Source organism: Chenopodium album, chromosome 14, assembly GCF_948465745.1.
Source record: "Chenopodium album chromosome 14, dcCheAlbu1.1, whole genome shotgun sequence".
Lineage (NCBI taxonomy): Eukaryota > Viridiplantae > Streptophyta > Magnoliopsida > Caryophyllales > Amaranthaceae > Chenopodium > Chenopodium album.
This window is the reverse complement of record NC_137847.1, coordinates 18,381,658-18,453,746: the sequence shown is the minus strand read 5'-3', so window position 1 is coordinate 18,453,746 and position 72,089 is coordinate 18,381,658. Positions and strand designations below refer to the sequence as shown.

The window sequence follows — 72,089 nt, the reverse complement described above, 5'->3', positions numbered from 1 at the left end:
GTCACTTTCCGGTGGAATTAGAGTACAAAGCATATTGGGCTATTAAAGAGCTCAATTTGGATTCTAAGCTAGTGGGAGAAAGAGGCTACTACAACTTAACCAATTAGATGAGTTTAGGTTGATGGCCTATGATAGTGCACGCGTCTACAAGGAGAAGACCAAGAAATGGCATGACAAGATGATCCTTACAAGAGAACTCAAAGAGGGTGATAAGGTTTTGTCATTCAACTCTAGACTTAAACTTTTCCCAGAAAAGTTGAAGTCAAGGTGGTCGGGTCCTTTTACTGTTAAGAGGGCTAACAAATTCGGTTATATGGAGTTAATTGATGAACATGGTGGTGAGTTTAAGGTCAATGGCCAACGACTTAAGTTATACCACGAAGGGGCTACGATTGGTGCAGTTGAATTACTTCACCTAATCAATTCTTTTCCATCTTGATCAACATATGGTAAGAAGGTCATGCGGGAACTAAATAAACCAGCACTTTGCGGGAGGCAACACGTATTTTCTTGCTTTTTAGAATAATTTTCTTTCTTTCTTTTTCTAATTTGAGAGGAGAGAGGAGGAAATTTAATGTGTTTTAAAGAATTTTTGCACAAGTTGGAGAAAAAGAATTAGCCAAATTTGGAGTAAAGAGTAAAAATCGGACTCCTTAGTGCTGTAGCGCGCCTAACCGGGTGAAGTGCGCCCGGCCGGGTGCGAGAGGAGAGTTCAAAAGAAGCAAATTCGCCCGACCGAGAGCGAGAAGAGGAGTAGAAACTCAAGTAAATTCGCCTGACCGGGTAAAGGCGCGCCAGACCGGGCGCGAGAGTTGATGAGTCAGAGTGCAATTTTCACCCGACCGGGCGCGAGCCCAAGCTAAAATTGACAATTCAGATTGCCTGATTGGGCAACGGGCGCCCGACCGGGCGCGAGAGCAACTAATTTCAAAGTGGAGATTGCGCCTGACCGGGCACAACATACCCCAATTCGGATCCCATCTCTTTTCTTCTCCTTTCTTCTTCCTTCCTCCTTCTTTTTCCCATTGTTTTCTCCATTCTCCATTGTTTCTCTCTCTAAAAAACTTAAATTTCTCTACCTTCCGATATGTCTATTTTATATAGTATTTTACCCCCGTCCCTTGGTCTTAATTAGTAGTGTTTTTGGCTCTTTAGAGCCACTTTTATTACTAATATGTGTTTTCTAGTGTTTTCGTAATTTCGGTTGAGTTTTATAGGGAATTGCACTCTTGGAGCATTTTTCCGGGATTTCATGAAGCGACTACGAGCATTGGAGGAGCACGACCATCTTTCGTAGCCCAAGATCGGTTAGAGTCATCAAACCGGTGATTAAGAGCTCGACTTTTGAGAAGATGAGGCATTGGACCGAATGATTAAAGCCCCAAGGAGGATATTTGGTTTGGGCTGAGTTATAAGCCTAAACAAGGGTCTCCACCCGAAGGCGTGCCCGATCAGGCGGTGCCGCGCCCGATCAGGCGGTGCCGCGCCCGATCGGGCGCGAGAAAAGAAGCTCACGAAGAAAAAAAGGGCGGGCCCGATCGAGCGGTCCTCGCCCGATCAGGCGCGTGTTTCTAAGGAGAAGTTTAAGCGTCGTTTAAGTTGTTTTAACTTATGATTTCCGAGCTTAGTTTATATACGCTTTTGTTAAGCGTGTTGAGGATTCTTTTCTCCCTTTTCCTTACTCTCTCTCTCTTTCTCTCTCTAACTTTTCTCTCTCTCTCTCTTCTTAAACTCTAGTATTATTTTCTCTCTCTACAACTCTTTGTTTAGTTCCATCTCTTGTTTCCTTCAACTTTGGTAACGATTTCTTCTCCTTTAATCTCAGTTATTTATTCTCTCTCTTTCATCATGACCTGTTTAATTGCTTTGTTTAGTTTATATTTAATTATGTGTGAGTAGTTTTCTTTCTAGGGTTATGGGGATCCATAAATAATATGAAGGGATAATTATTATTGTTAATTGTCAATGCTTGATTAGTTTCCTATTGATTGATTTAATTCTATGCGGTTAGATTTGGCCAGATTTAATTCGTATGAGTTTAGCAATATTGATTCAAGATTCGAGAGATGAGAATTGATGTTTAGGCTTAGTTTCAATAGGCAGACTAATTTATAAATGGTTAGGTCGAGATTCGAGAGATGAGATTTAATATTGGTAAATTAACTCTGTGATTGTAATACGTAGCGAAAGCCTTTTATGATCTGATTAATTGATGCATTTATGATTGATTGTTATGTTTTACCCTATCATATTATTTATTGGTGAACCTATGCCCTAGGTCTTTTATCATTTGATTTCTCCCTACTCATATTCTTCGTAGTATAGTTCCTTTAAATAATAACTTTTGGTTACTTAATAATTTAGATTATAATAATTAATTAGGAATAGAAAGACTCGTTTCCCTGTGGATTCGACCCGACTTCCCTATCTATTATTACTTTTGATTAGGTGATACGACTTTAGCTTGTCAAAAATTTGGCGTCGTTGCCGGGGAAACGGTTTTATTTTTATTTCTGATTGTTTTTATAGTCTAGATTATTTTCTTTCGTCCCAGAGAACGTAAGTTCTTTGGGACAGTTCTCATATTTGTCGTCTAGTTCTTTGTTTATGCCCAGGTGTTCCAGATAAGGTTACATTCCTTTTGATCCTGAGATCGAGCGCTCTTTTCATAGACAAAAGAATTTGTACAGGCAGATACTGGCAAGTTCTGGTGGTAATATTCCTAGCGGCCCTCCATCTGATTTAATTGATTCAGAAGTACCTTCAGATTCAGAATCAGAGATTACGGCACCTAAGAAGCTCAGTGATTATTCGCAGCCGACGCTTACAGATTTTCCACATCTTACTCCTACTCCGGCTCTTGATGGGGTACAATTCGAGATTAAACCGTAATTTATCACTATGATAGAAAGGAAGCAATTCAGTGGAGCTAAGGGTGAAGACCCAAATCTTCATATTGCAGACTACTGTCAATATTGTAATACCATCCGGCAAGCTGGGGTCACACAGGACCAAATCAGGGAGATTCTCTTTCCTTTTTCTTTATGTGGAAAAGCCAAATTATGGTATAATGGATTAAATAGAACTACACTTGGTATAACTAACTGGGAGAATCTTGTTTTAAATTTCTATAATAAATATTACCCTGCAGAGACGATAGCTTTGCTAAGAAGCACAATTTAAAACTTTGCCCAAGAGCCAGATGAAATTTTGTATGAGGCTTGGGAAAGATTTAAAGATCTGTAGAGGGAGTGTCCCCACCATAATTTGGCACAGTGGCAGCTAATCCAAGCCTTTTATAATGGGATTGGAAATTTATCTAGAACAATATTGGATTCTGCAGCTAGTGGGAGGTTTATGAACCTTAATGTTGATGATGCAGGTCAAGTTATCAAAGATATGGCAATCCACAATTCCCAATATGGGGATCCTAGAGGCTTTTCTAACAAAGGGAAACATATTGCTAACTCTGTATCCTTTTTACAAGCTCAATTAACCTCTATTTGTCAAAAATTAGATAATCTTAGTACTGCAAATATAGCTAATGTTTCTGCAATTAATAATAATGCTAATGAGGCTTTCTGTGAAAATTGTGGAATTGTAGGTCATTGGGAACAAGATTGCAGGAGTTCCGTGGAGCAAGTCAATGCCTTTCAAGCTTATAGACGGAATGACCCATACTCCAACACCTACAATCCTTGGTTCCGGAATCATCCATATCTTTCTTACCGGAGCACCAATGTTCAAAATCCGCCACCTCCACAACAATCACAGGCGCCACAACAACCACAGCAGAAATATTACCACCCCAATGCTGGCCAAAAGAACCAACCACAACAACCCTCCTCATCTTCCGACCCTGCTTTGGCAGAAATTAGAGCGATGCTGGCTAGTATTAAAAAGCACATGGAGAGTAGAGATGCTCAAATTGATTCGATCATAGCACATAATAAAATAGTAGATAATCAAATTGCGCAGATTTCTTCTACTCTACAAGCCCGTCAACAGGGAGCCCTGCCAGCACAGCCAACCAGGCCTACGGATCAAGCTTTCGCAATTACTCTAAGGAGTGGTTCACACTATGAAGGGCCCCCTATGCCCTGAGATGATGAACCTGTTTTAATGAATAATGCTAATCTTGATTCCATTAAACCTAACAATGTTGCTAATATCCTTGCAGGGCTAAAAGGTTGTACAAATATTTCTGATGTTACATTGTAGGGTAAATCTCTAAGGAAGGTTGCAATTCAAGATAAGAGTAATGATGTTCAAAAGCCAACTATCAAACTACCATTCCCCAATCTACATTTGAAAACTAAAGTGGATAAGCAGTTTGGTAAGTTCCTGGAGATGGTGAAAGATTTGCAGGTAACAGTTCCTTTCACAGAATTAATTACACAAATTCCTGCATATCCAAAATTCATGAAGGAAATATTGACTAGGAAAAGGTCTATTAGTGAGGTAGAGACTGTCGCATTTACTGCCGAATGTAGTGTCGTACTACAAAATAAATCTCCACCCAAACTAAAAGACCCCGATAGTTTTTCTATTCCTTGTCATATTGGCAATCTGAAGATTGATAATATATTATGTGATCTGGGTGCTAGTGTTAGTGTCATGCCATTGTCTGTGTGCTCAAAGCTAAATATGAGTAAATTAAAATCTACTAATATTACTCTACAAATGGCCGACCGTTCTTTTAAATACCCCTAGGTATTTTAGAGGATGTTCCCGTTAGAGTAGGTAAATTTTTTATACCTGTTGACTTTGTTGTTCTTGATATGGCTGAGGATTTGCAAAATCCAATCATTTTGGGTAGACCATTCCTTAATACTGCAGGAGCAATTATAGATGTACAAGGTGGAAAATTAACACTATCAGTAGGGGATGACAATATTGTTTTTAATTTAAATAATACCCCTAAAAGCCCCATGATTGAGGAGAAGTGTTTAAGCATTGATGTGGTTGAAAATAATTGTTCTAATGAGCCCCAAGCTCTTGTTAAAGATCCCTTGGTGGCGGTATCTTGTGTTGCATCTTCTACAGGTAAAACTAAGACATGGAAGGAAGAAGTGGATGCAATAGAACGAGCTCTATATTGTGAAGGGCTTGGTTTTGATGATGAGCACGAGGAGCAAGGTGAACAGGTTGCGATAATTGAGCCCTTAATAAGAGTCCCACCTGATCAAATAGTAGTGGCTCCGAGTGGGGAACCAAGGAAATTTGAGCCTAAGGAGGTGCCCCTTGCAATCGATGATAAAGAACCCCCGGTACAAGCTACGGAAGATCCGCCCGATCGGGCGCGAGAAGAAGAAAGATTGTGGCCTTAATTTCCCTCGATCGGACGGGAGAAGAGGTCCGTATACGACAAATTTCGCCCGACCGGGCGCATGAAAGAACTTTTTCGAGGACACAAAATCGCCCGACCGGGCGAAGAGCCGCCCGATCGGGCGCGAGGTTAACGAGTTTATGTCCTTATTTTCGCCCGACCGGGCGAATGGCCGCTCGACCGGGCGCACCATACCCCCCCTTTCCCGCTTTATTTCTCTTTTTCTTTTTTCATTCCTTTTTTCTTTTTATCTTTTCCCTCTTTGCCTTGTCTCTTTCTTAAAACCAGATGACGTTTAGCCATGCTAGACTAATTCCTGAGCCAATGAGGACATTGTCTGATTCTAGATTGGGGGAGTTTTCGTATTGAGGTATGGTTTCATTCTTTTATTGCTTTCTAGTATAGTTTTATTGCTTTCCTATATGAAAAATACAAAAAAAAAATTAAAAAAATCAAAAATCCAAAAATACGTTTCTATGAATTGTGAATCATGCTTCCTTGTGCCCCATACTTGAAAAAAAATTTGTTTTGATTCTTGGTATATGATGATGAGCATTGTGGATTTGTTGATCATGATTTAAAGTTTGATTGCTTGGATGCCTTAACATGCGTCAATTTTGTCCAACTGCTTGTGAATATAGAGCTTGACTAGTTGATTTGGTTAGGAATGTGTGTCACTTCCTAGTATGTCAATAAATTTGAGTATTGGTTTGCAACTATGAGTAATGTTTTTATGGCTCACCATTATGCACAATGTGGAAGACGAAGGTGTTCACTCTTTTAGGTAACCTTCAGACGATATTAGATACATTTGTTCCCTTCTTGCTACCCTTGTTGTCACTTGTGCCCTTTTGTTGTTTATTAGCCACATTACAAGCCTACTTTTCCCTATTGGTTACTAGTCCCAAGCTTGGCTTGGGGGAGCTATTAGTGAGTGAGGTGAGGGAGTTTGTAGTGTGCTTATTATTTGCACAACTTGGGTGGATTTTGAGAAGTTGTTTTGTTCTTGATCGTAGTTTATTTTTGATGAATTTTAAAGTTTAATGTTCTTGAGAAAAAAAATAAAGTACGATGTTATGAAAGAAAGAGAAGTTCAAGAAAAGAAAAGAAAAAGTGAAAAATATAAGTGAACTTCAATAAAAAAATTAAAAAAAAAAAAAGAGTAAAAGAGAAAAATTGTTTAATGTTCAAATGTTCTAGTTGGAGGTTGATCAAAAGAAAAACAAAGAAAAAAATTGAGTTTCAATGAAAATCAAATTTGAAGATTAAAGTTTATTTATTCACTCAAGTTTTACATTATTATACTTTTGTGAGTGATATTGTAAGTGTTGGGATTGTTTGTTATGTTTGGAGTTATATGGTGAATTTTTGGTGGAGTTGAGTACGTTGGAGATGATTGGTCATTATTTATTTTTGACCTTGGTTTTATTAGGATTTTCTCCCTTAAGAATGGCTTTTCTCTCACACTTTCCCAAATATTTCCTACCCTTTACCCTAGCCTTACATTACAAGATTTAAAGACCTTCCGATCTTGTGCATAGAGTCGTGCGAATGTGAAAGTGTTGCCTATCAATGAAAGGAATGATTTGACATATTCCGAGTCGACTATTAGGTTGAGTGCTTGTCTTTTTAAACACACGAGTGTTGTGAGTTTGGGAGGGAATTGTTCACATAAAGGGGTTGGGATGGAGAGCGATCGAGTACATCTTTTACTCGTCACATAAATGAGAGTTGAGTGTGTGAGCACTAGTCTTGAATTCTATATGCTCTTGTGGTTTGCTCGATTATACAATTGTTAGGGAGGACAAGTGATTGGATGGATGAGATTGGTTGATGTTGAAGCATGTTTATTAGATTTGCCTTGAATTGTTTGTGCTTGATTTTGATTATTTGGGGTGAGGCATGTTTTATTTATTTATTGATGAGCTCTTTGCTTAGGGACAAACAAAGGTTTGGCTTGGGGGAGTTTGATATGTCTATTTTATATAGTATTTTACCCCTGTCCCTTGGTCTTAATTAGTAGTGTTTTTGGCTCTTTAGAGCCACTTTTATTACTAATATGTGTTTTCTAGTATTTTCGTAGTTTTGGTTGATTTTTATAGGGAATTGCACTCTTGGAGCATTTTCCCGGGATTTTATGAAGCGACTACGAGCATTGGAGGAGCACGACCATCTTTCGTAGCCCAAGATCGGTTAGAGTCATCAAACCGGTGATTAAGGGCTCGACTTATGAGAAGATGAGGCATTGGACCGAATGATTAAAGCCCCAAGGAGGATATTTGGTTTGCGCCGAGTTACAAGCCTAAACAAGGGTCTCCGCCCGAAGGCGCGCCCGATCGAGCGGTGCTGCGTCCGATCGGGCGCGAGAAGAGAAGCTCACGAAGAAAAAAAGGGCGGCGCCCAATCGGGCGTGTGTTTCTGAGGAGAAGTTTAAGCGTTGTTTAAGTTGTTTTAACTTAGGATTTTCGAGCTTAGTTTATATACGCTTTTGTTAAGCGTGTTGAGGATTCTTTTCTCCCTTTTCCTTACTCTCTCTCTCTTTATCTCTCTAACTTTTCTCTCTCTCTCTCTCCTCTTAAACTCTAGTATTATTTTCTCTCTCTACAACTCTTTGTTTAGTTCCATCTATTGTTTCCTTCAACTTTGGTAACGATTTCTTCTCCTTTAATCTTAGTTATTTATTCTCTCTCTTTCATCATGACTTGTTTAACTGCTTTGTTTAGTTTATATTTAATTATGTGTGAGTATTTTTCTTTCTAGGGTTATGGGGATCCATAAATAATATGAAGGGGTAATTTATTATTGTTAACTGTCAATGCTTGATTAATTTCCTATTAATTGATTTAATGCTATGCGGTTAGATTTTGCCAGATTTAATTCATATGAGTTTAGCAATATTGATTCGAGATTCGAGAGATGAGAATTGATGTTTAGGCTTAGTTTCAATAGGCAGACTAATTAATAAATGGTTAGGTCGAGATTCGAGAGATGAGATTTAATACCAGTAAATTAACTTTGTGATTGTAATACGTAGCGAAAGCCTTTTATGATCTGATTAATTGATGCATTGATGATTGGTTGTTATGTTTTACCCTGTAATATTATTTATTGGTGAACCTATGCCCTAGGTCTTTTATCATTTGATTTCTCCCTACTCATATTCTTCGTAGTATAGTTCCTTTAAATAATAACTTTTGGTTACTTAATAATTTAGATTATAATAATTAATTAGGAATAGAAAGACTCATTTCCCTGTGGATTCGACCCTTCTTCCCTATCTATTATTAGTTAGTGGTTTTAGGAATTACTTTTGATTAGGTGATACGACTTTAGCCTGTCACCTTCTCTCTAAATTCTTCACTCCATCTCCCACCCAAATCCAAAAAATTTTACATATTCTTTCTCCTCTCTTAATCCTCTACAATCCTTTACCAATTTTGTTCACTTTTTGTAACACCCTAGAAATTCCTTTCTTTAAAATACCTGTTTTGCCCTGTTTAAAACTTTAAATAGGAATACATAAGACATTACCGCCACCGTGAAAACGGCTAAGGCAACTATCAAAGATCCACAGCGGAAGACTAATTTCAAAACCATTCAAAACAAGTCAACTTGAAAAGTCAATCAACGAAAGTAAAGTCAAACAAAGTAAAATAAAATCGACGTACAACTTGGAACCATCATAGGCCCTTATTAAAACCAAACCAACTTTAAAACTTTTGCGTTAGTCATGCATCATTATAATATCATAAATAATTAAAGCAATAAACACATCATATACTTATAGAAACTAGCATGATTCGCTCTTCACTCATGCCCATTCATGAATATTCTTCATCACCTGAAAAAAATTCTCTCTACTTGTTTTCACTACTCTCCATTAAAAATGGGTCATCATAGGGCCAAGATAAAGACAAGGCCAACAAACACACAAAACACACAATCAGCAAAGTTGAGTACATAAGCGTAATTAACACACTAATATGCAATTACCTATCAACACACAACTTACCTTGTTGCACCTGTTTTTCAAGCATACATCATTTAACAAAACTTCTCATTAGACAACTACATAATTTATTTAGTGTTGATTACGCATTGAACGGGTTTTCCACTAACCTCCCCCAAATAAATTGAGGTTACTGACACGGGAGCTAACCGTGCCAGCATCAATAACCACTCGTAAGTGGCAGAATTCCTGCACATAATAATAATAAAAGGAATGTACAACGTCCTGTACTCTAGTAGAAGTTATGATCAAATATAAAGTCACATAACTCCCCCCATATGTTCATAATCAAGGTATATACGTTCCAAGAGTTTTGGTGCGTAATCTCTTTCACTTTATGTTATTTACATATTATTAAACTTGGTGATGACTCTCAAACCATAATCATTCAATCAACAATAATTATTCAAACAATCAAACATACCAATTTAATTCTTGAATAATTAGTGACCACATAATATTTAATGTTGAACCCCTTTTAATTCTACCTCGGTGCCAATGACACCTTAAACGCATAAAGCGCCACAAATCCTATCCCTCGGTGTTAAAAACACCTTAAGTGCACTAAGTCACCAACATATAATTTATTCCTCGTGTACGAAGACACTTACATAGCTCCTTTCTCATGCTTAAAGCATCAATAAAAATTATATGAACCATAATAAAATTCTCTTTTAATATTCCAAACCAAATTAAACATTTAGTTTAATTAAACATGCTCTCTATCATGCCATAAATAAATATGTGGTTCATAAACAATATTCCAAACTATAATTTTCCATCCATTAATCCATCACAAATAAATCATGCTTCATAATTCAATCACCAATAACATCCAAATCATAATTTCCATTCCCAAATCTAGCATGATACTACTTGTAATCAATTAATCACATTTAGCATTCTACTACATCAATATAATTATGTTAAGTACGCGAACGTACCTTGAATACGATCTTAATATCGCCACAATTAATAGAAATCACTCACTTTGAAATCTCCTACAATTTAAAATCATAGAAGAGTATTAAAATCCTCTCTACACAAATTTCCAGCAATATATACTATTATAAAACCCCTCATAATTTAATTAAAATAAGCTGAAATTATATTTAAAACATCATACTTTAATCCCAATTAATGGGTAATTGAAATTCGTTAAAGAAACTTGATTTTCAATGCACTACCTAAAATTCCAGCATATTTTAATGAAAACTTGCTGTAATTTAGCCTTAAAACACTTTAATCAAAGGTTTAAACCATTATATATCATAATCCTTTAACAATTAATAATTCAAGAACCTAGAGTTTCAAAAATTAGGGCTTTTCAATTAAAATAAAATCTGAAAATTAATTTACATGATACTCCTAATCAAACATCATAATCAAATCACAAAACTCATAATTAATAATTATATTTAGGATTAAACTAGTTTTAAAACAAAAGGATTTTTTTTTGTTCGAAAAGGGGGGTGGGTGGCAGCGGCAGCCACCACGCCTGCTGCCAGCACCGACAGCTGATGCTGCTGGCGGCCGGCGGCCACCTACTGCTGGTGGTCGGCGGTGAGGGAGGGTGGTGCCGAGAAGGGAGAAGGGGAAAAAGAGAAGCAAAAAGAAAAAGAAAAATAAAGAGAAAAGGGAGAGAAGTTTACCTTGGGTTTTCTCCACTCTGGGCAAAGTTTGATTTGCCTCAAGTGTTGAATATTTGTACCCCTTCTCTAGAAACCCTTCTCCCTAAACTTTTCTTCTTTTTTAATCTTTCCTAATCCCTTCCCTAATAAAACTTTACTTAATATAAAACTTTCCTAAATTAAACCCCAACTTAAATAAAATAATTAATTGAATAAACTTTCCTTTTATAAAATATTTTCAAACTTATTAAAATAAATAATAAACATTTCAATTTATTTAAATACTTCTCAAAATACTTATTTTAAATAAAATACGTATAAAAATATGAGGTATTACACTTTTGAACAAATTTTTTCCAAACCCATATTTTAAAATGGCTTCAAAGAGGGCAAGGACTCAAGGAGGACGGGGTTCGGGTTCAAGCCAAGTTTATGATCCGAATTTGCAGCTCGAGCAATGGCCGACCATTCGGATTACCACATTGACTCAACGAGACCGGCTCATCAAGCTCTATGAGCGTGAGGTAATTTCTTCTCTATGGCTACACTGACCCACACTTGACTCTCTTGGGTTGTATGATCATGTTAGGAGATTTATGAACGATATTGGCATGAGAAAATTTATGGATATGCATTACCCGACATACCGTGAATTAACTTGTGAATTTTTATCATCCTTGCATGTTGAACAATCTAGAAATAGCCCTATTTTGCATTTTAGGTTAAACAATAGAAATATTAGTTTAACTTATGTAGAATTTTGCAAGCTATTTGATCTTGATTCCTAACCCCCTGCCGCTTGGCATGAGAACTATAAAATGGAAGATATCTACACTATTTTAACGAGTTTACCGACCCCAAATGCCCAACATGCTAGTGCCTGACCAATTCACCATCCCGTCCCTAAAATCTTCCAAAGATTTTCGGGGACTTGTTTTCTAGCTAGACATGAACCACATAACGCACAAACGAACGAGCTAGGTATTATCGGCCACTATGTATTTGGGTATGGAAATTGAACATAGGTAGATACATAATTCATCACTTAGTTAGACATGCCACCGCTAGTGGTGGTGCCACCAAGACCCCTATCCGATTAGGAGGTCTAATTACTAGGATAACAGTTAAGAAGGCCGGGTTTAATGAGGCTAGGAGTGAGGGTTTGACCAATAACTATGGGGTGGACACTCTCATGAACTTAAGATACTTTCAATGGTTAGACTGGGTTACAGTAGAACCGACTCCCCAATGGTGTGTTAGGATCAACTCAAATCCCTTGGCTATTTTCTCCTTCTTAACCCCGATCTTACTGCTTTCCCCCCTAGGCAAGAGTCTTACACCTATGACCTACTAGTTGCCCATGTCCAGGGGCAAGGACCACAACCACCACCTCATGTACCACAGCCTGAGCCCATGGTACCACCATCACCGCCTCATGTCCCACCACCACCCCCTAGACATGACCCCGAGACCATCTGGGACTTGCAGAGTATAGGATAGGCCATAGGTCGTATTGAGCAGTCCCACGGAGACCTTAGGAGGATGGTTGGATCCTTAGACTAACGATTAGGGTATGTTGAGATGAATTAGGGAAGAGCCCTTTTTCCTATGTATGATGACTATGCACGTCGGGTGCTATTCCCGATGATGCTATTTACCCCGATTGGTATCAACCTCCACCTCAGGGATATGTAGATCCCACTGCCCATGGCCTTTACACTGATTATTCCTTTTTTTTCCGGCTATGGCCAAGACTTTCCTTTTATGGGGCCGGGGGGCATGTTTAACCTAACTATTTTGGTGGTAGCTCTTCTGGCGGTGCAGGTGGTAGTGGCAGAGGTTTTGGAGCGATAGATGATGAGGATGAGGATTAGTCATGCTGGGCTAATTCCCGAGTCAATGAGGACATTGTCTGATTTTGACTTGGGGGAGATTTTTGGATTTAGGTATCTTTTTCTTCTTTTTCTTCTATTTTTGAAGTGTTTAGAATAGATTTATTACTTTCTAGTATAGATTTTATTGCTTTGAGAAAAATTGTAAAATACAAAAAAATTAGAAATATAAAAAAAAATTACAAAAATACGATCTAATGAATGATAAATCATGCTTCCCTGTGCCCCATACATATATGAAAATTGTTTTGATTCTTGGTATATGATGATGAGTATTGTGGATAGGTTAGCTATGATTTGATGTTTGATTGCTTGGATGACTTAACATGAGTCAATTTTGCAGAACTACTTGTGAATATAGTGCTTGACTAGTTGATTTAGTTAGGAATGTGTGTTAGTTCCTAGTATGTCAATGAATTTGAGTATTGGTTTGCAACTTTGAGTAGTGTTTGTATGACTCATTATTATGCACATTGAGGAGGACGAAAGCATTTGTTCTTTTAGGTAGCCTTCAGATGAATTTAGATACATTTGTTCCCTTCTTGCTACCCATGTTGTTGCCTTGACTTTTTGTTGTCTATTAGCCACATTACTAGCCGATTTTGCCCCATTGGTTACTAGTCCCAAGCTTGGCTTGGAGGAGCTATTAGTGAGTGAGATGAGGGAGTTGTGGTGTGCTATTTATTTGCACAATTGGGTGGTTATGAGAAGTTGTTTTGTTCTTGATTGTGGTTTATTTTTGGTAATTTTAAAAGTTTATTTTCTTGAGAAAAAAAATAAAGCATGATAATGAAAAGAAAAAAAGAGAAATTCAAGAAAAGAGAAAAAAAAAAGGTGAACTTCAAAAGAAAGAAAAAAAAGAGCAAAAAGAAAGAAACCGTTCAATGATCAAGTGTTCAATGTGAAGGTTGTTCGAAAGAAAAAAAAATTGAGTGCAAATTAAAAAATCAAGTTGAATAGTCAAAGTTTGTTTATTCACTCAAGTTTTACATTGTTTTATTTTTATGAGTGAAATTGTAAGTATTGGGAATGTTTGATATGATTGGATTCTATGTTTGGTGAACTTTTGGTAAAGTTGAGTTATGTTGGAGATGATTGGTCATTATTTATTTTGACCTTGGTTTATTAGGATTTTGGCTCTCTTAAGCATGGCTTTACTCTCACTTTTTCCCAAATTTATCCTACCCTTTACCCTAAGCCTTACATTACAAGATTTAAAGACAATCTGACCTTTGTGCATAGAGTTGTGTGAATGTGAAATTAGTTGCTTATCAATGCAAAGAATGATTTGATATATTTCGAGTCGACTATTTAGGTAGAGTGCGTGTCTTTCAAACACACGAGTGTTGTGAGTTGGGAGGGCACTGTTCACATAAAGGGGTTCGGATGGAGAGCGATCGGATACATTTTATATCCCCACATAAATGAGAGTTGAGTGTATGAGCACTAGTCTTGAATTCTATATGCTCTTGTGGTTTGCTCTATTTGACAATTGTTAGGGAGGATGAGTGATTGGATGGATTTGGTTGGTTGGTTTTGATGCATACTTGTTGGATTTGCCTTGAACTGGTTATGTTTGATTTTTGATCGACTTGGGATAAAGTATGTTTTATTTGTTCATTGATGAGCTCTTTGCTTTGGGACAAGTAAAGGTTTGGCTTGGGGTAGTTTGGTATGTCTATTTTATATAACGATTTACCCCCGTCCCTTGGTCATAATTAGGAGTATTTTTGGCTTTTTAGAGCCACTTTTATTATTAATATGTGTTTTCTAGTGTTTTCGTAGTTTTGGTAGTGTTTTGTAGTGTTTTCTATCCACTTTTATTGTAGATATGGAGCTTTTTCCCCGTTTTATTTGGAGTCACTACGAGCACTAGAAGATATTGACCATATTTCATAGCCCAAGGCCGGTTAGAGTCATCAAACCGGTGACTGAGGGCTCGACTTAGAAGAAAACGAGGCATTAGACCGTGTGATTAAAGCCCCAAAGAGGAAATTAGCGTTTGGGCTAAGTTATAAGCCCAAACGAGAGTCCAATTGTGCCCAAGAGCTCCGCCCGGCTGGATGGAGGCTCGCGCGACCGAGCGGGGGAGAGAAGGAAGGAATAGTCCTTCGCCCGAGCTCGCGCCTGACCGGGCACGAGAGACGTTCCCTTGAAGAAAAAGGCGCGCCCGATCAGGCGATGCACCGCCCAACCTGGCGCGTGTTTCGGGAGATGATTTCCGACGATTTTTAGTTAGTTTCTAATTAGGATTTTTAAGCTTTGTATAAATACATTTTGTTTAGTTTTAATACAATTACCTCTAAATTCTCTCTTAAGCTTAGGCTTCTCTCTTGTTTCTCTCTCTACAACTCTTGGCTTTTATACAATTCATTATTTTCGTTAATTTTGGTAACGATTTCTTCTCTTTTAATTTCAATAAGTTATTTGCTTGTGTTCATCATGTTTTGTTTAATTGCTTTGATTAGTTTAGATTTAATTATCTGTGAGTAGATTATTTTCTAGGGTTGTGGGGATACATAAATAATATGAAGGGGTAATTTATTATTGTTGATTGTCAATGCTTGATTAGTTTCCTATTGATTGATTTAATACTATGCAATTAGATTAGGCCTGGTTTAATTGTATGAGTTTTGCAATATTGATTTGAGATTCTAAAGATGAGAATTGATATTTAGGCTTAGTTTCAATAGGCAGGTTAATTTATAAATGGTTGAGTCAAGATTCGAGAGATGCGATTTAATACCGGTAGATTAATTATGTGATTGTAATACGTAACGAAAGCCCTTTATGATCTGATTAATTATTGCATTGATGATTGATTATTATGTTTTACCCTGGAATATTGTTTATTGGTGAACCTATACCCTAGACTTTTATTAATTGATTTCTTCCTATACTTAATCTCCGTAGTTTAATTCCTTTTACAATATTAAATTGGTTACTTAATAATTTAGATTATATTAATTAATTAGGAATAGAAAGACTTGTTTCCTTGTGGTTCGACCCTACTTCCATATCTACTTTAGTTAGAGGATTTAGGTAATTCTTTTGATTACGAGATACGACTTTATCTTGTCAGGTTGCAAGATCATTGGACATTTATTTAACCAATTTATTTATTCGTATAATATTGAATCCAAAGTTATTCATCTTTAATTATAATAATATTGCACATACTTCGAGTTATTTTTTTAAGGTAATAAAGTTCTTAATTATCATATGTGATTGTTAATAAGTAATACAAGAAAATCTACAAAAATATTAAAGTCTTAATTTAAAAAAAATGTGATTATTCTAATTATCAAGATTTGTAATGTTACCCAAAAATCGAATTATTCAAGCATTGGATCATATTTTATCAATTAAATGTGTATGATAATAAAGTGTATAGTGACGAAGTAATTCCTTATGACAGAGTGGACCGGCTTTTCCTACTAAAGGTATTACAGGCTTATGGCTTCTCGGAACACTAGATCAAGATGATCTCACAGTGTATCTCGACAGTTAGCTTTAAAACTATTATTAACAGGAAAGCTACTACGGCCTTTAACCCGCGCTGTGGTTTAAGGTAAGGGGACCCCTTATCGCCATATCTATTCATCTTTTGTATGGACATTCTTTCAAGAATGTTATCTCTGGCAGAAGACATAAAACAATTCAAAGGGTTAAGGGTGTCAAGGCGCTCACCTACTATTTCCCATCTCTTCTTTACGGATGATGCTATGTTGTTCTTCAAAGCAACTGAAGACTCCTGTCGGTGCATTAATGACATCCTTCAAAGATTTTGGTAAGGCTTCTGGTCAGCAATTAAATCTACAAAAATCATTCGTGAAGTTTTTTCCGGGGTTGGATGAGAGAACGAAAGTGGTCTTGTAAGGTATCCTTTCGATGACGGAGACTAATAATATGGGAACTCATTTGGGGGCTCCAATTGACATACAAGGAAGGGAAAGAGACTCTTTTCAATATTTGGTGAACAAAGTCTCAGAGAAAATTCTATCTTGGGCCTCTCTTAATCTCTCTCAGGCTGCAAAACTGATTCTTATCAACACAGTTTTGGTAAGCATTTCGGCTCATGTAATGAAATGTCTTAAGCTGCCTCAAAGTATAGCAAACAAGATTGATTCGCTAATCACAAGATTTTGGTGGTCGAACAATGTAAATAAAGAAATGCACTAGGTCAGTAGGGAGGAGCATGGGAGGTTTAAGCATTAGAGGAACAACCATCTTAAATGATGCCTTGCTTTTCAAGCAAGCAACGAGAATGCATCTTAATCCACAGTTGCTACTTTCAAAGGTGCACGGAGGGTGTCAAAAGTGTGGCATTTCCAATATGGCAAGACAATAATAAGGGCATTGGTAATCCATCTTTAGGGAGATCTAGTTTGCAGAGATCCGTTGATGCCTTCAAGAAAGGTTTTGCCTGGAAGGTTGGAAATGGGATGAGTATTAAAGCTATGAGCTCGCCGTGGGTTCAAGGGGAAATTTCGACTGTTAACTCGACCCAAACCTTGAGAGCAGCAATGCATTGGAAGGTTAGTGATTTTATTGATACTAGCACAATGGCTTGGAAAGCAGGGAAAGTGAGAGAATGCTTTGAGTGGAAGAGTGCTAAGGCTATCTTAGCTATGGAGCTCCCTCCAAATCTGGAGGATGATTATAGTTATTGGAAACATCATCCATCGGGGAATTACACTGTCAAAACAGGATACTATTTTCTCTCCAAAGGGAAGGGTTTGGAAAGGAACAATTTTTCACCTGCAGATCAAGACTTTGTGAAGCTCATATGGAGATTAAATATTCAACCGAAATGGAGGCTCTTCATGTGGAGGCTCTTTTATGATGGTATTGTAGTTAAGACAAATTTAGCTAAGAGGGGGATACAGGTGGAGGAAGCTTGTGTTTTTTGTGGAGTGGAAAGAGAGGAAAGTCAACACATCTTTCAATATTGCAATCTAGCAAAGGAAGTCTGGGATATTGGGTCCCTGGCTATTTGCTCTGAGTATCCTGAGTTCAGTTCATTACGGGAATGGATTCAGCATTATATCCTGCTCTTTTATAGCGAGGATGGTAAGCATAGTATGTGTATTATAGCCTTTATAGCAACCCTGTGGGGACTGTGGAAAGCCAGAAATGAGAAGGTTTTCAAAAGGGCTAGTGGGAGTACGAGTCTGGTGACTGAATTCATCAACAGGGCCTTGCAAGACCATGACACTTTTGTTCAAGCAGAAGAGTGTGAGAATGGCATAGAAGGGGATACTATGAGGGATCATAGTCACCCCCCGGGTTTCTTTCAGGTAAATTTGGGAAATGACAAAATCGGATATGATAGGTTCATGGTGGAGGTTGATGGTGCATGGGATAAACACTCTACACGGTCAGGGATAGGATGGAATGTCACTGGTAGTGGAAACGCCAACACAGGTACGCAAGGGGGAGGTAAGCATGGGGCTGCTTCCTCTGCACTACAATGTGAGGCATGGGCATGCTTGGAAGCTTTAAAATGGGCTAAAGCAAGAGGAGAACAGGGGATTTTAATCCTAACTGATTCAGTTACGCTAATCAACAATCTACAAGAGGGGCTTGGTAAGGATGTCTCGATAGCTTGGACGATTAAAGAGATCAAGGAAGTGGGAGGATCTTTCCAAAGGTGCGCACTCTTAAAAGTCCAAAGAGATCAAGTTCAAAGGGCTCACGACATTGCAAGACAATGTCGAATTACGTTAACTAATTTTATGTCTAGTATTTAGTTTTGTTTGGTCTTTGCTCTTGTCAAAAAAAAAAAAAAAAAAATTCCTTACGAGGATAACAAGTGGTGAGGCAACATTGTATGACAATTGTACAACAATTTAGACAGAGAATCCACAATCGAAGTTATCATCAAATACGTACAAGATGTAGCTATGCCAATTTCAACAATAATAACCCAATGCTTGATTGCTTGCATAAGTGCATACTTGCCTTGTACTCTTTGTTGCGAGGGCTTGCGACTGTACGGTTTTATTGTATCAAATTGTGGTGATTTATTTATCATCGCGCGCATAAAAGATATACCCTTTTTATAAGTTTTTGTCATAATTTTATCATCGCTCTTTTGATGTATACTAACCCAAAATTGGATTTTCATTTCTTTTCCATATATGTTGAAGATGGTATAACAATATGCTCTGCCCCCATATCATCAGCTATGGCCTTAGAGAAATACATGTTACAAAATAAAAAGACAAAACAATTTCATCTATTACTTTCTTTTGATTGGATGGTTTGAACTTCGATTGAGCTTCTTAGACATGTAAGAAGAGTAACCCACAAGCCACGATTATAAAGGACACTTTAGAACATGTTTGTCCTAGTTTGTCTGTCGATGATGAGCTTATTATATCTCTCTTACATCAACTTGTTTGCTACATGTAGTTTCGTCCTTTCAAGTCAAGCTGCTTTATTCGGATTAATGTCCATGTAATTCGATCTTTTCCCCCAGTATGCATGCTTTTTCCTAAAATTCCCTCCAATTTACGAAACACCTTGTATACAGAAAACAAAACAAAATCATTTGTTTAATGTAACAATTTTATGTACCATTTTTTTTTCTTACTATAAATAAAATCCATGTGATGGTAATGTATAAGGAAAAAAAATTGCATATAATATTAATATTAGTAATTAGAATATTTAATTTTGATTATAATAGTATATAAAATATATACATAGTATAATTTTATTGACTTAAATAAGTTGTCAATCAATAAGATATAAAAAGAAAAATAAAGTTAGAAAATATTTATTTTTAGAAAATGGTTTTTGGAGGGAAAAAACGACATTAGGAAGTGACGTGTGTCATCCCGGTGTCTGTTTTAGTATTATGTTATTGATTGAGGAAATTTGTTTAAAAGCTTTCTCCATATATGATGATATAGGATTATGTACTTCATAACATTAAAACTAAATTATTTTTCTAATATCACCCTAAAGTTTTATAATTTTTTAAACCAACAAAACCCTATAATTGATGATAAGTATTGAAAGACTCATATAGCAATATTTATACTCATAAATATAAAATCTAACTAAGTAATCAGACTTAATTTTGCATATGATTACTCCTTTACCGGCTATATACAATGAATATATTGATAAATTATTCAAAGTTACATAATAGTCTAATTGCTCACGTCCTAATATATTTAAAAACAAAATAATTTTATAATACTAACTGAGACAAGGTTCATATATTAATCAAATAAAGTTAAAATGCACAAGAATCAGTAAAGAAATAAATAAGTAATAAATAATAAACCAATCTAATTTGTGTACCTTTGAGATATTTTATTTTATTTGTTGATAGAGTGACAATTAGACAAAGAAATCATGGTCGAATTTGCCCCTGCCTCATGATCAATCTCGAAGATAGAGTGACAATAAGTAACAATAAATACCAAAAGAAAACGCTCCATATATATATATATATATATATATATATATATATTTATATATATATATATATATATATATATATATATAATAATAATAATAATAATAATAATAAAAAATTTAAACAATTTTAACATCCCCTCAACATCTTACAAATATTCTCATCTCTTTTTGTTGGAAGGAGTGACTAATGAAATGAGATGGAGTGACTAATAAAATGAGATGAAACTTGACTGTGAATTTACATTGACTATTTCACCTAAGGAAGATATTTTTTAAGATTGGTGATTCATCAAAGTGGATAGGAAAGTGTATTAATAAGGGATTGAATCAAATGAATGTAACCTCATTATTACATATAGTGAAAACTAGGTTAAATTCTATACATTCATGATTATTTGAATTTATTGTGAAAGAATCACACTTATTTAAGTCTTAGTATGACATGTTTTATTTTATTTTTATATAAATTTATTAAGGGTCATATATTTTTTCAATGATCTTTTCTATTTTCTTTATGTGAATAGAGTGATCAATTTAATTCAATTTTTTGAAAAAAAAAAATTGTATGAGTCATCAAAGTGGATGTGAAAGTGTATTAATAAGGGATTGGATGAGATGAATGTAACCTCATTATTACATATAGTGAAAATTAGGTGAAATTCTATGCATCATGATTATTTAAATTTATTGTAAAGAATCACAATCATTTAAGTCTTAGTATGGCATGTTTTATTATTTCTTATATAAATTTATTAGGGGTCATATGTTTTTCAATGATTTTTTCTGTTTTCTTTATGTGAATAGAGTGATCAATTTAATTCAAATTTTTTTATTTTTTAAAAATTTGTATAAATCATCAAAGTGGATAGGAAATTGTATTAATAAAGGATTGGATCAATTGAATGTAACCTCATTATTACATTTGAAAACTAGGTTAAATTCTATGCATTCATGATTATTTAAATTTATTGTGAAAGAATCACAAATATTTAAATCTTAGTATGACAATTTTTTTTATTTTCTTTTTATATAAATTTATTAAGGGTCATATATTTTTTCAATGATTTTTTCTATTTTCTTTATGTGAACAGAGTGATCAATTTAATTCAATTTTTTTTAAAAATTTGTATGAGTCATCAAAATGGATATGAAAGTGTATTAATAAGGGATTGGATCAAATGAATGTAACCTCATTAGTCCATATAGTGAAAACTAGGTTAAATTCTATGCATTCATGATTATTTAAATTTATTGTGAAAGAATCACAATTATTTAAGTCTTAGTATTGCATGTTTTATTATTGTTTCTATAAATTTATTAAGGGTTATATATTTTTTCAATGATTTTTTCTATTTTCTTTATGTGAATAGAGTAATAAATTTAATTCAATTTTTTTTAAAAATGTGTATGAGTCATCAAAGTGGATAGGAAAGTGTATTAATAAGGGATTGGATCAAATGATTGTAACCTCATTATTACATATAGTGCAAAATAGGTTAAATTCTAGCATTCATGATTATTTAATTTTATTGTGAAGGAATCACAATTATTTAAGTCTTAGTATGGCATGTATATATATATATATATATATATATATATATATATATATATATATATATATATATATATATATATATAAAAATTTATTAAGGGTCATATAGTTTTTCAATGATTTTTTCTATTTTCTTTATGTAAATAGAATGATCAATTTATTTATTTATTTTTTTTTTAAAAATAAATTTGTATCAAATTTTATGTAACAAAACAATGGTACAAATATAATAAAAAGAATAATTAGACAATTATACATACATATATATTTCTGTAACTAGTATCATATAAAGTGAGTGAAATATTCATGTAATATTAGGTAATAGAGTAAAAAGTTAAAGAAATAATGATGTATAGAGAGATACCTATAACTAAAACAAAATTATTAATCCAAGTAGGAATGCACTCTCCATATTAATCTTTAATTTTAAAAATACTTTTATGTTAAAATGAGTGCTCCTCTAAACCACAAGCAACCTCTTCCATCAATGGGGATTGACATCAATTTGAGTTCCGAAATTGCTTTTATAATACTTACATGTTTAATGGTGTAAACCTCTTCCATCAATGCGCTCGTATGGAATAACATAAACTTACATGTTTAATGGTGTAAACTTCTTTTATGAGTATCGTATAATAACTTCTCATATATTATCTAGTAGATAACCACAACATTATATTTAGCCTTTCTATCTATTCACCTTATCTTACTTAATTTATGAACAATTTTTTTTAATAAGTTTAAATAAAGATTAATAAATTTAAATAAGTTCATAAATGAGACCAGTTCATGAAAAAAAGTTTTGATATGTTCTAATAATTCAAGGGTTAGCTAGCCTATATTTGTTCAAATTACCACTAAAATAGAGTCTAATTAAGTTCAGATATAGTTAAGCAAGTTCAATAAAGTCAAGATAAAATCAGTATAGATATATAAAAATTAGGCTATTAGAATTTAGAACTCACTCTTAAAAAAATAACCAATTTTCCTAATAATAAACTCTTGTTTTTATGATTTATTCATCTGTGACTATTTATTCTAAAACTATACACCTCCTCAAAACTCTATATCTCCTTATACTAGCATTACATGGGCTATTATTAAGCCCCATTCTTTCAAAGGTACAAGCTAAGTTATCACAAGAATTTTTACAGATTAATTATCTTATGAAATACAATATTTGTCTTAAGAACTCTTTATAGACATACTAATTATCTTAGACAACATATTTTCTTCCTAGTTTTTTCCACTAATAGGTTGGGATTTTGTCATGAAAGAACTCCCCCATATTTTTGTATCTCCTTTAACAAGAATAAAAAATCAATCTCATTTACATTTTTACACATTTGTACCAAATAAATTGATTGTATATTTTTAATTGACAAGCCTATATATATTGTACATCACTAATAAACTATTTATGTGATAAGATTAAGATATAAGAATGTAGTGGAACATATATATGACATAACGGGTATGGGTGTTGCACTATGGGTGTTGTGAGATGGTGAAGATCGGAATAAGATATTAAAATTCATACTATTAATGGTAATATAAAACAAGAATTAGTAAGATCTCATAATTTTCTATCAATATATACGTTCAATATCTCTTTTTGGATAACAAATTCTTACATATTCTATATTTATAACTTACCGTACCATCTATAAATTCTCGTTCAAAATATTTTCTATGGGTTGAAATATGTCATTTTGCATGTAGTTATTAAAGCTCTTTTATGCGGGAAAAATTGGTTTTAATAATCTAAATTTTGGTCCATTTACTTTGAATAATACCAACTTTTAATTATTTTGGAACAATCCCAACTTTAGAAGGGCGTTTTCTTGTAACAAGTGATGACAAAACAACCTTATATAATAGATTACTTGACATGTGTTAAGACTTGATTGGTCTAAAAAAAAGAAACCCCACCTTGGTAAACCCAACCCCACCCACCCCCTTTCCTCACCGAAAAACCTTGCACCCCACCCCAAAACATCCCCCTTGCCCCTTTCCCCACCCTAATAAATGTCGGACCCTCCTCCTTACCCATAAACCTCCCCTTGTCGATTTTGAGGGTGGGGGAAGGATCAGAGGGAGGCAGTTTTGAGGGTTGGGGAAGGGGAAGGGAAGTTTTACGATGCGTGGAAAGGAGGAGTAGGGGTGAGGGAGAAGAGCTCCGGCAAATGTGGGGTGGTGAAGGGCGGGAATGATGTTTCGAGTTGGGGCTAGGTTTTGCGGCGAGGGAAAGGGTTGGGATATCCGGGGGGAATGGGAGGGGCTGGGGTTTTTCGATGGGGAGGGGGAAGGTGTGGGGGGCTAGGAAGGGTTTCAATTTTAGATTTTGTTCATTTTGTTTTAAATTTTTTTTTTTTTTACTGATTAAATTGCAACATGTGGCATTTAACAAAAAAGTAACCTTTTAATTATGACACCGGTCATATATGAGTATTATATTCTTTTTTCTTTTAACACACACGAGTATTATATTCTTGTAGAGTACAATGTTTAAAGCTTCTAACAATTTGATAAATTTGTTTGCACCTTTTGTAAGGCGGAGTTAACATATTATATATTTGTCAAATATTTGAAAAAAAAAAAAAAGAAATTACTACTCTCTCCAATTCGCATTGATTAACCTTTTTAAAATCTTTAAAAATGAAATTGCTTATAATGGTGGAAAAATACATAACTAATTACCGGAAAAAAAAAACCTTAGCCTCCTCTCTCTCTTCTCTCCTAAACTCTAACATCCATTGTCAATTTTGAAGGGGCTTTCATTGGATTTTACCGGTGAAAAGCCTCAATCCTTATTTTCTTTTAAGCTTTTTGTTTCTTAGGTTACAATAATGTCTCCCTCGAAAGAAAGGGTTTATCTCCTTTGAAAGACAAGGTTTTTTCGATCTCCTTCGAAAGACAATGTTTTTCGAACTCCTTCAAAAGACAGGGTTTTATTTGTGTTTAATTTGGTCTCCGGTTGTGCGGGGCTATGATTGATTATGGCTCGGTTTCGGGTTACGGAATCAACACAAGAATTTACTTTCTCACAAAATTGCGAAGCGACGACGGATCCACTCAAAAAGTTGTATGAGATAACGAATCGAGAATGTGCCGAATTGTTATATTTATGTCTTTGGATTCTTAGCCCTTCCCCGATTAATTCTTGTTTAATTTTGTTAAATTCATTTTCATTATCATTATTTGTCAATTGTAGATGTCGTATGGCTTTAATTAATGAAATTTAGTGTCCTTTAGGACTTCTTTAAAAAAAAAAAAAAAAAAAAAAAAAAAAAAAAAAAAAAAAAAAAAAAAAGAAGAAAGAAAGAAATTGCTTATAATGATTACCTTAATAAATATAAGTTTATTGTTTTACTACATATTTATGCATCGGTGTCATTGTTGTGTATGACAAAGATTATAAAAGTTGAATTAAAATAAATCTAACGTGATCTTATACGCTTATGTTTTTTGTATGCATTAATTAGAAATTTTGTGCCAAAGATTTATATTTAAATCATAAAAATAAAATTAAGTAGTAGATTATGAGACGGATGAAGTAATTACACTATATAATTACAATACAAAACACTTATAAAATGAGGTCACTGCTTAATTAAAAATAGAAGTTGAATTTGCTAACTCCTAAAATTCCTCATTTTGTGGCTATTTCAATGGCTTGTCTTTTACGTGTGTGGAGAAGCACTGTGAGAGAATGAGAGTCATTGATTGGCATCCATTTTTTTCTCCTATTTTTTTCATGTGAAGTTAAAATGACATATATTTTTAATTATTTTTACTATAAATTTAAGATGTAGTTACCTTTTTCTCTCTTTTTTCTTCATTTATTATTATGTGTTTACCTATATGATTTTATATTATATACCTAAATAATGGATAAAGAGAAGAAAAAGTTTCCAATTGGACCAGAGCACTACACCTTGTTAGAGGAGATAGGTGAAGGTGTTAGTGCATTGGTTTATCGTGCTCTATGTATACTTAACAATGAGATTGTTGCCATCAAGATCCTTGACTTTGAACGTTGCAATAGTGATTTGGTAAATTTGATTGCTTCAATGTTACTTTCATATGTTGTACTTTTGTAATTTATGTTGTACCTTTTTGTTCATAATTAATCATCCTGTTAGATTTAGACAGACAAATATATTATAGAATTTAGTTGGATAATGTGAGATTATGAGATAAAAAGTTAGTGGAAGGGTCCATATAAGAGTAGTTTGCAACATATCTTTAAAATGTATTTATTGAATTTTGCAGAAAAATATATCTCGGGAATCGCATACAATGTTCTTGGTTGATCATGCAAATGTTCTAAAATCACATTGTTCATTTGTTAATGACCACAATTTATGGGTGGTCATAGCCACAATATTACGTGAGGTTTTGAAGGGTTTGGAATATCTCCACAGTCATGGCCACATACATCGAGATGTTAAAGTAAGTAGTTTAGCCTTTTAATAATTGTTAAATCATACTGAAGTGACATTAAACATTTTACGTTGGTTAAAATGTATATACTGTCTTCGTTTTATATTATTTGTAATGATTAGACATTTTTTTCTCTATTTTATTTCAAATCGTTGCAAATAATATAAAACGAAAGTAGTAGTATACTAAAACAGACAATTCTCTATGATAGGGTGTATAAGTTAACTTGTGATGCAACAATATTCCCCACAACATTGTTGAATGTATTTTTAGAATAAATTAAACCCCATTACTTAATCTCACTAAAGCATTATATGTATTTCTAGTATTTAACAATTATTTGTGCTTCTACCAATTGAATGTTGGTGTAGTGGTGATTGGGATTACACTTGGTAGGGAGAACTGTGTTCGATCCCCCAAAACAACAATTGGGAGGGGACTGGAACCTAACCACCATTAACTGATCCTAAATCCGGATTAACCCAAAGGGTGAATCGAGTGAAACACCAAAACAATTATTTGTGCTTCTTACACACACTTATATTGGTATTAGTCAAATGCCTAGACGCTATCAAGAATAATTATAATTTTGTATATAGATATTGTATTTTATTAAAGTAAAACGTACAACTTTATTTGTATTGAATTTGATAAGATGTTCATTATTAGACTTTGATTATGAATAAAATATTTTACCTCTGTAACCATATACATAGTAATATACTAACATAGTATTTATTAGCATATATAAATGTAACAAATTATTAACTAATTAGGTTAGAACTCGTACGATGCACGGTTTATATAAAATCTATTTTTATAATTTGTAGGTTTAAAAAAATGGATAAATATTAATATGAATTATCTTGTACAAAAATATTTGTAATTTTAAAATTTTAGATTTTATCAAAATTATTATATAATACCTGTTCAACGTCGCCTAATATATATTTCAATGTAGGAGTCCATATTTATTAGTATGCTATTTACAGTTCTTTCATTTTTTGTAGGGTGAATTAATAGATTGTAGTTGTAATGTAAAAACTTCTAATTTTCAAATTTTAAAATTGTTAAATATGATAGCTCCATAAAAAAAAATAAAAAAAAATAAAGATGACATCATCCTTGCATTTAGGCGGGAAAATTTTTATTATGAGAGTGAAATGTGGATAGCGATGACGCCAGCAACTTTTTGTTTTAGTAATAGTTAATAGATAATCAATAGTAACATGTGGAAAGATTGTGTAATTAATAGCTCAAAATATCTCATATAATTATAAATACTTCATATTTTAAATGAGTACATTGGAAAGTAAATATTCTTTTAACCTGAATCCTTAGATAATATTTTTTGATTTTTTTAAAAACCAAATGAAAAGTTTTGAATCGGGGATAATAATCTTATACTAGCAAATTTAATCCAGAAAAAAATGAAACAAACTTATCAACACTATTTCTGATTTCTAATTTATCAACACTATTTCGGATTTAGCTCGGGTAAAAAACTAGCACAACGTATGATATTTTAAAGTATAAGCGCATAGATGCAAAAATACTTTCACAAGTTTTTGTTAAATTATGATTATCCTTAAAATTTAAAGTGACATGTAGCTTTGTACTTTAACCTACGTTAATTGTGAAATATAAAGCTGTATTTTGTTTCCTATTTTGGTAAGATAAGCTGTATTAATTTTAATTTTAATAATTAAAATAATAACTCATTCAAAATATAAAGCATTAAAATCAGTATAATCTTAAGATCTAAACACTATAACGCCTAGAAGGTGTTAAATAGAAATTATGCGAAAGAGAAAACAACATAAAATGGGAGACAAACTCTCTTGGAAAAAGTAAGACCATAATATTACAAATGACTCCCCATAAGATAGATAATATACTACTTGTACTTCTTCTATTTTTTAATAGTGCAATACACTTTTTTTTCATGGTGTTTAATAAAAGTGGGGTTTACATGGTTTAATATACTTTAAAATGAGGTGAAGGGTTTTTAAAAGTATAATTTAGTGGGCCATGTACTTTAAATAAGAGAAATAGTGCAACTTTTCCTCAAAATAAATTTTCAATTATAGTGTGTTGCAAGTATTGTGACATTTCTATTTTAGGCAAGTGTTGCAAGTATTAAGAAACGAAGAAAGTATAATTTTATTATATTGATAAATTTTTGCTTCTAGGTTTTTAGGCCTTCTATTCAAATTCGCTCACGTCCATCACATGTAGATTAGGTTATACAAATTTGTATCACTAAGCAAATAGAAGCAAAATGTTATAGTTGACTTTAAAACCATAGTAACTAAGAAAGCACACGAGAATATCTGAATTGATAGCTCTATTTGAAAGGTATTTACATAGTCCACCAAATAAAGTACAAAAATATTAATTTATCATTCCTTTTTTTGTTCAATAATATCAAATAACCTACATTTTATTTAACAGGCGGGTAATATTCTCATTGGTTCACGTGGTGCTGTTAAGTTGGGAGATTTAGGTGTTTCAACATGCTTATTTGACTCGGGAGACAGGCAACGAACGAGAAATACATTTGTTGGGACTCCTTGTTGGTATAAGTTTTTCCATTAAATGCAGCATTTTGTATCTTGAATTATTTATCATGTTGGCGTTCTCAAACATCATAATTTGATTACATATTCTAAATATTGAATATCACCTTTAAAGTTAAAATAGGCACCAAGACATACCTTTTCATTATAAGATATTAGAATTGGCTAAACAAACTCATTTTAAAGTTAAATTTTATATTGTTTTAATGATTTATGACATTTAGGCCAGGTTCACTTCAACTTAACTTCAGTTTAGTTCAGTTCAACTCCTAATTTCCTTTTCTCATAAAATATTCATTTCAACTCTATTCAGTTCAATTTAGTTCAGCTCAATTTAGTAAATATCAACAAACCCTTATAATGAGTATTATGACATTATATATCAACCTTGAATTTGTGCTTAGATTAATTATACTTCCTCGTTTGAATATTTTCTTGTTTTTAACTATAATGGTGACTTAGCATGACTCACTATACTTTTTGTTTTATTCATTATTAGAAAATATAACTTTTTGTTTTTTTGTTCCCTCTTGTGGAGCTCATTTAATTTCGTACTCCTTCACTGTCATGAATTAGATAGAGTAATGTTAGGTTTTTATAATATAATACCTCAATTCTGTTTTTGTTCTACCCACTTACCGTTCATTGTTTCAAACTAAAAAATTTTGGTTGTTCATTGGTACATATGTACAAATACAAAATTATTACATGTGATCATTTTAGCATTGTTTCAATGTGTAATTTTTAAATATTAGATTTTCATAAGTTACCTTAGGACGTATTTAAGGATAGATTTGCTCAAACATGCACACTAGTTATCACACAAAATACAAGTGAGCTGAAATATTTTAGTTTTGAGCCAGTAATAAATTAGATAGACAAAAGCCACAAGGAATTGCCTGATTTGATCAAAGAGATTGGTCAACAAGTAGGGGATTCATGACATTTTCTTAACTTCAAATGGTGGAAGAAACAATAGAGCTACAAGCATTCTTCTTTAAAAAACTTAATTTATTGATCAACCTTTTTTTTTTTTTTTATGCCATAATGATCCTTATTTTATATAATCCAATAATGGGTGAGGTGTATCTCCTTAAAAATAATATAATACCTCTTTGACCTTATTTTAATAATGGAAAAAATCAATATTTATACAAAAAGAATTTTATAAAATGATTGATTTTTAACAATAGACATAATTCCTTATTGCAATTATTAATATAGAAGCAAATAAATAACATCTTAAATTTAATACTAATTCTTCGTAAATAATTGTAAAAAATGTCAAATTTACAAAAGAAAATGTATGCGGCATGTTAATTTCAATTCATATTTTATTTAGGATTTTTTTATGAAAAACTACCTTTTAAACTCCGAATTTTGCGAAAAACTACCCTAAAAACAAAATGTTGTAATTAACCACCTTATAAAGTATAAAATGTTGTAATTGACTGCCTTCCACCGGAATAACACATTTGAATTTTATTTCCCAGCGTTGACCATGTCACGTGAGGGTCATGTGACCCTTTAATGACTTAATTCCCCCCTTTTCCCTCAAATTTTCCCACTTTACACCAACTCTTTTCCTTAACAATACGATTAATCATATTTTATATTGCTTATTTGCAACCCCTTTGATAAATATACGTGCTGAATTGGTGTAAAGTGGGAAATTTGGGGGGTAAAAGGGGGAATTAAGTCATTAAAGGGTCGCGTGACCCTCACGTAACATGGTCAACGTCGGGAAATAAAAGTTAAATGTGTCATTCCGGTGGAAGGTAGTCAATACAACATTTTATACTTTATAAGGTATTTAATTACAACATTTTGTTTTAAGGGTAGTTTTTCGCAAAATCTAGAGATTAAAAGGTAGTTTTTCAAAAAAAATCCTTTTTATTTAAAATTGTGCTTATTAAGGTGAACATATATTCATCCATGTCTCTTGATTTTTTATTTTGAACTTTTAAATTTGTGAAGGGCCTGTTCACATTCACTGAACTGAGCTAAACTGAACTGAACTGATTGGAGCTGAACTGAACTTATTGGAGCTGAACTGAACTGAGCTGAAATGAATATTTTATGAGAGAGGGAAATCAAGAACTGAACTGATTGGAACTGAACTGATTGGAACTGAACTGAACTGAAATTAAGTAAATGTGAACAGACCCTAAGTCTTTTAATCATTTCCATAATTTATTTTATATCTATCATTTTTTAATGACTAGGGTATTTTAACAAATAATCAATAACAATTAGCAACATAATTCTTGCATTAAAAATATTCACACACACATTTTGCGCATAATGAACTACTTGTACTCTATTTTATTCCTATGGAAACTAATCCACTAAATATAGGAAAAAAGCTATTATGAACTTTAAAATACTAGAAAATAGCGACTTTTCCTGTTTCTCTTATGGAACGCAAGAGTACGAATGTGACTTGTCACATGAAAAACAAGCAAAAATAAAACTAATTTATATTTAAAAGATGATGAAAGTAAAAATAGTTGAAGAAATCAAACACTCAATCAAACTATTTTATACTACAAATACAAAACAAATGCATGGCAAGTAAAGGTATTGATCCACAAGAAAAGGTTATACAAGATTGCCATGATTAAAAGCTTAAAGCTCAAGCTAATTCGAAACTAGTTGGCTGAATTAATCTCAATTCTAGTAAAAGAAGTCATAAAAGACCTAGTAAAAAGAAATCAAATCAAGCAGGCACTAGGAGAACAGGATCCACTACTTATCCTAATTATTAAAAAGGAAAATTTAACAAGAATAATCCAACCTTTCTTCCATTCTTCCGAAACAATCGTATATTTGGATTATTCTTGAATAATCCAATCTTTGCTACCCATTTTCTCATAACAACCCTAACAAGTCACCCTATCCATACAACCGGTTGCCGATCAACGTGTCACTTCATTATTGGCTAAAATTGTTATTTTTGATTTTAATCTTTTAATCCTATTAATTAACCCAAAAAAAAAAAAAAAAAACTAATTGCTTTCTTCTTTCTCCTCCTATCTCTCTCCCCTTTCATGGCCACCGTAAACCCCATCCACCACCGCGACTTCCATGGTCACCATTAACACCATCCACGACACCCAGATAGGAAAAAAAACCCACCCTAACCACGACCACGACCCACCCCCACCCAACACCAAAGCCACCAGTACCTCAACCACATCACCTCACAAAATCGGCAAATCCTACACCCCGCTTTCTTGCACCACCAACACACAACCACGTTTCTTAGCACCACGAACCAACATCAAATCACTAACATTAACTTCTCAATTAACACAAACAACAATAATGAAACTAATCCAGCTAACAATCACCCACTTTGTTCAAATAAGAAAGAAAATCTAATATTTTAATCCAACATTAATCACATCAATCAATAAAAAAAAAAAACAACAAAGAATTCTAAAACAAAACCAGAATCAGAAATCAATTTAAGATTTTTCACTTTCAATTCATATAAATTTTTCAAATTGTAGGGGTTTGGGTTTCATTACTATCATTTGTATTGCAATTAGTTGGGGTTTTGAGGTGGTTTCAGGCCAAATAGGGCAGCGACGGGTGTGGGTTGCAGTATCTTAAGGTGGTCGGAGGAAAAGTTGGATAGGGGGTTGAGGGATGAAGAAGATGGGTGGTTGTGTTTGAAGGTAGAAAGGCATTTAAGAGAGGGAGGAGGAGGAGGAGAGAGAGGGGAAGCCATTGTTATGGTTGGGGCTGCCATGAGTGCCATTTATTGATGTCAGTAAGGAGATAGGAGGAGGAGAGAATAAAAGGAAAATAAGGAAACAAAGAAAAAAAAAACAATAAACTTATCTGATCTTCAGGTAACCGGTCACATAGGCTTGTTAGGAGAAAATGGGTAGCAAAGCTTGGATTATTCAGGAATAATCCAAAGGTGGGATTATTTTGAGAGAATGAGTCAAAGGTTGGATTATTCTTGTTAAATTTTCCTATTAAAAATAAGAGATTTAATTGAGTGATCATGCAAACGAAGAATGCAAAGGGAAGAAATTATTAATTCGAGAGCAAATTTTCAAATTCATAAACCTAGATCTCACCATGGTTAGTTCATAAGAGAAATAAAAACCAAAATGCAATAAAATATATTGCTTTTAATCATTATTCACAAGTCAAATTAAAATCAATATGCAATCATGCTCAATATAAGGGTGTACAATTCACTTACAACAAACAACATGCCACCTTTATCCAATCAATTTAATCATAAAATCATATCTCTTCCCGTCTTAATTAACTCAATAATATGTGATTAAGCTTCACTAATCTCCTTAGCTAAATGTATAATTGCTAAGCATAGTGAATTTTAAAGGAATTAGAGAGCTAGATAGATATTATGCACTACGTGAAAAAACGAAATTGGCACCGGTTCAAAAACCCCCTCAATGCCACCAGTTTTGAACTGGTGCCAATGTGGGGGGTGCCAATTACTAGCATGAAAAGCCACCGGTTCAAACTGGTGGCAAAAATGGTTATTGGCACCGGTTAACCGGTGCCAAAAATGGCCCAAAATTTTTTTTTCTTTGTTTTTGGCATCGGGTAACCGGTGCCAAAAATGCCCAAAATATTAATATTTTTTTTTTGTCTTTTTTCACTTAACAATTAAATCAACTAAAATAAAAAAGAACATCACAATATAAATCGACGAATTTCAATCAATATAATCTAAATTTTAAAATATATAATCAAAAAAAAATTACAATCAATTACAACATATAAATAAATAAAAAAATTTACAATATAAATCAAAAAAAATTACAATATACTCGTAAATAAATAAAAATTACAATATAAATAAAAAAAAACCCCATACACATCTAAATCAATATTCTTGAATCTTGATTCTTCAATTTAAGATCTAAATCAATGTACCTGCACCAATTAAAACAAAAAAAAAAAAATCGATTAATATAAATAAGCTTCAAAAAACAAAAAAAAAAAGAAATTCAATCCAAAAAATTCAAACCCAGAAAAAAAGCAGGAATTCAATCCCAGAAAAAAAAGCAGGAATTCAAACCCTAAAAATAAAAAACAAACCAGAAATTCAAATGTATTATAATCGAATTGAAACCCAGAAAAAAAATAAACCAGAAATCGGGAAAAAAAAAAATCAAAATGAAATCTAGAAAAAAAAATCAAAATGAAACCCAGAAAAAAAAAATCAACCCAGAAAAAAAATCAACCCCGAAATCGAAATTGAAAAAAAATTTAACCCAAAAAAAAAATAAACCCAGAAATCGGAAAAAAAAATGAAAATCGAAAAAAAAATAAACCCAGAAAAATAATAAACCCAGAAATCGAAATCGAAAAAAAATAAATCCAGAAATCGAAAAAAAAAGAAAATCGAAAAAAAAAACCCAATTAAAATCGAATTGAAATGGAAAAAAAAACCTAGAAATCACGAAAGTAAAAAAAAAAATAAAAATAAAAAACCCTAAATAAAAAACGCATGCATTAACCCAAAATAATCGATTATTTTAACCGAAAATTAACCCAGAAAAATCAAATTAAAATCCGAAAATCGATTTAAATCGATTAATGAAACCCAGAAAAATCGAATTAAAATCCAAAATCAAACCCAAAAAAAAACCAAAAAACACATGCAAGAACCCAGAAAAATCGATTAATTAAACCCAAAATCAAACCCAAAAACATCAAACTCATCTTGATTAAATTCGATGTTGTTCGTGGTCTTGATGGTGGTCGTCTTCGGTGGTGTTTAGGGGAATACAAGGGGGTTTTTTTTAGGGAGAGGAGAGAGAAGAGAGAGAGGGGAGGAGATCAGGAGAGAGAAAGGAGGAGGGAGGCCGAGTATGAGGGTAGGGTTTAGGGGAATATAAGGGGTTTTTTTTTTAAAAAAAAGGTTTTTGCCACCGGTTCGGTTCAAACCGGTGGGAATAATGGTTTTTTCCCACCGGTGGCAAAAACCTCTTCTAAAAAACCCGCCTAATTTAACCCATGTTTTCGCCACCGGTTTTGAAGAACCGGTGGCATTAAGGCGGTGCCATTCTACTTTTTTCACCTAGTGATGATCATTAAAATTGAATTAAACATGAAATTAAACTAATCAAATATCAAAAGCTACAATTAATTTCTAACCATACTTATGATGAAAACAATTAATACTAATGATGAACTAAAAGTAAGGAAAATTTAATAAAGATAATTTTACTCATACTCGAAGGAAAATGAACTTGTATTACATTAAATTATTGAAAGGGTTGATTATTTCTACAATTTCTCTTTCTAATCAAGCTAAAAATAAAATTCTAATTTTTGATAATTGAAAAACAAAATAAAGGAGTATATATACTACAAGAAAAATTAAAAGAAACTAAAGATATTATCCGAAAAAAATCCTATCTAGAGCGTTCATGATGAAAATATACGCACCTTCAATGAGATGGATAAGACCTGTAGGGACAGGGTTACGCGTCCAATCCCAAATTGGGCTCTTGCACTCAATAGTTGTGGGCCCATTTGAAAGATGCAATGAGACCGCTCAAAATTGTTCATGTGCACACTCTCATTGATCAAGCAAAACTTCCTCATTGAGCATAAAAGACTAAAATTTACAGAATCTTTCAATTGCAAATAGTAGTGGAAATAACAACATAATGTGTATTACTAGTAGAAATAAAACATAATGTGTATTTATGTAATTTTTCATGACACATTGTACAAATTAAATATAACTACATATAAGATGACAATAGAGGTCAACACAATCAGCACTCATGACCATATTCACAATGTTAATAGAAGTGGAAAGAAATTTTAAGGGATTAAAAAAGTATGATGTTATTTGTCTCTAGGATGGCACCAGAAGTCATGGAACAACATAACGGATATGATTTCAAGTAAGTATTTTTTTTTCTCTAGTTATTGTAATTTTACTAAAACTTTGCTACACAATGAAATTATCATTAGAATCAATGATCATATTTTATAGAGCTGATATATGGTCCTTCGGCATAACTGCTTTAGAGCTGGCTCATGGGCATGCTCCCTTCTCAAAATATCCTCCAATGAAGGTAATATAATCATAAAATTATGAAATTAATGTATATTTTTATTCATAACTTGATTACATATTATTTTTATTTTAGACTAACAATTATTTTACAGGTCTTACTTATGACCATACAATATGCACCTCCTACTCTTAATTATGAAAGGGATAAGAAGTTCTCTAAGGTATATATGATCCTCATTATATATTGATACAGCTAATGAAACCTTCCTTCATTACTATTTAAATGAAACATGTGTATTTTTAATCTTGGAAAATTTACCACGACCTATCTGAAGATAAGCAATTTTGTGAACAACTAACCATTTTTTATTTGTGGACAACTACTCCTAAGATGCCTAAACTTTATCTAGCACTACCCACTAACGGATTTCGTCCAATTGAGCCATTTGTAGGGTCTATACCTACGTTTTCCCACCCAATTAACGCTCTTCCCACTTATTTAAAGTCTTATTGTTATTCTTCCCTTCCCCCTCCCCCTCCCCCCAAACTCATCCAACATACAAAACTCAATTTTCTTACCAAATCAGGTAATGTTTTTAACTATTGTTGTAATCGTGGCCTATTTAATTAGTTTAGGGGTTTTAATTAGCATCAATTATCATAGTTAGGGATTCAATTTAGGGTTTATGGTTTCAATTTAGTTTGGGGATTTTAATATCTAGGGTTTAGGGTTTGAATTATTGAATTAGGATTTAAGATTTTTTTGGGGTTTTAGGTTTGAATTCAATTGTGGGGAAAGCATTTTCTTCTCTAAGATTCACTTAGGTCAAATAAAAATGGTGAAAGCTTAAAAGAGAAGGAAAATGGAGGAAAAGTTAATGAAAGAGGATAGAGGTAGTTGGGAAGGGAGTTAATTAGGTGAGAAAACGTAGGTGTGGGCTCTACAAACGTCTTAATCGGAAGAAATCCGTTAGTGTGTAGTGCTAGATAAACTTTAGGTATCTTAGGGGTAGTTGTTCACAAATTAAAAAAATGGGTAGTTGTTCACAAAACTGTCCATTTTTAGGTAGTTTCTGACAACATTTCCCTTAATCTTTAATAATTTATAAGTAAATTTATAAAATAAAAAAATTGATTAATAAAAGTACTCTTTTGTGCTTTATTAAACATGATTATATTTTTTATTCAGTCATTTAAGCAAATGATTGCTAGTTGTTTGGTTAAAGATCCTGCAAAGAGACCTACGGTTAAGAAGTTGATAAAGCATGCATTCTTTAAACAAGCTAGATCAAATGAGTACATCACACGAACGCTTTTGGATGGCTTGCCATCTCTTGGAGATCGAATAAAAGCACTGAAGGTTTACTATTTACCTTTACTTTTTATGTTTATTACTATATATACTTTATATACTAATTGTTGTTCTTAGCACTGTCAAAACGGTTTGGCAGTTCGGTTTCGGTTTCGGTTTCGGTTCGGTTTGAAATCGGTTCGGTATTAAATCGGGTTGGTTTGAAATCGATTTAAGTGTCTCGTGGGTCGGTTCCAGTTCGGTTTAAATAGTTATTGGTTCGATTCGGTTTCGGTTTATTCTTGAGCGGTTTTAATAAGCTTCGGGTTGTAAACAGTCCAGGTAGTAAACGGTTCGGTGCAGATGGGTTGCAGTTTGTTAACGGTTCGGTGTAAATGGTTTTTATCCCGGTTCAAACAGTTTCGGGTTGGAAACGGTTTCGGGTTAGAAACAGTTCGGTTCTTTTTCGGTTCAGTTTATAACTAGTTTGGTTCTTTTTCGGTTCAGTTTATAATTGGTTCAGTTCTTTTTCGGTTCAATTTATAACTGGTTCGGTTCTTTTTTGGTTCATTTTATGGCAGGAGGATTTTTAGTGGCAGGAAGATATTTTATACTATGATAATAATTTGGCAGGAAGATATTTTATACTATGATAATAAATTTTCAATAAATATTAATTTGGCAGGAAGAATTTTTGTACTATGATAATTAAATTTCATTTAAAACACCTTTTAACTTGATTTTAATATTCTCTTTATAGTAAGCAGTTTGTAGCCGATTCGTTTATAAGCGGTCCGGTTCATAAACAATTCGGTTTGCAAGCGGTTCGGTTTATAAGCGGTTTGGTTTATATACAATTCGGTGCAAACGGGTCGCGGGTTGTTAACGGTTCGGTGTAAACGGTTTTTATCCCGGTTCAAACGGTTCCGGGTTGAAAGCGGTTTCGGGTTAGAAACAGTTCGGTTCTTTTTCAGTTCGATTTGATTTCAATTCGGTTTAGAACTGGTTCGGTTCATTAACGGGTTCGGTTCTTATACAGTGTAACGTTATTCGGATCGGTTCGGTTTCGGGTTCATTCACATACGGTTCGGGTCGGTTTTCGGTTTCAAAAAAACGGTTTTTAATTGGTTCGGTTCTCATTTGGGTCGGTTTGTTTCGGGCAGTTAAACGGTTTCGGTTTGAAATTTGACAGCACTAGTTGTTCTTACTTAATGATGATTTTCTCACCTAAAAATAGGGATTAACTACAAAACCAATTGGCGGAGAGATAATAAATTATAAATATTGATTGATATTATTTATATTCTATTAACAGAGGAAAGAAGAAGATATGCTTGCTGAAAAGAAAATGGCTTATGGTGAGAAAGAGGAACTCTCTCAGGTATAATATATATTTATATATATGTGATTTATATTACTGATGTTATGATCATAAGAGACAATATATATGGTTTGAATTTTGATTAATTGAAGAACTTTTTTTAACTTGAAAGTAAAAAATAACAAAATATTAATGAATTTTGGCGTAGGCTCAAGTTAAAACTAATTTAATTGTTTAGTGATACCAGCTAACGCATGCGATGCGCGTGCTACATCTAGCAATGTCCATTGAGCTCTTTTTGTTTGACCTTATGCCACTAATTCAGTTGTTGGCAATATTAATGAGGGAAAATATGTAAACAAATATTTTTATCGATAATAAATGTCTGCAAACTATTCTTAAGTGTTTAAAAAAATAGGAAACTAACATTAATGAGGGTAATTAAGTGAATAAACATCTTAAACGGTATAATTTTCTAAACATTATTCATAAGAGTAATCTCAAATGTTAAATGGTAGGAATTGATAAGTAAGTTATCATAATAGTTTTATGTATAGTACTCCATTCAAGATGGAATTTCTATCAATTATACCGAGAGTACTTGGTCTTATGGTAAGGATTGCATTTCACAACTTGAGGTTATAAGATCAATCCCCACTCACTTCAAAATGAGGATTCTTATACCCCCTCAGCTCCCAGCTACCAGAGAGATTTAACCCATAAATCCAAACTCGGCTGATCCGTGCCAAAATATGGTGTTGTAAGATGCCTTCGCCTTACCTATGAGAAAAATAAAACTTATCATTTATAGTTAAATTATTTCAATCTAAATAATACTCACTTAACACAAATATTGATATAGTTACTTTACAATATTGGGGTTATATGTGGCTCTTTCATTTGCAAAGTGAATACAAAAGAGGCATTAGCACTTGGAATTTTAATTTAGAAGATGTGAAAGCTCAAGCAGCCCTGGTACCTTTTTATACTCAATGCAAGAATGTAGCTTCATTTTTAGAATTTTGTCATGCATCATTCACAAAAAAAAAAAAAAAAAAAAAAAAAAATGGTCATACGCATATATGTATTCTTATGTAATAACCTTGTACATACTCCCTGCATATATTTTTAATGTTAAAATTTGGGATCTTGTAAACATTCAAAACATGATATAATCTCTAAATTTATTTTGAGAAAAAATTGATAATTACTGCCTACTATAATTCATGCTTTAGTAATTACCACCAACAATAATTTTTTTTTTAAATTTTTACCGCCAACAATTTTCCGAAAGATCAAAATTGACCATCTCTTTGCTCAAAGCCTCTTGCATGAAGTCACTTATGACCCAGGCCACTCCACACTTTTCCCTCTTCTTTTTCCTTCTAATGATTTTCCTTCCTCTATTCATTAATCTATCTCAAATTTGAGCAAAAAATCTAAAATCGAAAATCGAAAAATGAAAATGAACTATAATTAGGGTTTCAAAAATAATTCTCCTTGCTTGAATACACAAATGCAATCGAGCAAAAATGTATGTATTGTTGTTTAATGCTTTTGACTACTTAAATTGGGGGTTTGAAAAGAAATTAGGGTTTTGAAATCAAATTGGGGATTTGATTATAGTGAGGCATTCAAGGAAATTAACTCAAATAAATTTCGTGAATTACACGTTATGATTAACAAAATTATGGTTGCCATTGATGATTAATTTACCATAATCAATAAAAAAAACCCTAATTTACCTAGATTTTTGTCCGATGTGCGTGGGTTTGAAAGTGATAGGTTTCCAAAGCTTGATATCCCTCCAATGTTGTCTTTGTTGTTCATCTTTGGTCCCCCTATGTTTTCCTTTTCAATGAAATTACACATTGAATTATAATTTTTAAAAGAATTTACCCAAAAAAATGAAAAGGAAAGAGAAGAAAGATAGAGATTGAGGGAAATAATGGGAATCTAATTAAATTGCTGGGAAAATTCTGGTGGATTAGCATCATTGGAAGGAATTAAAGAAGAAGAAATAGAAAGTGAAAGAACACAAAAAGGAAATCGAGAGAAATAGCACAAAAAAAAAAAAAAAGGATTGACTTATTATAAGGGCGTGTAGGCAAACTAGTATTTAAATACAAGGTTTCGAACAATTATTGGTGGTAAAATTAAAAAAAAAAAATATTGTTGATGGTAATTATTAAAACGTGAACTAGTAGGTGGTAATTATCAAATTTTAGAGCCTTGTATTACTCGTCTTAATGAATGCTTTAAAATTATCAAATTTTTATATTTTTTTTGTGTTATTTACAATTAGAAGTATTAGTTATTAAAGATGTGCATTGGAAAATGTTTATAGCCAAAATTAAAGGAAAATTGAAAGAAATAAAGGAAGCAGTATTTATTTATTTATTTATTTTTATTTTAGTTCAAATGAACCACAACATGATATAAAGTATTATTATAAACCTTGTGACACATTGTACACAAATTCTCTTTTAACCACAGAGCCAAAACCTCATAGGTTGTAACCTCTTTGCAGAATTTATATTTTAGATAAGAAAATGTGCGAGATCACTCATGGTGTCCCTATTAAAAGAAATGACCAAAAGCAGTTAATGGTTTTTGTATCTCAAAGAAAGAACCAAAATCCATAACTAAAAGAAAAGAAAGAATACATATTAATATTATTTACAAAACTAAGCTAGTATAATGCATATTATTAAAAAATATTGAATCTAATAATAAATTTTTCATAATGTGTGATATGTTATGTAGGTCCAAGATGATGACAATTTATTTGATAAAGACAATGGAGCTGTAGTTGGTAGCTCTACAAATAATCATCCACAAATTTTGGATAATATTTACGTAAGTACCTTTATAATATATGTGTGTTTGTGCGTATGTATAAAGTATTACATATATATATATTATTATTTTTTATTTAAATACTAAAAATGCATTGTTTGATGCAGGAGGATAGCGAATCATCTAATAATCAAACTTCCAAGTATATCTTTTAATTTATATAAAGCAACATATTTATAGCTACTGGCTTTGTGTAAAGAAAATAAAAGTCTTATTTCATCTAATAACCTTTTTTTTTCTTTTTTTTTTCTTTACCGCAAAGTCTTATCAACCAAACTCCACTACCCTATTTCACAAATAATTTATCTTTAATAATTCAAACTTTATCATCTTTAATTTTTATTTCGACATCCTAACTACATATGCAAAAGGTGAATGAGACTTAAATATGAAAATGGAGGCCGGGAGTATAAAATCTTAATAACAACCTGCTACTTCAACGTCTTTAATGATTCTTTTCTATGGGTTCTTCTTTCAGAACAAATTGTCAGAATTCTGATGATGATTTAGGCATAGCTAGTCCAGAAAATGATAAAGTTGCATCACAATGTAATTCTCCTCGTCCAACAGAGAACATCGAAAGAAATATGGGCGAATCATCAAACAATGTAGGTGAAATATCAAGTAATGAAGGCATGCGAAAAATGGTAGAAAAATGTTCATTACCTTTGCATAGTAGAAGGGCAAGCTCATCAGCATGTACTTATACATTAGATATACCAACCAAGACAACTATGAGAGTTGAAAGGTTATATTCTTAACTAATATCTCTTAGATTAAAAGGTCTTGTATATTTGAAATTTTGAATATATATTTTGAATAATGCTTCATTCATATATTTAGGTAAGTTAAAAAACTTGTAATATGTGAGCAAATTGTGTATGAATACAACTAATAAGCTTTACTGGAAATGGTAGAGAGCTCACCTTATGATATTGAAATTATAAGTTTGATCATAACCCTCCCTACTCTTAACTAAGTGATTCTTGGCGAATAGCATTTTCGAGCATTGTAGCTCTTCTTACTTGGCTCATCAGAAAGAAATTACTCCCTCCGTTTTAAAATGATGTTCCTGTTTTTGTAAATCAATGCAAGTTTTTACCCATCTTTGACCGCAAATATCTTTAATCTCACACTAGCAAAAAATTATAGAAGTTAAATATTAATAATGTACTCACCAAGACGAAACAAACAAGATCACACATGACTATATTTGTTCTTATACATTGAGAAAAATTTAGAAGATTCTCTCTTATTTTTTAAAAGTTAAATATTTCAAACATATCATTGTGAAACGGAGGGAGTACTTAATATTCCATACTCTTCTTGTACTTCGTTAATATTCGAATTATTATTGAATTTCCTCATTATTAGATATATATAAAGGGGTTAAAGGAAAGTCTAAATGACTCATTTTGAAAACAATCAAAATGATTTTTGATACAATAATAAAGTGTAATGTAATTGATTTGTGTCTTCATTTCGATATTTTTTGCAAACATTTATCCGTTTCTCTTTTTTGTTGAGGTGAAATTATTTGTTTCATTTAGATACACTTGCTAAGGAGAATTTTATGGTGAAATTATGTTGAGAAAAATATGAAACAAATCATGACAATAATTGTTGAGCCTAAAATGTGCTAATGAAAAAATAATAAAACAAAACATAAAAAATCTCATGTTTGTTTATTTTTCTTATAATGTTTATAATAGATTGTTTAATTATATTCTTTTATGGCAGTTTCAAATCACCAAAACATCATGAACGTGTACTCACCAATGAAAGTACAACGTGTTCACAAGGGGATGAATCAACTCCAAGAACTTTCCTACCTTCACCAGGAGTGTATCTATACTTTATGTTATCAACAAATTTTATTAAAATAAATTTTTAATCATTTTATGCAAATATTTAGTGACAAGTAATGTCGATGAAATGGAAGAAAGGGTTATCCAAATAAAAGGGCGTTTTCAAGTAACTAAAGGTGACCATGAAAAGGTACCCTATAATATTCAATATATATTTTATTTATCACTTTCCATTATTTCACATTACATTATACACATTTTACTATACGTGTTGATATAAAACACCTTTGAAGGTTGTGCAAGTATATGTGGGGTGCGAGGTTGAGGTGATAGAGTAATGACATCGCTCTCACCTCGTATTCCTGAGCTCTAGGGATCAAGTCTCATGGGATTCATTTGAGGGATTTCCCTTATCTCCCCCCCTCAAATGAGCCCCCTTCTTCTTACCACCAATATATGTGTGTGTACTTATACTCCTATATATTCTTTTTTTCTTTTTTTGAAGGAAAAATACAAAAGTTAGGTAAGTGTTCTCTCAATATTGTATCATAACTTATCTAAAGAAATAAAATAAGAAAATTTATAAATCAATGTTTACATAGTCTGTAATTTGATGGCTTATATCTGCAACATAATCTGCTGCACGATTAGCTTCTTGATACACTTGCTTTGATCAACCGCTTTTTGCTATGTGTAATACTTTATTTCATGACAAAAATCCAATATAATTTAACATAATATAATTGTACGTAATGCTTCTCATGGTCTATGACCTATCAATTTTTAAATAAACTGTTGACTCCACAATTTTATAAAAACACCCAATTATCGCACATACATCTTATTACTAGTTTCCGACTTCCGCGCGCGCGATGCGCGCGCTCCATTTGGCAAATCAAAATAGTTTTGCATAGCACTTGAGATAAAAGTGTAATTAATTTGTTGAATTTTTACATATTATTCGTTGTATCTACAAATATAATGTTACTTTACATATGGATTAGTAATGTCGTTGTTGTACCAAATTAACAAAAGATGATTTTATGGCCCATCTATTAAGCTATTGATTTGTAGGTTGAATTGGGCTTAGCCTAGCTTATCTTAAAATTTTATACATGCTCAAATTGATAATATACATATTTAAATTGATACATTTGTACTTGATATCTACCATTTGTTTGTTAATTTTATTCATGTTCAAATTGATAGAATTATATGTGCATTTAGATTTGGGTTAAATTGTGTTTTTGTATGGTTGATGCTCCAATTTTTCTCTTTCTCTTCTTTTCTCTATCTTATCGTCTTTCTTTCATAACCCATATTTCTATCTCTCCCATTTTTTATAACTTTTTTTTTTCTCCCGGACTTTATCCCTTCTTCTAGCAAACCCCTTATCTATTTTGAACTGGTATCTCTATCTTTCGGCCCGCCTTATGTCTTAGCCCCTTTTTGTCTCTCTCTTCAAACCCTTCGCTTTCCTAGTTTCCTTTTTTCTCTCGCGATGATTCTCTCAATTTTGGCCCTTGTTTCTCTACCTCCCTTTCCCTTACTCTCCTTCTCCCCTTTCTCTCCTCCTCTATCTTAAGTAACTCTCGCCGACTAACCCTGGACTAAGTAATTTTTCATGTAACCCCTAAATGAACCCTCAAGTAACCGCTGAGCGAGTAACCCCTAACTGAACTCTTTAAGTAACCCTGATCGAATCACTCAAATAACCCCTGATCAAACTTCTTAAATAACCCCTTACCTAGAAACTTGAATAACCTCTGACCGAGAAACTCGAGTAACCCATGACCGAGTAAATCCTCGAGTATCCCTTGATCGAGTAATTCGAGTAACCCCTAATTGAGTAATCGCTCAAGTAACTCTTAATCGAGTGAATGAACCTCTCAAGTAACCCCTATATGAACCCCACAAGTAACCCCTGACCGAGTAACTTGAGTAACCCCTGACTGGATAACTCAAATAACCCTTAACAAAATAACTTGGGTAACCCCTATCACACGGTGTGGCTTGCTGCACCAAAAAGTTTTTGTTTGATAACATATGTTGTGACAAAATTGAGTTTAATTAAGTGAGAAAAAATAAGACAATAATCGAAAAATTATAGGTTGCACTTACTCTCTATCTCTCTCTCCCTCGAGCCTTCTCCTTCGTACTTTATTATTATATCATACACTCTTTCTCTATCCTATCCTCTCAGTCCTATTCCCTATTTATCACTCTCTTTATTTCTCTTCCAACCCCCTTGCATTTCTCCTATCCCTATATATTTTTTTTAGCCTCTCTCTATCTCATCCTCTTTCCTTCATTACCAATATTTCTATCTCTCCCATTTTTTTCTAATTTTTTTTTCTCCCGGCCTTTATCCCTTCTTATAGCCTACCCCTTATCTCTTTTGAACTGGTATCTCTATCTTTCAGTCAGCCCTATCTCTTAGCCCCTGTTTGTCTCTCTCTCTTCAAACCCTTCACTTTCCTTGTTCCCTTTCTCTTTCTCTTGATGATTCTCTTTAAGCTATTTTGGCCCTTGTTTCTCTACCTTCCTTTCCCTTTCTCTCCTTCTTTCTTACCTCTCATACTATATCTTAAGTAACCCTTGACCGACTAACCCCGGACTGAGTAATATTCAAGTAACCCATGAATGAACCCTCAAGTAACCGCTAACCGAGTAAACTTTGACCGAACTCTATAAGTAACCCTGATCGAATTACTCAAGTAACCCCTTACCGAAATCCTTAAATAACCCCTTACCTAGTAACTGGAGTAACCCTTGACCGAGTAACTCGAATAACCCATGACCGAGTAACTCTGCGAGTAACCCTTGACCGAGTAATTCGAGTAACCCCTAATTGAGTAATCTCTAAAGTAACCCTTAACCGAGTGCACCTCTCGAGTAACCCCTATATGAACCCCACAAGTAACCCCTAACCGAGTAACTCGAGTAACCCCTGATTACATAACTCGGATAACCCTTAACAAAATAACTCGGGTAACCCCTATCACACAGTGTGGTTTGCTGCACCAAAAATATTTTGTTTGATAATATATGTTGTGACAAAATCGAGTTCAAATAAGTGATAAATGATAAAACAATAATCCAAAATTATAGGTCGTACTTACTCCCCCTCCCCCTATCTCTCTCTCCCTCGAGCCTTCTCCTTCGTTCTTTATTATTATATCATACACTCTTTCTCTGTCCTATCCTCTCATTCGTATTCCCTATTTATCACTCTCTTTATTTCTTTTCCAACCCCCTTGCATTTCTCCTGTCTCTATATCTTTTTTTTAGTCTCTCTCTATCTCATCCTCTTTCTTTCATAACCCATATTTCTACCTCTCCTATTTTTTTTTTCTAACTTTTTTTTCTCTTGGCCTTTATCCCTTCTTATAGACTACCCCTTATCTTTTGAACTGGTATCTCTATCTTTCGGTCTGCCCTATCTTTTAGCCCCTCTTTGTCTTTCTCTTCAAACTCTTCGCTTTCTTAGCTCTCTCTCTCTCTCTCTCTCTCTCTCGATGATTCTCTCCATTTTGGTTCTTTTTTCTATACCTCCCTTTCCCTTTCTCTCCTTCTCTCATTGTGGTTGTATACACATAAAAAACACTTACTCATGAACTAATGAAGATATCAATGTTTGTTAGTGATTCCATAGCTCAAGTTTTGGTAATTGTATCATAGATTCATGGGTTAGTATAAGTGTATAGCTTATCTAGCTCCATCATTGGCTCACTGCTATGCTCGATGAATATATTACATTGTGTTCCCATGATGCATATTATTAATAAAATAAGGCATGAAAATTGGCGAAATTAACTTTGTAAGATCATGATTCATTACTCAAGAAAATAGCATGAACTATTATTGATATTATACTATTATGTTATGATGCTCAAATTAAAACAAAGGGTTTTAGAATAATATAGGTACAAAAGTGTATCTTTTGATCCGATGGACAGAGGTTAAATTACAAGAGTTTACTTAATGTTAGAGGAATATGAGTACAAAAGAGTAGTAAGATTTTCCATTACAAATGCAAAAAAAATTACAGAATCTCTGTTCAACTCTTTTCAGCATTGTATCCCCAAATTTCTTGCTAACTTTTCTTCTTGTTGATTTGTTTTACCTACTTCCAATTCTTTTCTTGTGGTATCTTTGATTTTCTGTAGCAAGTTAAAGATTCCCTGAAACATAATGTAAATGATTAAATACAATGTGATATTTGGCATAAGATTTAATTCAATCTAATCAAAGACTAAATTTGTCTTAAAACGAGCTCTCCTGTATTCTTCAAACTTAAATACAAATCTCGAAATGCAAATTTAGAGCATCTTTTGTCCTTGCCCCCACTGAATTGTTTAGCCCTCTCATTAAATTCAGCAAAAAAAAGTGAAGATTGCTGACCACCGTCGACAAAGCATTACACAACAACCAAATCGAGGTAACCCAAGCAAATTAAAATCAGAGAAATAATATGCAATAAAGTATGAACTGATCACAAAAACAAACATTGTCCACGTTTACGTTGAACTGGGCTTCCCCTTTGAATTTTCAATAAAGGTAATCTATAAAAACCATCAGAAATCCAAAATCAAACTTAATTTTGTTTAAACCTCTAAAAAATATAAGGATAAGGAGATTTGAACCCAGGACTATTTAACCATCAGAAATCCTTAATCAATAGGCAATATTTTCCTCAACCAGCAGGCACAATCTAGTCAACTCTTTGGACTACAAATGGGTAAGAGAAAAACATGTAGGAGCCATCAATAAAAATCATTAAATCGAAAAGTGTATATTTTAAAACCATGTATGATTGGCCTCTTAAACATCCTAGACTATGCATGTGAAAGGAAGTGCTCAATGCAACTATCACCTTATCATGCAGAGATTAAGTTGTCACCTCAAGGCTTAATTCAATTCTCCGATTTACAAAGACACGTAACCTTACAAACTAAACAATTTACAACGACTACAGTAGTACATATGTCTAATACTTCAATCTATGGAAGAGTTTTACTTCACCTTACAGTATCTATTATGATTTATAGTCTCCTCCTTGACTCAACCGAGTTGAGCTTGAACTCGCTCACAAAGCTCCATCTTCTTCCTCTTCTTCTCAATCTCCTCTTATGCCTTGAAATTCTACGAAGTAGAGCAAAATTACACTTAGCCATGATTTAATCCCACCCCATGCACCTACACAGACACCAGAATCATCGCTTAATTAGTATCTTCTGCATAAGTTGAAAGGCCCTGAGAGCATACATGATACATTTACATCAAACCAACAAGTATTTGCCAGTTTAACCTTTAGAATTACAAAGTCCGTAATTCAAATCATATAATTACAAAGAAATTGAAAAGTGGTAAACACACAATAACTAATTTTAATAATATACTTGTATAAGAATATACGATAAAAATAGAAATTTATGACCTCGACTTTCAAGGGCCAGCATGAGCCACTGAGTAATGATCAATAAGCGCTAACAATAGATCTCCCGCCCAAAAAATCTAAACCTGCAAAATTACCAACAATATAACAAAAACCTTTCTTAAATGCAAAGCAATTTAAGGGTGAAAATAACCTTCAAATCTTCAAATTGTAAGAATCAAAACTAAACCAAAAACTAATTAAAAAAGATTTCAACAACATTAAAAACCAAAAAATCTCAAACTGTAAGAATTGTAAAGAAAACTTTATATTAAAAATACTAACAATGCGAAATAAAATATATAAGAAAACTTACCTCTTTTAATTGTTGAAAAAGAGGTTTTCCCTGTCTTTCAAATTCCCTCTTTCAATTGTTGAAAAAGAGGTTTTCCCTGTCTTTCAATTGCTCGACTGTATCAAAGGCTTGGAATCGTAAAGTTGGCCCAAAACCCGAAAATCCATGAGCGACAAGTCGACCAAGAACACTGAAAATTGGATCATCAAAACAATACATTAAGTGAAATCGATAATAATTATTATGGAATAATCGAAATAAATTTTTAAAAAGAAAGAGGATAGAGCAAATGGTACCTCAACTGAGCAAAGAGACCCTTCTTCAAGAAGGGAGGAATGCAACCCACTGAAAACTGAGCAATTCAGGAGAAATCAAATACAGCAATTCAGGAGAAATCAAATAAAGCAAGTCACACTACCATGAGAACAATACAAACCAACTATTATTTTTCAAAAAAAAAAAAAAAAATACAAACCAACTATTAACTGCTGAACATTATTCCCATTCCCATGAGAACAACACAGACCAATTTAGACTCCCCTCACGGCCTCACACATACTGATATGCAATCAGAATTCATAAGCTACCAAGCAATACAAGTACATTGTGGTCATGCACCTTTCTAAATAACTGTGACTATTGAAAGTATAAGAGCATAAACCCAGTATAATTTAGCAAAACCTTAACACTTCCAAAATGGGCAGTGTGAAAATGGCAAGGAAGAGGGTGATTGAGAGATGGATCGAACAAATTGTTTGACAATTTTTCATCAATCAATCTCTCTTTGATTTGCAACATCAATCCGATATTCCGATTTAATAAGGATATATATACGTTGTTGGAGGTCCTCAAATATTAGACTTAAGTAAAACACTCCAAGTAGGTGTGTAATAAGAGAAAGTGATATCAAGAACTTTGATAACCAATCCAACTGTAAAGAAATAGCAACAACTTTGACACCCAAACTAATCAATCCAAAGCTGCTAGAGCTATGGACCAAACCAAAAAAAATAAAAAAAATAACTTGCTGCTATTAATACCAAATCTAACCCCCACTTCCTATCAGTCATTAAACATATAAGCTAATAAAAAAACATCACACATGAAATCCAATGCAACCCTTTACATTTAGTATCCTAACCATTCAAATAATGTATGATGTACCAAAAAAGTAATAGACAAATGTAAACTAACCATACCAATAAAACACAATCAGCAATTCCAACTAAAACCTCAAAATCCCACTGATTGTTCAACATTAGCTTCCTTTGATTCAATATTTGAAACCCCCAGGAGCTTCTTTTTCTTCCATCGAAAGATTTCAACAATCGAAGCTTTCTTCATTTTGATGGAATAGTTCAGAGTTGTAGTCTTACCATCATCTTCTCCACAATTGATCTTGTTTCAGGATCCAAGTCAGAAAGCTTACTGCTTTCAAGTTCAGCTTTCTACATATCAATTTCAGGCTCACCTTTGATCAGACATCTCTACCAATCCATTTGGTCATGCTTAGTAAAGAGAATTGAAATAGACTTTTGATCCTCTGAAGAAAAACCGGAATAAGGGTCAGAAAGATAATCTCCATCCTAACCATCAGAAAGATAACATTCCAAGCATTGTGTTTTATTATGCGCACAATTGTTTGTATGTAAACGACCGATTATAACTATCTCAACTGTTGGTATACCATTTACGATCTTTAATTACAGAATTTCAGCAATAAGAGCAAAATTACCCTAAAATATTCAACCCTAAACATTGGAAGAATAAATTAATCTAAAACGAAAAACATAGGAAGAACCGTAGAAGAACTGAGGCAGCATCATTTTGGTGCCATATTCCGGATTCAACCAACCTCCATCTATTTGCTCGCATGCCTATTCCGAGTTTCATCACATGAATTAGGCAGAACTGGTCTTGATAAGCTGAAATCCAAAAGCAAAACTCATCAGAGACCCTAAATCAATTAAATTCGAGAAACTAAAAACAAAAGAATCAATTAGGTAATCTATAAAAATCATCAGAATTCCTAAATCAAACTGAAAATAAAATACCCAAATCCTAACTATTTTATAAAACAAAAATAAAACACCAGAAAAACCAAAAGAATTCTAAAGCCTTATACCCCCAAAAAAAATCCCAGATCATAGAAAAGGGAGGAGAATTAAAACCCTCTTGCTTCCATTAAAGAAGTCTCGTCATCTTGCTGCAGACCCAAAAAAAAAACGCCAAACCACCTACAAATCTGTTCGAATTTCACAACAAAATTGCATAACTTCAACTGATCTTGTTTCTCAATAAATCAAAGTGAAATTCCAATTCCACAAAACACAAACATCAACAACATTGATTATAATTAATGATAATCAAATCCAATAATCCCTATTTAAGCCACCCTTATACTACAATCTCCATTTTTGAACCCTTGCATACCTTGAAACGCAGGTTACCTCGAATTCGCGAAATTCGATGAAGTCATGGAGAGAGAAAGTGACAGTGATAATGATGATGAATCGTTTTGGTTCAGATCGAAATCCACCATTGATTTGCTGCTACTGTTGCTGTCGTTGACAAAACAACCTTCATCTAATGATCAGTTACTTGAGGTGTAGGAGCAGGAGGAGGTAGATGACTAAACGCTCAATACTAAGGCTCAGTACTACTAAGTCAAGCATCAGAATCATAAATGATTTTTTTTTCAAAAACTTGGATTTAACCTGATCAACTTTGGTGGTTGATTTATATTTCATTGGAACTTGTATGATTGAAACACAAAAGCCGATTAGGCCACATGTGCAGAGCAGAAATAAAACCATGCATTATCACTCTTCAATCAAACACAACTGCACGCGGCATACAAGTTTACTAAGAAATAACAAACTAATGGATATAAGATTAGAAACCTGCACTGGCACAGCATGAAGGCAGAAATCAGCACCTTGCAGAGCAGATTTGGCATCAGTTGTGGCAATAAGATTTTCTGGTAGCTTATGATTTGGAAAGTATTTACTGCAATGAAACCATGAAAAGGTTAAATACAAAATACTCCCGTGGAGAGCCAAGTCTTTGAGCGAATCAAGCCAAGGCTTTACCAATTGAGATGGTTTTGATTAAAAGATTGACAAACATGAGGATCACGCATGAGCATACTGACTTCCATTTCTGCTTTTCTATTTGCAACAGGAGCGGCCATAGCTGTACCAAATGAGCCACCTCCAAGCACCACTACCTATTAATAAGGCAATACTAAATTATAAGTTGAAAACTATTCAAAAAAAAATATAATAAGTTAAAAAGGAATTACAGCATAGATTGCAAGTGAGACCAAACAAAAGAACGTAGTTGACAAGAATCAACCACATATACGTAGTATAATTTTTTACATAATTTGTACTTACCTCAGAAGCTACTTCAATGGAGCAGTGAAAACCCAGACGCCGCTCCAATGCGAGTAATGTCGAAAAGTTATTTGTAGGCTTCCTCAACTCAAGAGAGATGGAGATGGCCTTCCTCAAAAGACCGAGAGTGATAAGGGTCTTCCGTACTGCTAAAAGGTTCAGGTTTCCTGAACTTGAGGGGTGAATTAGCATGGGTGCATGGATGTAGAGGACATATTTGCAGCTGCCTTATATTGCCCAGAAATTTGTCCATAAAAACAAAACTCAAGCCAATTACCAAATTCAAAGCTCTCCAATTTCAACTAAAAACAAACAATAAAAACGCAGAATTCAACATTATAACCCAAAAAATCGAGAGTAAATCATTCATATGCAAACGAAAAGATCAAAAACCACATTTTCATTAGAAACTCCCAAAACATCAGATCCTAAAACATAAAAACTAATAAATCTCAAGATCAAATTCCGATCCAAACAATTTAACCAGCTCCAAATTCAATCAATTATAATCAATGTTAAACAATGAAAACAGAAGCGAAAACCCCAAATTGACTGTACATAATTCAACAGTATAACCCAAATAACCGAGTATAAACCAATCAATCAAAAGAAAATGCGAAAATCAAAAGCCACATTTCACCAAAAACTCTCAAATCATCAAACCCGAAAACATAAAACCCAATAATTTCAAGATCAAATTCCTGATCCAACCAACATAACCAGCTCCAAATCCAATAAAAATAAAATCAACTAAATTTAGAATCAATTTGAAACAATCCAAACCTAAATTTTAAAATTGATATTCGATGATTAATTACAAAAAAAAGAAAATATTACCTCTGAATTTGTTTCACTGGAGGAGAGAAAGGCCAAAAACCGCAATTAAAATCACCTCTGAATTTGCTTCAATGGAGGAGAAAGAACATTAGCCGCTTGGAAAACTGAGAGTATGCTTCAATGGAGTATATAAAATCAGAATTTGACATACCCAGAATGCAAGTGAGCAAATCGATCAAGAGATCTCGACATTAATTTTCGATCAGATTGAACCCTAAAATATTCAACCCACAAAAATTAATAAAATTGGTTTCCATTTTTTTCTCAAAATTAGATCGAAGTAAATCTGATAATAATTCACAAAGAGTAAATCAGATTTTCAAAATCAACAAAATTTAGAATCAATTTGAAACAATCCAAACCAAAATAACCTGAAAAAGGAGGGAGATCAATGACCATGTTTCTGGGCATGCTCAAGATAACGACGTTCCTTGGGAAGAGCAACAAGGTAAGAGAAGGCCATACCACCAAAGCAAACATGTTAAGGAGGCATGATTGAATCAGTCTCGATGTATTTGCCATGGTAACTGTCGATTCCTTTAGCGAATGATTCCTTAAGGTAGGAGAAAGATAGCATAGGCTTCACCTTGTCGGGAACTTCCTTCACTGTAACACCTCGAAGCTCGCTGTTGAATCCACGCAACGCCATTGTTGTTCGATGAGTGAGAAGGAGAGAGAAACTGGGGATCGAATTTGATGATAACCCTAGGTCAAAGATTGAACAACCTTGGAGAAAGTGATCACCAGTAAGGCAGTAAGCAGAAAGTAATCAAGAGCCAACAAAACACCACCTAAGCATTTTGGCAGAGAGGAGAATGAGAGCCAACAGATCACCAGCAGCAAAATAAGGGCAGCATTGTAATTGTACTTTTTGAGGGGCAAAAGGGTCACCACACTATTACTAAGAGATTTTCAACTTGCCAACTTCTCACTTTTAATAGTTATAGATATTAAAGTAAATTAAATAACCTAAAATTATATGCCGTTCAAATTGTAATGCTAAAAAAATAAAGGTAGTAATTTGGTGTATTAAACATACATTGCTCATATCTAAACTTTAAATGCCTTCAAAAGTTTAGGGTCTGTTTGACGTCATTATGGCTTTCTGTTTTTCAAAAAATACGTAATATAATGAATCCAAAATTGGTAAAACTTATTAAAATCATGATAAAAAAAAGTAGAAACAACTTTTTCTTGTTTCTTGTTTTTAATTTTTTTGTTTAAAAAAAATAAAAAAACAAAAAACGAAACCAAACAAGCCTTTAATTAATCACAAGCGCACAATGTAACATATTTTTAAAGCTACTCGTAAACTATAGTTTAAAATACATATTTTCTTGGTTTCCCAAAAAAAAAAAAAATACATATTTTCTTCATCCCATAATATTCTCATTGCTATTTGCACCATCTTTAAGACATACCTTTGACCATTGATATCTTTAATTGCATATTAACAAAAATTTTTTAAAAAAATTTATATCATAAAAATATGTATTGAGACAAATCTAACAATATCTCACATATCCATAATATTTTGTACATGTCAATGAAAATTATTGGTGTGTGTGTGTGTGTGTAGGTTATTATTCCAACTCCTACAATGGCTTTACCTTCTCCTAAAAGTGAAAGATTAGCAAATCATTCGAATTGTTTGTTTTCACTACTACAATCTATTCTACAAGCCAACGCCACTCAAAGGGTATGGTTTATGCACAAAGCATATTATGCCACATTTTAATGGTTTAATTGCTAATTATAAATATTCTCATTTTGCTCAAAATATATAGGAAAACCTTTTTGGTATGGTGAAACAAATTTCATCCACTTTAGTTAATGGTAATTATATTTCTTTCTCTTCTGAATAAAAAAATATATATAAATTATAGTAAGAATGTAATGCTCAAATTGCTTTGCTTATTTTTCAGAAAATGGCAACGGCAATGGAGGATGTAGTCATGCTAGTATTGTAGCCATTGAAAAATCTTTGGTAAGAAAAATAAAGTTTTTCTTAAAAATGCCCTTTTCAAATTATTTTAATGATGTATACGTAAAAGTTAAACTCATACAAAAAAGCTTTAGATAAGGTTAAAAGCAACAATAAATCATATTGAGTATTCAGTATAAGATCATGTTTGGTATATCTAGTGTTTTGAAAATAGAACTGATTAATCATTTTCATTACCAGTTGTTTGGTATGAGAATAGGTCATAGGGTTAAAGGGATTTAGGTACTCTAAGTGGAATTTCATAAATCATATTCATACGCACCTAAAACAAGATCACATGCATAACAAACAAGAAACACATAATAATACCTTTGAAGCATGATCTCCACGTAGCAAGTTGATTGACAATTAGGGAGAGAATAGAGCTCCAAACGTTTTTCCTCTACTTAGTCCACGAGATTCGAATGAGCCGTTCACCAATATTAAATTGGTTAAGTGAAGGGGAAACACCACGATCACCATCTTTATGGACAACCGGCCACTCCATGAACACCACCACCACCAATGACACACAATCGACGTAAGGAAGGGAGAAAGCTGTGAGAGAGGGGAGAGTTTGAGAGGTTGGGTTTTGCGTTTGCTAACTCGGGTCCAACTAACAGAAAAATTGTTCTTTTAAAAACCCTAGGCACCTAGTCTAGTTATAATCGTATTGTAACTAGACTAGGTTAGAGAGCCCAAACCCCTTAATCTACTCCATATGGTCGGCCACCTAGTGGAGAAGGCCCATCACGGTCTTTTCCTCTTATGCTCAATCTAGGCCCTTTGTGTGACCTTATAGGATCCGTTCAATTTGACTTTAGACTATTTTACAAGCCCAAATATTGTTAGTACTTCTAGCTGTGATATAACGACAACCCAAAAAAAACAAAATTAATTATCTCCATAATTTGATCCATTATATATCGTTCGTACTTCTAGCTGTGATATAACGACGACAAAAAAAACAAACTTAATTATCTCCATAATTTGATCCATTATATATCTAGCAATTGCACTTGACAAATACATAAATCCTTCGAGGGTAACAAACTTCATTTTATTAGGTTAACCTATTACTGCCCAATTTTCGCCTCTCGCAACCCTATGGTAATAATACTATTTACTTCCTTAATTCTTAGATAGATATAAGAGATTATTTTAATTACGTATACAATGCAACCAATTACGATAATTCTCAATGTTGTTCTCTGTTCTTATAACTTTCCTTTCATATTTATTTGATATTATTTCTTGTAGGATTTTCTTAATAATTTTATAATAAAGAAAAAAATAGTATACTCATGATAAGTGTTTATGTTTTAATAGCTTGAAATTAGTCAAAACAAAGAGAAGGAACTACAACAAGAGATTACAATGCTTCAATTGAGGTATGTACATTGAGCTTTAAATATTAGCTAGTGTACCATGGATTTATAAATAATTTTAATCCTTAAATTCTTATTTAACTAATTTTCAGGATAGATCGTATTGAAGAAGAGCTCCAAAAATCTAAAACAACAGTTAACACTCCTACCAATAATTGTTAGAATTATTAGATTACAAAAGAAAGAGAATTAAGCTTTGTTATCAAACATAAATTGTTGTATTGGGAAAACTATGATTTGGTTATTTTTGGGTTTAAGATTAATTTTTTCTCTTTCTTGATGAATGCAATTTCCTAGAGTAATGTATGAATTAATAGACAATTAATTTTGGCTATTAAAATTTACATACGTCCTTTCTCTACCCTTTTAGATGTTTTTATCTTGATTTATATGTATGAACTTAATAAGCTAGTATTAGTGAAATTATTGTATACTCCCTCCGTTCCTAAATTACATTTCTACTTCTAATATTTATACCTCACATAATAGAGAGAAGTAGAAATGCAATTTAGGGATGGAGGGAGTAATTGATATCTAATATTTAATTTAAATTTCTTTTGTGCATTGATTAATATGAATTGTAAGGCTCTGTTCACTTCACATTAAAAAAATAAAATTCAATAAATATAATTTCAGTTTAGTAAAAATAATTTTAGTTCAGTAAAAATAATTTCATTTTAGCAAAAATAAGGTGAAGTGAACGGAGCCTAAGAGTAGTTAGCTATACATATAATGCATGTACTCTCTATATTTAATACAAATTATTCGCATAATATAAATAGAGTTCCATAACAACCACTAATTAGATCCCTAATTTCAACTATTAACAAAGGATAAATTTCTTACTGATTTTTCATGGGAGGGTCAAGGCATCAGCTAGTGTTTAGGATTATGGTTTCGTTCTCCAATTGTGTAATGTAATACTACCGCGTTTTGTGTGAGAATGGACTCACGTGAGACCGGACTCTTAATCAAAAGGGCGCAGGCCTAAGATACCCGACCAAAACCCGCGCGTCATTTTATAAAATGTGTGAATTTTTTATCATTTATCATTTCCTCAAATTTCGAGCGCCGTCATTTTCTATCAAAATTGCGAACGTATTAATTTCGTGAAACTAAGAACTCCTACATTTACTCAAATTTCAGAGCATTCAAATCTTTAAATTTCAGAAAATTCAAATCACAAAAATGGAGAAATCAAACAACAGAATGATAATTGAAGAAGAATCTGATTCACCTATAGAATCAATTTCGAGCTCAATTACTGCTGAAAAAGGTACAATTTATTTCAATTTAATTTCATAATTTCAGATCGTATTTAATTTCAGATTTTATTTAATTTCAGACTATACTTAATTTCAGATCATATTTAGTTCATAATCAATTTCGAGTTTATAAATTTTCACAAAGAATTAATTCAATTTAGGATGCAATTTAAATTTGCATACAATCAATTTCGACTTATAATTTGCATGCAATGTTAATTTAATTTTAGATCGTATTTAATTTCGAGTTAATTTTGACTTATAATTTGCAACCAAGGCTAATTTATTTTCAGATCGTTGTTAATTTCGATTTATAATTTGTAAGCAATACTAATAATGAATGTAGCAGATAATGTAATTATAGAAGAGAACACCTATCAAGAAAGAGATGATGAAGAAAGAGATGAAGATGCTGCAAATATAATAGGTATGTTTGTTTGAAAATTATAAATACTAGAAGATTTATGAAGTGTTAAAATAATCTAAGTCCTGAGTAAAGAATACCAATTGATGAGCAATATTATCTTAAATCTGATTAAAAATAATTAGATTCCTGAGTAAAATATTGTAATACCTAACATAAATTATCTAATTCCTCATTAAAACATGCAAATTCCTGAGACTTTGACTTTCAAAAAACAGTTTAATTCCTAAGAAAAATAATTTAACGCTTACAAAAATAGAGTAATACCTGACATATATAATGTAATTCCTGACTAAAAGATAAATGAAGAACAGTGCGCTTAGGGTAAGAATAAATGACTCTCAACCAACTATATTAAATATTTTACTAACTCAACCAACTGATAATTAAATGCTCTGTAATTATAATGATGTTATTGCTGAAATAAATTCCTGACTGTATAACTATAATTCCTAATATGTAAAGTCTAATTTCTGACTGTATATCTTTAATTCCTTACAAACTATCTGAATTGATATATTTCTTGAGTTAAATATTCTAATTCCTAACTGAAATTTTATAATTCCTTACACCAAAAATATTTTAATTCCTGACTTTTGTATAATTTATATTTACTTTTGCTGCAGATTATTACACATATGACAAGGATGAAAACATAAGTAGATGTTTAGCAGGTTATATAATATCAAACTATAATGATGGATATTTTTTATACAAAGCTCGTTCAAGATCTATTGGTTTCAGCGTCAGAAAATCAACAAAGAGAAGAGATAATAATGATTTACTATATGAGTTTTATTTTAGATGTTCTAAGGAAGGACAGATGAAGGGTAAAATGAAGATTGCAGGTGAACAAAATTCAGTAGAAATACCCATATTGGGTAAAACTGATGAAAGAAAGAGAAAAGAAAGGGAAGTAAATGAGACAAGAGCTGGATGCAAAGCTTATATTCGTTTCAAGAAAAATGCAGAAGGTAGATTTGCTGTTCTTACACATGAGTTGGAACATAATCATAAATTGGTAATAACAGTTCAACGACATCATCTAAGATCAAAAAGGCAAATATCAGCTCCAATGGGTGAGCAAATTGAGAGCATGATTGGGAGTGGTATTCAACCAATAGATGCTTATAACTATATAAGCAATGAAGCTGGAGGAGAAGAATGTGTAGTTCATACTAAGAGAGATCACCTTAACTATGTATCAAGGGTGAAAATGAGTATGGTTGAAGGTGGAGACATGCATAATGTATTAGACACCCTTCAAGAAAGAGCAGATCAAGATCCTTCATTCTTTTATAGACTAAAATTTGGAGAAGAAAATAATGTTGTGAGCTTGTAGACACCCAAAAGTGTCTCCCCAAAAACCAAACCCGGTGATGAATACCTTTCACGTCGAATCATAATCGAATGAAGCGAAAGTGTGGAAAGTTTAGTGTTGCGGTTAGTTTTTATTTTTTTTCTTTTCTTTCTCTCTGTTTTCGAAAACCTATTTTATGAAAATAGCCAATCCAGTTTAGTTTGGTCCATGGCAAGGGTCCAATAATGGTGTAGTTGGATTGGGCTCGAAAGGAGCTTTCCGACGATATACTATAAGCCCAATTCCGATGAATAATGAGGAAGTTATGGCCAAAATACTAAACTGGGCCCGATTTGACTTTTATATGCGGCCCAATGATCTAGAGGAGGGCCCATTATGATTTATGATTCCTAATGCAATTAGGATTGATTATAGTCTTCTAGAATTTCTAGAAGGTTCTTTTGAATCCTAATGCGATTAGCATTGATAAATGAGTTTTATGAGTCTTATTTAGAATAAAAAGAAGCGTTTTAAATAAAATTACAGTTCTATCCCTCGTACGCTAAATTTTATCAGAAATAGGAAAACGTGTGGAAAAATTTTCTGCAGCGCCGCACCACAGGCTGTCGCGCGGCGACAGGGGCTATTGCGGCGACATCGTCGTGTTTTATTCCTTTTCGAACTCTGATTCTTTTTTATCACATTTCAGCTGATTTTCGTTATAAATAGGGTCCTTAAACCTCCGTTTTCAATCATCGACAATCATCAATTCTCATCTACAATAATCATCTTTCTCTCTCTAAACCTTTTTTACAAACAAAATTCCGCATTCACAAGATCTAGACACACCTAGCCAAGTTCGAAGTTGCCTTCGCCCTAGACGTGAAAGGTTATAATTTCTGAGGGTTTGGTCCTAAATCTTTATTTCAATTATTTGATTTAATTGTTTGATTTTATACTTTTCCTTGAAGTTACTAACGTGTGTGTTTTGTTATTAGAAAGAGATACGAGACATCCAAGTAAATACTTTAATTGTTTTATTGATATTATGATATAGAAATCATGTTTAGGTTCCTATTTTGATTCCTAGTATCATGTTTAGGGAAAAGGTTATAATATCAAATATGCTTATTATGATTCCTGCGATGCCTTTTATTGTCTTTCCCAATATTCATGTTAGGGCTAAAGCTTTGATTTTTATTGTTTAGTGACATGTTAGGGTTTGTTATTAATCTTGTTAGTATCATGCTTAGGATCTTGCTATTGATATTATGCTTTAACATGATTATGATAATTATGATTATGATGATGATGATGATTATTATTATGTTGCTTGATGCTTATTGTTGTTATTGCTTGATCACGCCTTTATGCATGTTTAAAGGGAATTTGTACTTGTAATCACGCTTAATAAGATAATTAATAATCTTGTTTAGGGCTAATTTGATTATAATTCAAGTGATCGCCAATAATAGTTTTGTTTGTGCATTAATATTCAACCAACATAGATAAACAGGTTTAGGGTAAATCTAATGATTGCATGCTAGTCAGAAAGCGCACATGAATACGAGAAAAATAAAGTAGAGGCCTATTATTAGGGCAGGTTCAATCTCTTTTAGGTTGGATTTGTACCTTCATCCCCGAACTTCCAGTCTTGGTTCCAGACCTATTGGAGTTGACTATCTCATGGATCGTTAAGGGGTGTAACCTTCACCTCGTGAACGGTTTACAAGTTCCTAAAACTTGTTGGCGACTCTTTTGCTCTAGCTTCCTTCCCTTTGGACGCCACCATGCTTAAGTGTATGATCACAGTGGGGCTCAAGTGTAGGATGGCTTGAAATATTCCCTACAGAGTTATTTTTGTCGTGACTCTCAAATGCTTGAAGATTTCAAAGCTTATGGTGATGTTTTAATCTTCGATACAACATACAGAACAAACAAATATGGGTTGATATGTGCTCCATTTGTTGGTATAAACAATCACTGGAGAACAACTATGTTTGGATGTGCATTCATAATTGATGAAAAGACTGAAACATTTGTTTGGTTGCTTTCAATTTTCAAAAAGTCAATGTGTGGAATTGAACCAAAATCAATTTTCACTGATCAAGATCTTGCAATGAGCAACGCCATACCAGAGGTAAGCAGTTTTAGCTTCATAATATTTGTGTTGTATAATTTAATATGTGATTTGTATTCTATAATTTAATGTAGGTTATTCCTGACAAAAATAATATAATTCCTGTGAAAAATAATGTAATAATTGACTAAGATATTAATGACAGATTTAAATTTATTAATTCCTGACTTCAAACTTTTTAATCATGATGAAGGCAATCTTATTCCTGATAATAAAGTTTTATATCCTGACAAAAGTAATTTAATACCTGAATTTAAAATGTATTTACTTACAAAAATAAATATATTTCTGACAAATATTCTTTAATTCCTGACAATTATAAATTAACTCCTGCCCTACATAATCTAATACCTGAATAAAATGTTATGCCTGACTAAAATCAACCAATGCCTAACATGAAAGAAATTATATCTGACTAATAATATCTAATTCCTGATTAAGATAATCTTATTTCTGAGTTAAAAATGTTAAATCCAAAACTCTAATTATTCACAACCAATCTAAATAAACTCTAAAACTATTTAATTCCTGACTAAAATATAGTTATAGGTGATAAAAATAGATTAATACCTGACAAGATTTATCTAATATCTGACTATAAAATACTAATATCTGACTTAAATGTTATGATCTTTAACAAAAATACAACAAAAATAACTTCTGACAAATATAATTTAACTCCTGCCCTAAATAATCTAATGCCTGACTAAAAGGATAATAATACTGAAATAAATAATATTATTCCTGATTAAAAATATATATTTAGTTACAAAAATAAGTTAATTTCTGGTTAAATTAGTATAATTCCTGACTAAAATGTACTTATTCCTCATTATATTCATCTAATTTCTGACTGAAAGAATTTTATTCCTGGTTGAGGTAATTTATTTCCTAAGAAAAATAATATAACATAGTCCAATTGAGGGGTGTTTTTCCATTCACCAACATTATGCACAAAAAATAATAAACAATAAAAAGATACAGAATATAAACCAAAACCAAAACAAAAAATTAAGTCCAAATCAGTACTTCAATTTCTTCATTTCATTAATTATTTTCAAATAAGTAAATTAACACTTTGTCATACTGGTGACATTGCCTTACAAAAGCAAAAGAACAATGTCACACTAAACTATGTCAAGAGCAAAAAATTCCATGCATTAATTACTTAGAGTCAGTTACTATACAAAAGACTGCCCTCTAGTTAAGCAAAAACCAACTCACAAGGCAATTAACCTAGCACTATCTACATCACTAGTCTAGCCTAATCTTCTTCTGCTGCCCACCAGGTTGAATAGCTTCCTCCCTCTTCCTTTTCTTACTCCACATATCTTTTTCATCCCTAAATAGCCATCGCAAACCATCCAGAAACTCAGCCCAATCTTGAACCATTGAATTATGGAAGCCATACCCATTATGCATCATAATATCAGTTGCAATCCACCACCTTTCACTGTCCTGTCTAGCTCTAACAACATGAGGAATCCAGGATTTCCAAAACCACAAATCATTCCAGTGCTTACACACGCAATTACGCATCGCTTGGGCTCGAGGGGTGCACTTAGGAAAGATATACATACATAAGATTTCAGGAATAGATAAAGCATGTGGGGCATCCTCTAGAGCAGCCATGTAGTAAGGGTCGTCTACTGGATCCATTTTAACTAACAAAACACCCAATAATCATGGTGTTAACACAACCACAATTTAAAATAATTCAAACCAAAAAATACTCTGTTTTCAAAAATACTAACAATGAACATCAACCAATTTTAAGCATCTTACTCAAGTATTTTCACACTTATAGCACTTTATGTATGACTTCACAAATAACAAAATACATAAATTCCACACATTATAACACTTTATGTACGACTTCACAAAAAAACTGATGATCAACATAGCATTCTAAATCCTACAATACCAATAATATTTTCAACTTAATTTCAATATTAAAACAATAAAAATAACAGAGAAAACAATGTACCTTGCAATTTAGTTGAATCCGAATAAAAATTGAATAATAAACTACTAAATCTCCTTTTTGAAGCTCTGAAAATGGATGGTTTTTTTAATGAACAGAAGAGAAATATGGAAGGGTGGATAGATTTTTTTGGGAAAATGATTTTTTTAATACTTTACTTAAATCAATTATTATTGCGCGCTTTTCCAAGTAATTTTATTCTAAATCAATCAATTCATCATTTCCTGGCTTTTAATTTGTCCACGTATTATACTTAGCCCTAATATAAAATATTGTAATATAAGAAATTTAGTGTAATCTAATTTCTGACAAAAATAAACCATTACATGAAAAGTTAAATCTAATTCTTGACTAAAATTTACTAATTTTTGACCAAAAAGTATTATAGTCTGACTATTATAATTTAATTCCTGAAAAAAAAAGACAATACATGACTAAAATAGTATAATTCATAAATCAAACATACCAATTTAAACTTAAAATAATATACACTAACAAAACAAAATAAAATTAAAGTACGATACTAAATAAATACTATGTAATGTATAGGCTACAGATTTCATATATTTCATAATCAATTCAGCGAAATGAGGAAATATATCATAAAATATAATATCTTAGTGTTTAAGTTTAAATTGAACCCCTATAAATCATAACAATTGCTGATTAATATTATCTTATTCCTGACCTATATCATGTTAAACCTGATTAAAAAAACTATTTAATTCCTGACCTATATAATGTTAAACTTAAAAATGTTAAATGCAAAACTCTAACTCTAATACTCTTTAATTCCTGACTAAATTATTATTATGCCTGAGAAAAATAGATTAATAACTGACAGGAGTTATCTAATATATGACTGAGACTCTTTAATTCCTGACTAAAATATTGTTATGCCTGACAAAAATAGATTAATACCTGACATGAGTTATCTAATATCTGACTATAAAATGCTAATATTTGACTTAGATTGTCTAATTCATTACTAAAAATTGCTAATTCCTGATCAATATAATTTAATTCCTGATCATAATAATCATATTTCTGATTTAAAAATGTTAAAAAGTGAAGAAAATAATCAAATTGTTCTATCATTGTTGCAGGTGTATCCAAATTCAAGACATAGACTGTGTCTATTGCATTTGCAAAAGAATTTTGTATCACACTTTGGAACTCTAAAAAACAATCCTGAATTCAAGAATATGTTTCACAAGTGTTTAAGTGGCTGTGATTCAAAATTTGAATTTGATGATTGCTGGAACAAGATGGTTCAAAAGCATGGATTAGAAAAAAAGAATGGTTTGATAGGTTATTCGGGCTACGAAAAAAATGGTGCACAACATTGAGCAAGGATATTTTCTTTGCTGGAATTCTTTCATTTCAAAGAATAGAAGTAACAAACAGAGCAATTTCATTTAAGGCAAATAGAACCACTAAACTTTTGGAGTTCTTTGACATATTTGAAGCTACTGTGAGAAGATGGAGAAGCACTGAAAAGAGTGACAACTTCAGATGTACTACTGAGAAACCAAAAACAACAACAAAAATATTAAAACATGCTGCTGAAGTTTATACTCTAAACTTATACAAGGATTTTAAGTTGGAATTTGACACAAGTCTAGGAGCATATGCAAGAGAAAAGCCAACTTCAATGCAATATGTCAAATTCTTTGATGTTTCTCTTGAAGAAGATTATAAGCACACTATCAAGTCATATATCACTGTCAAAACAATGAGTTTCTGTGTTCTTGTATGTGCTTTACAGAGACCGGATTGCTGTGCTTTTACATCCTCAAGATAATGCAAATGTACAGCATACATGCTATACCAGAGAGATACGTTCTGAAACGTTGGACAAAGCTTGTTAAATCAATGATATGGGATGAGAATGAATCAGGTCGTACATACTTTGTTATTTTAAAATTTATTATTTGTTAATTAAATATAAAATAAAAGTATTATTATTCCTAATTATAAGAACTTAATCCTGACAAATATTATATTATTCCTGACAAATATAGTCTTTTTCTTAAAACAAATATTGTTACTTCTAATAAAACAATTTAATTATGACAAACATAATTTTATACCTGATACAAATATTATTTCTGATAAAATATAAACTTATTTATTACAAACATAATCTTAACAAATAAACTTATACATTAATACCATTTTCTGTTTCAGTAGGAACCCTCTCATTACCATCAGCATTAAAAACTCTAATGTAAAAATTTGAATCATTATCATGATAAATATCCAGTCTTTCTCCTTTAACAATATTATTGGATGATACAAATCTTGTCCATGCATCATCAATAAAACAACCACCACAGGTTCCTGTATTTTGTGGTACGCTTAACACTTTAACCTCCCAAAATCTGCCATTATTCCCACGATAGACTCTAACTGGACCTATGGATTTTAAAAGAAAACCTTTCCAATCTGCAGGAAGTGGCTGAAATAAAAAAAAACACACACACACAAAAAAGAATGAAAACATTAAATATTTACTAAGACACAAAACAAATGTATAAGTATAAAGCTTAATGTATTTACCAAACTAAGCCGATAAATTGTTCTGAACTTAACAGAACATTTTGCCAAATTTCATAGAAATCAGCCATTGTCTTCAAGATTGTATAAAAAGAACAAAATTATAAACTTAATGCAAATTTAATGATATAAGAGTCAACCTTATATAGAAACAATAGAGGTTGTTAATTTAAGTCTTTTTATAGAAAAAACTTGATTTAAACAACCTTTAAATAGAAAACAGTTATGTATGAACAACAATAATTAACATGTAATTTAACAGAAGAAATTTTAACTTTTGTCTGTTTTTTATGACTTTTTCATGATGCAACAAATTACTTTGAAATGATATGACTTTTTCAGTTTTTTCAGATTTGTATGACTTTTTGAAGTTGCAATTAAATTCTTTTTCAGTTTTATATGACTTTTCCATGACTTTAGTTAAATTTGTATGACTTTTTCATAATGAAATATATTAAATTTTCAGATTTTTATAACTTTTCATGATGCAAAAACACTTATGGCCCAAGGAGAAAACAATATTGTTTTTACTGAAAAATTTAAACTTACTTCTGACCAAACTTATCTTATTCCTGAAATTTATATTCTTATTCCTTGCCAAACATATCTTATTCTTGACATTATAATTTTATTCCTGATATATATATTGTTATTACTGACAATTATAATATTATTCCTAATATTTATATATTTATTCCTGACTAATATTATCTTATGACAAAAATGTAGTAATATTTTTTTTTTTTTTTTTAGTTAGGAAATGAAACCACGGATCATTCATTAATAAACAATCCTTGGAGGCAATCAATAACAAAGAATTTCTACAACCTTGTAACAATATGTCAAGGGAACGAAGAAGCAATAAAATTATGTGACGATGCTTTGGAACAAATGTACAAATTTGTAAGAAAAGTGTTCTAAACAAATGAAGAAAAAATTCGTGAGCTTGATAAAGAACAAGAGAGAAGGAATGATGTAAAAGATCCAAAACGACCAAAAACAAAAGGAAGGCCAAAGAAAAACAAAAGAATTAGAGGACATTTTGAAAGAAGAAGTACATCAACTAGAGATCCATATGAGTTTGGTATAAAAACTCCAAATCCACAACTCATTTAATATTGAGACATTCATTAAAGAATTTTTATTCATTAAAAATATTTGTAAAAAATATTATATTTTCTTCAGGTATATTTTGATTTTGATATTTTAGATTTATAATCAAAATTAAGTTTTGGTAAATTTTATTATTCTTGACAGAATTAATCTAATTTCTGAACAAAATAATGCTATTCCTGACTAATATGATTTATTCCCTAATAAAAATCACTTATTTCTTGAATACTATCTCCTAACTATCTTTTGTTTTTCCTGATAAAATTAATCTAACTTATGCAAAAACAAGCATGTATACCTGAATGATAATATTAAAGAAAAGAAAATATATACATATATAAATAACTGTAAAAACAAAATTTATCAACCAAAACAAACCTAATATTTAACTACAAAAAGGAAATATATATACAAAATAAAATTATCTAACTTTTGTCTATATTTTGTTGTTCTACCATTTCCCTTAGTTTCTGCTGCTCCAACTTGTATCTGCTCTCTTTTTCTTTCTCTATAGCAACCTTTTGCTTCTGATATTGAGCCTCAAGCTTCTTCCTTGCAGGCTGAGCTTTGAAAGTTTTGTCTTTGGTAATAAAAAAGGCAATGCAATCATTCCACAATTTCTTGCGCAAAAAATTGTCTTCTCTATTAACCATATCATAAGCTATTCTTCATCTATACAACTTCCGATTTTTCTTCTGCAAATTTATACAAAAATAAGAACACTAAAAAATAATTAGTATAAATCACAACAAATATAAAAAAAAAACACTTACAAGTTTTAAATCAAGAAGTCCTCCATCTAGTCCAGTGTACTTTTGCATACACATTAATGCAAAAATCCCACAATCATAATTTTCTGTGCTCGTCTTCCAAGAAAAGATGGAGTATGCCATGGCAAATTAGTAACCTTTTCCGCTAATGGATGTTCATTCTTTTTTAAATAAATAGAAACAACTCTAATCTGTGTGTGTATATATATATATATATATATATATATATATATATAAGCATCTAAAAGTGTAATTTTCAATAAACAGAATGAGAAGTTAGTTTACAAAACCTTACCAAATATTTATCTATTCCATTCAAATGACTTCGATCAATGTCGGTCTTGTTATTTATCCAATCTATACGTGGAGTTATACCAGGAATAAAATTGAAAACCATCAGAGTATAATGATTATTGTACCAAATGGGAAAGGTTATCTGTAAAATAAAAAAACAAAATAAGTTAAACTATTATATCTTATAGACCAATACCTGATATAATTCATCTAATATCTGACTAAAACTTCCTAATTTATGACTTTTAGATTGTTATGCCTTACTAAATACAACGTTACATGAGATGAATTATCTAATACATGACTAAAGCATGATAATTCCTGACTAATAATATCTAATTCCTGATTATAATAATCTAATTCCTGACTAAATATTGTAATGTTTGATTCCTAACCTATATTATGTGAAACTTCAAAATCTTAAATCCAAAACTCTAACTCTAAAACTATTTAATTCCTGAATAAATATTGTTATGCCTGACAAAAAAAGATTAATACCTGACATAAGTTATCTAATATCTGACTATAAAATGTTAATATCTGAGTTAGATGTTATAATCCCTTACAAAAATACACCACCTGACTTAGATTGTCAAATTCATGACTAAAACTTGCTAATTCCTGATCAATATAATTTAATTCCTGATTATAATAATCATATTTCTGACTTAAATTGTTATGCCTGAAAAAATACAACAATACCCGAGATGAATTATCTAATATCTGACTAAAGCATAGTAATTCCTGACTAATAATATCTTATTCCTGATCATAATAATCGAATTTCTGACTAAATATTATAATGTTTGATTCTTGACCTATATTATGTTAAACTTAAAAATGTTAAATCCAAAACTCTAACTTTAAGACAGTTTAATTTCTGAAGAAAATATTGTTATACATGACAAAAATAGATTAATACCTGACTATAAAAGCTAGTACCTGAATATAAAAATATATTACCTGAGTAAAACAAGAAATAAAGTTAAAAACTTACCAACTCTACTTCAGCTATGTTGAGCGTTGGAAATCGTTTAACCCACTTATCAATGGAAACATAAACATCTTGAGCATCATGTTTTTTCAATTCTAAATCAAGCTCCTTTTTTGTAAACTGATCCCTAAACTTTGCATATTCTTCTGGATCATTGTCCAAAGAATTCAAAATTTTTTCCTCTTCTTTGATTTACTTGACTTGTTTTTTATATTTTTCTCTCTTTATTATATATCTCTGTATAGTCTCATACAATACAAAAAAAATAAAAAAATATATTATGTTATATACATAAAAATTCCAAAGATAATAAGTAAAGAAAAAGAAAAAACTTACAGCAACTCCAGTATGAAAAACAAATCTTTTGTACTGAAAAATATCTCTGTCAGTTATTTTGCTCTCTTCAATATTCAACACAGAAGCTCAAGCATCATGAATAGCACTATTAACCCAGACAGAGGGACATAGTGAACAGAACTCCTCTTTTACCAAAATAATATCGCTTTGGGAAATATCTTCAGTGGCAAACTGACAGATAACAGTACCCGTATCTTCCACATACCGGCTGTTGTTACGCGCCTTAACTCCCTCATCTTCTTCTGTAGGATCTAACTCTTTCTCCTCGTCATATTGCCTAAAAAAGAGGAAGTCATACATATATCTTTCATGCTCACTTAAATTTTTCAGATACAGAGGCTTGTTTTCCTACAAACTCCTAGAGACAAGAATTTCTCGATTTTGAATCGGAATCTTATCAATAGGGAAATATACCCAATCTGAATCACCAGCTGCTTCCAAATTAGCCTGCAATTCTAACTGCTGTTTATCTCTTAAATATTGCCATCACTTAACCCTTTTTTCAGCATATGTATCAACAACAATAAAGGTAGTTTCAGGTGGATCATTTGCACCAGTAGAAATTTTGTCTACATCAATTAACTAAATGTGTGTTTTATGAGGCTGAGTTCCTATTTCCATAAGCTCATCTTGAGACAAATCAGCAGCAGTAGGAGGAGTAGGAGTTTTATCTATTAGAATTAGGTCAGCATTAGGAGCAGTAGGAGATTCTAAAACTGCAGTTGGAACAGATTCCTTTGCAACATATTTACTTCTCAATAAATCTAAAACTATAGTTGTATCTCTAGGCTGAGCTTCCTGCAAGAAATATAAAATGTATTAAAATCAAACAAAAAGTAATCTATATCCAAAGAATAATAACTTATACTAATATAATATGAATCCTGAATTTAAAATTCTTATTACTGACAAAGGTAATCTAATAGCTGAATGAATACATCTTTTCCTGATTAAGAATGTATTACTTTTAAAAAAAAGTTAATTTCTGATCAAAAAGTTATAATTCCTGACCAAAGTATTCTTATTACAGATAAAAATAATCTAATATCTAACAAGAACAACTAATGTGGATTTAAACCCCTTAAATTAATAAAGAATCTAAAATCACACAATAAGAATACAACTTCGTTCATGATAAGAAATTCAAACAAAAAACGATTGAAAGTAACCGGATATGATCTTGAAAACGACCACTCCTGGAACGAATTTAATGCCTAATCAAACTACTTAGACTACTCCTAGAACTAAGTATTTTGATGAACAATTCTTAGACTACTCCTAGAACTAAGAATTGCACGTTCTAATTATCAAAACAACTCCTTGAATTGAAAACTAGCAAGAAAACGTTTAAACAAAGTTAAACAAATTGTATTGAAATTAATCTGATTTTCTATGTCTCTAAGAGCCACGGAATTCCCATATTTATAGACTAAAAATAAGCTAATTCCATCCCTACAAGGATTAGGACAAACCCCTAACCTTGCCCCCCCCAGTATCCTAACTAGAATAGGAAACTACTTCTAATTAGAATAGGAAAACTAATCCTAAACAAACTTTACTTAATTAACTAAAAACTTTCCTAATATAATTAGGAAGTTTTATAGCAATTAAATAATCAGAAAATAAACCTTATCCTAAGTGCTTAAACCAAGAAAAACCCTTTCAAGTGAAAGGTAAAAACTTGCAAGCAAAACTCTAAAAAAAACTAAGTATAAATTTTCATCCATTTCTTATCGCACCCGGAAAACCACCTCACGCGCTGCCCCATGTCTCACGCGCCGGCTATGGTTGAAGCTGGGTTCAAGGCGGTTTCGGGAAGGTGGCGCGTGGCCCTTGGAGTGGCGCGTGGCCTTCACAATTGCCGTCGGAAGTAAACCGCACAATTTCCTCTTCCTTGATGATCAAGCTTCCTTCTTTCCCAATTGATCTATTGGACCTTTCCTTGTTTATTTCTTTCTTTGGGAAGCCTATAATGAAGATATTTGGATCATCTAAAAGTGTCTTGGGCCCTTCAAAAGAATTAACCTCTTGATTCACATCAACAACTTTATTCCTGATTGAAATAATTTACTTCCTAACTAAAATAATTTAATTCCTACCCAAACTGATCTACTACCTGACTAAAATATTCTAATTCCTGATATATTTAATCTAATTTCTAACCCAACCAATTTTATTTCTTTCAGACACATTTTAATTCCTGACAAAAATATTTTAATTTCTGAAAAAACTTATAAAATAAATTACAAAAATAATCTAATTCCTGACAATAAATAACAAACAAATTTATGATAACATGAATTTTATTCATGACAAAATAAATCTAATTTCTGACAAAAATACTTTAATTCATGCCATGGGTCCTC

The 72,089-nt window shown here is 32.3% G+C and overlaps 3 protein-coding genes and 1 long non-coding RNA gene across 4 annotated transcripts; 3 read left to right on the top strand and 1 right to left on the bottom strand.

Moving 5' to 3' along the window:
• The first annotated feature begins 17,096 nt into the window (after positions 1–17,096).
• LOC145577874 (uncharacterized) lies at positions 17,097–18,614 on the top strand. Its single transcript, XM_081635299.1, has one exon. The coding sequence runs from the start codon at positions 17,097–17,099 to the stop codon at positions 18,612–18,614; it is 1,518 nt and encodes a 505-aa protein (XP_081491425.1).
• Positions 18,615–25,740: 7,126 nt separating this feature from the next.
• On the top strand, positions 25,741–42,137 carry LOC145577873 (uncharacterized). The gene is made up of 12 exons (XM_081635298.1): positions 25,741–25,905; positions 26,126–26,305; positions 28,751–28,875; positions 35,745–35,789; positions 35,882–35,963; positions 36,058–36,126; positions 37,095–37,265; positions 38,512–38,573; positions 39,420–39,492; positions 41,284–41,376; positions 41,484–41,518; positions 41,855–42,137. Exons 1-12 carry the CDS (start codon positions 25,741–25,743, stop codon positions 42,135–42,137), a joined length of 1,383 nt encoding a protein of 460 aa, XP_081491424.1.
• Positions 41,734–56,842, top strand: LOC145579050 (uncharacterized). Its single transcript, XM_081636328.1, has 7 exons — positions 41,734–42,124; positions 43,117–43,374; positions 54,731–54,850; positions 54,939–54,987; positions 55,077–55,138; positions 56,465–56,526; positions 56,616–56,842. The coding sequence occupies exons 2-7, from the start codon at positions 43,312–43,314 to the stop codon at positions 56,683–56,685; spliced, it is 426 nt and encodes a 141-aa protein (XP_081492454.1). The 5' UTR covers positions 41,734–42,124; positions 43,117–43,311; the 3' UTR covers positions 56,686–56,842.
• Positions 48,915–51,068, bottom strand: LOC145579049 (uncharacterized). Its single transcript, XR_014098984.1, has 5 exons — positions 51,042–51,068; positions 50,772–50,841; positions 50,116–50,459; positions 49,213–49,268; positions 48,915–49,106 (listed from the first exon to the last, which is right to left on the bottom strand). It is a non-coding gene; the product is annotated as an uncharacterized LOC145579049 (long non-coding RNA).
• Positions 56,843–72,089: the final 15,247 nt, after the last annotated feature.

Coding starts and splice junctions, on each gene's coding strand:
- LOC145577873 (XM_081635298.1), top strand. CDS start 25,741: ATGGATAAAGAGAAGAAAAAGTTTCCAATTGGACCAGAGCACTACACC. Junction 35,790..35,881: donor CATAACGGATATGATTTCAA/GTAAGTATTTTT, acceptor CATATTTTATAG/AGCTGATATATGGTCCTTCG. Junction 41,377..41,483: donor AAATTTTGGATAATATTTAC/GTAAGTACCTTT, acceptor TGTTTGATGCAG/GAGGATAGCGAATCATCTAA.
- LOC145579050 (XM_081636328.1), top strand. CDS start 43,312: ATGGAAGAAAGGGTTATCCAAATAAAAGGGCGTTTTCAAGTAACTAAA. Junction 43,375..54,730: donor CTAAAGGTGACCATGAAAAG/GTACCCTATAAT, acceptor GTGTGTGTGTAG/GTTATTATTCCAACTCCTAC. Junction 55,139..56,464: donor TAGCCATTGAAAAATCTTTG/GTAAGAAAAATA, acceptor ATGTTTTAATAG/CTTGAAATTAGTCAAAACAA.
- LOC145577874 (XM_081635299.1), top strand. CDS start 17,097: ATGATGCCTTGCTTTTCAAGCAAGCAACGAGAATGCATCTTAATCCAC.